This window comes from Entelurus aequoreus, linkage group LG10, assembly GCF_033978785.1.
Source record: "Entelurus aequoreus isolate RoL-2023_Sb linkage group LG10, RoL_Eaeq_v1.1, whole genome shotgun sequence".
NCBI classification, from domain to species: Eukaryota; Metazoa; Chordata; class Actinopteri; order Syngnathiformes; family Syngnathidae; genus Entelurus; species Entelurus aequoreus.
This window is the reverse complement of record NC_084740.1, coordinates 79,601,922-79,674,010: the sequence shown is the minus strand read 5'-3', so window position 1 is coordinate 79,674,010 and position 72,089 is coordinate 79,601,922. Positions and strand designations below refer to the sequence as shown.

General features: G+C 38.2%; 2 protein-coding genes and 1 long non-coding RNA gene across 3 annotated transcripts; 1 reads left to right on the top strand and 2 right to left on the bottom strand.

The window, feature by feature from the left end:
• Positions 1 to 13,258: 13,258 nt before the first annotated feature.
• LOC133659087 (uncharacterized) lies at positions 13,259 to 19,965 on the bottom strand. The gene is made up of 3 exons (XR_009827599.1): positions 19,872 to 19,965; positions 13,704 to 13,779; positions 13,259 to 13,494 (listed from the first exon to the last, which is right to left on the bottom strand). It is a non-coding gene; the product is annotated as an uncharacterized LOC133659087 (long non-coding RNA).
• Positions 19,966 to 25,385: 5,420 nt separating this feature from the next.
• LOC133659083 (zinc finger protein ZIC 2-like) lies at positions 25,386 to 36,440 on the bottom strand. The gene is made up of 4 exons (XM_062061818.1): positions 36,263 to 36,440; positions 31,352 to 32,362; positions 30,111 to 30,274; positions 25,386 to 26,412 (listed from the first exon to the last, which is right to left on the bottom strand). The coding sequence occupies exons 1-4, from the start codon at positions 36,357 to 36,359 to the stop codon at positions 26,218 to 26,220; spliced, it is 1,467 nt and encodes a 488-aa protein (XP_061917802.1). The 5' UTR covers positions 36,360 to 36,440; the 3' UTR covers positions 25,386 to 26,217.
• Positions 36,441 to 39,399: 2,959 nt separating this feature from the next.
• LOC133658127 (zinc finger protein ZIC 5-like) lies at positions 39,400 to 42,145 on the top strand. Its single transcript, XM_062059762.1, has 2 exons — positions 39,400 to 40,627; positions 41,242 to 42,145. The coding sequence occupies exons 1-2, from the start codon at positions 39,577 to 39,579 to the stop codon at positions 41,751 to 41,753; spliced, it is 1,563 nt and encodes a 520-aa protein (XP_061915746.1). The 5' UTR covers positions 39,400 to 39,576; the 3' UTR covers positions 41,754 to 42,145.
• Positions 42,146 to 72,089: the final 29,944 nt, after the last annotated feature.

The window sequence follows — 72,089 nt, the reverse complement described above, 5'->3', positions numbered from 1 at the left end:
AACGCTGGCAGGAAGACAAAACTGGCTTTCACCAGCCCCATATACACAAGATGCTTGAGGGTAACGTTGACAGAGTCCTGCACGGGCGGACTGGAGTTCGCTTCTTTTTCCCCATCTGTGGAAAAGCTGTAGACATGAAGTGGCTGGCAGACATGGGACATTCTGTGGTCGGAGTGGAGATTTCTGAAAAAGCCATTCAGCAGTTTTTTGGACCTTGTCGGAGATAATGGTCAGGTGGCAAGGAATCTCTGGACAGCGACGCTTAAAGACTAGGAGTTCGATGTGGGCAAGTTCTGGGTTTGGGCGACTGCTCACAACTATCAGGAGTACGGTTAGCATTTTGGTTAGTGAGTGAGTGATCTAGGCTAGGCCTTTTACAGACAGTTTTTAACTCCTGGAGTTCACGGACTAGGACAGCTTCCCTACGTTGCTGTCCAATCAAAAAGTCTTGGAACATGTTAACCAGGGTAGGTTCACCTAACACTCTGTCCTTGGTGGCTCAGCAGACCACCTAGCCTTCCCAGACCCCTTCTTATGCTGCTTACGCCTAGCCCCAAAGTTCTCAAAACCTTTGATGTCTTCCATCCAACTTCACGCTCCTCAGCCATAGTCGTCCCGTCCAGCCTCATCGCCGTGGCCCCTCGACCAGCCATCTCATTAGTCTCCTCTGTCATTGCCACCTCCGACACTTGGGATCTCAAACCAGTTCTGGCCCGCCCTCTGCCAGGTTTGTTGTAAACTCTGCAGCTTGCCATCCCACCACTGCCACCATATGTCACACCCCGCCTCGGGTGAAGGTAATGTAACCTTTGCAAACCAGACTTTCAAATCAAGGATGGCAAGGCATGCAGTTGGTATCAATCAATCAATCAATGTTTATTTATATAGCCCTAAATCACAAGTGTCTCAAAGGGCTGCACAAGCTACAACGACATCCTCTGTACAGAGCCCACATATGGGCAAGGAAAAACTCACCCCAGTGGGACTTCGATGTGAATGACTATGAGAAACTTTGGAGAGGACCGCATATGTGGATAACCCCGCCGCCCCCAGGGGAGACCGAAAGCAATGGATGTCGACTGGGTCTGACATAATATTGTGAAAGTCCAGTCCACAGTGGATCCAACACATCAGCGAGAGTCCAGTCCATAGTGGGGCCAGCAGGAAACCGTCCCGAGCGGAGACGGGTCAGCAGCGCAGAGATATCCCCAACCGATGCACAGGCTAGCCGTCCACCCGGGGTCCCGACTCTGGACAGCCAGCACTTCATCCATGGCCACCGGACCTGTGCAACGCCCCCTCCCCAAGGGAGAGGGGAGCAGAGGAGAGAAGAAAAACGGCAGATCAACTGGTCTAAAAAGGGGGTCTATTTAAAGGCTAGAGTATACAAATGAGTTTTAAGATGGGACTTAAATGCTTCTGAGGTAGCATCTCTAACTGTTACCGGGAGGGCATTCCATAGTACTGGAGCCCGAATAGAAAACGCTCTATAGCCCGCAGACTTTTTTTGGGCTCTGGGAATCACTAATAAGCCGGAGTTCTTTGAACGCAGATTTCTTGCCGGGAGATATGGTACAATACAATCGGCAAGATAGGATGGAGCTAGACCGTGTAGTATTTTATACGCAAGTAGTAAAACTTTAAAGTCACAACTTAAGTGCACAGGAAGCCAGTGCAAGTGAGCCAGTATAGGCGTAATATGATCAAACTTTCTTGTTTTTGTCAAAAGTCTAGCAGCCGCATTTTGTACCAACTGTAATCTTTTAATGCTAGACATAGGGAGACCCAAAAATAAGTTACAGTAATCGAGACGAGACGTAACGAACGCATGAATAATGATCTCAGCGTTGCTAGTGGACAAAATGGAACGAATTTTTGCGATATTACGGAGATGAAAGAAGGCCGTTTTAGTAACTCTTAATGTGTGACTCAAACGAGAGAGTTGGGTCGAAAATAATACCCAGATTCTTTACCGAGTCGCCTTGTGTAATTGGTTGTCAAATGTTAAGGTGGTATTATTAAATAGGTGTCGGTGTTGAGCAGGACCGATAATCAGCATTTCCGTTTTCTTAGCGTTGAGTTGCAAAAAGTTAGTCGACATCCATTGTTTTATTTCATTAAGCCACGCCTCCAGCTGACTACAGTCCGGCATGTTGGTCAGCTTTAGGGGCATGTAGAGTTGGGTGTCATCAGCATAACAGTGAAAGCTAACACCATATTTGCATATGATGTCACCTAGCGGCAGCATGTAAATACTTAAGAGTGCAGGGCCAAAAACCGAACCCTGGGGAACTCCGCACGTTACCTTGACATAGTCCGAGGTCACATTGTTATGGGAGACACACTGCATCCTGTCAGTAAGATAAGAGTTAAACCAAGACAAGGCTAAGTCTGACATACCAACACGTGTTTTGATACGCTCTAATAAAATATTACGATCGACTGTATCGAAAGCGGCGCTAAGATCAAGAAGCAGCAACATGGATGACACATCAGAATCCATCGTTAGCAATAGATCATTAGTCATTTTTGCGAGGGCTGTCTCCGTAGAGTGATTTGCCCTGAAACCGGATTGAAAAGGTTCACAGAGATTGTTAGTCACTAAGTGTTCATTTAGCTGCTGTGCAACAATTTTTTCGAGAATTTTGGAAATAAACGGAAGGTGGGAGACTAGTCGGTAGTTTACCATGAGGTCAGGATCGAGGTTAGGTCTTTTGAGCAGAGGATGAATAACCGCTTTTTTTGAATGCTAGGGGAACAGTGCCGGAGGAAAGTGATAAGTTTATAATATTTAACACTGATGGACCTAATACAAAAAGCTCCTTGATAAGTTTCCCAGGAAGTGGGTCAAGTAAACATGTTTGTTTTATCCCACTTACACGCCGTAATAATTCCTCTGTTATTTCATCAAAAATAGAGAGACTATTTTGGAGGGTGGTATCTGTCGTATATACAGTCGTATTTGTGTTAGTAGAACCCAGTTGTAGCTGGGATGCATTGTCTTTAATCTCCTTTCAAATGAGTTCAATTTTCTTATTAAAGAAATTCATAAAGTCATCTGCCGAGTGGGTGGAGCTACTGGGAGGAGTCCCTTGTTGGGTTAGTGATGCTACTGTACTAAACAGAAATTTAGGATAGTTTGTTGAGGCGGATGAGATTTGAGTAATATTTAGCTTCAGCTAAGGTAAGCATGCGTTTAAGTTATTAAACTATCACTCCATGCTTGATGGAAAACCTCAAGTTTAGTCGTGCGCCATTTGCATTCCAGCTTTCTACATGATGATTTATGAGCTCTAATTTCTTCTGTAAACCATGGGGTGCACCTTTTAGGGGCAATTTTTTGCTTTAGCGATGCTATACTATCAGTGGTTTCGCGCAGGGCATCGTCAAAGTTGTTAGTGAGGTTATCAATAGATCGCCATAATTTGGGAATAGTGCCATTACCGAAGGCAGTAGGTCAGCAAGAGTCATCGTTGTGGCAGCATTGATGCGGCCGCAGTTATTATTATTAGCTTGTTGACTGAGTCAAAACTTCAAATTTTATAAGGTAATGATCGGACATTACTTTAGTATATGGAAGTATCATAATTTTGGAGGTGGTGACACTCCTGACAAGCACTAGATCTATCTAGCGATGCGTTGGTTCATGTATTATTTGTGTAAGACCACAGCTATCAATTATGGTCTGGCGCGCCACACAATGAGGATCCGATGGGGTATTCACATGGATATTAAAGTCCCCCATTATAATTATATTGTCGGCGTGCGTCACTAGATCAGCAACGAACTCTGAGAATTCACTGATAAAGTCCGAAAAGGGCCCAGGGGGGTGGTAGATAACAGCCAGGTAGAGAGGTAGCGGTGTGACAAACCTCATAGTAAGCACCTCAAACGATTTATATTTATTATTTAGGTTAGGGGTAAGGTTAAAGTTTTCATTGTATATTAGTACGACACCCCCTCCCCTTTTAAGAGGACGGGCAACATGCGCAGTCTGTATAGTTAGGAGGAGATGCCTCATTTAACGCAAAAAAATCATCTGGTTTGAGCCAGGTTTCGCTAAGACCAATGACGTTAAGATTGTTGTCTCTAATGACCTCATTAACTAATAACGCTTTGGGAAACAATGATCTTATGTTTAAAAAGCCCATATTATAGGTATTGGGCTGTTTTGACGAGTTTTTGTTGAGATTATCCGTAGTAGCAATATTAATGTTGCGTTTATTATGCGTAGTGCACTTTAAATAGTTTCGACCATATCTAGGAATTGATACGACGGGAATTTTCCGATTGTTTGTTTGGTGCTGTGATAAACTGGACACATAATTTGCCACCTCAGTAGAATGCATGTCTACCTCTGACAGTCACAACAGAAAAAACTTTATGTGAATTGTGTATTATTCTAAGAGAATTGCTATGCGTACATGGATTATCCAGCCTGGCGCTGGCTAGTTCTAGCTTAACTGACTCCTCACCCGGACTAACAGACTCTGTAATTGCCTGTGACCGGGCTTGCTCTAGTGTAGTCAGTAAAGTGAGACTTAAACAGTAGTCTGTTCTTAGACAGGATGATGGCGCCTTCCTGGTTAGGGTGAAGGCCGTCTCTCATCAGCAAGCCTGGTTTGCCCCAGAAAGAGGGCCAGTTATCAATAAACGTTAGTCCCTGTTGTCTACAGAAGATAGACAGCCACTTGTTAAGTGAGACCAATCTGCTATCTCTCTCATCATTGCCTCTCGCAGGCAGGGGGCCAGAGACAATTACTCGATGCCTGAACATCTTTCTGGCGAGATCACAAGTCCTGGTTATGTTTCTCTTTGTAATCTCTGACTGTCTCATTCTAGTGTCATTGGAGCCAACGTGTACAACTATATCCGCATAACTAGTGGTGCGATTAGCCTGTCGTACGTGTTTACTAGGCCTGTTGAGAGTTAGCTCCCTAAGATTAGCTTCAATGTCAGGTGCTCTGGCCCCGGGAATACACTTAATTGTGGCTGGTTTGCTAAGCTTTATGTTTCGGGTGATGGAGTCCCCTATGACTAAGGTGTGGTGCCCGGTAGACTGGGGTGTAGGACTAGCTAAAGAGCTAAATCTATTATGCGTCTCAACAGTTACACCGTAGCTTGTAGGCCGCTTAGGACTGCTACAAGCTGGGCTAGTTAGCTCGCTACAGCTAACGCTAGCAGATGTGATAGAAAGTCACGTGACCGACCATGCGCTGTTTCGGTCACGTGACCGATACGCGAACTGTGTCGCACTGACGCCTCTGTGCCCTGTGAGCAGGTCTTTTCTACAGCCGGAGAAATAATAACTAAGAAGAGAAATAGTCTAAAAATTTAAGTTGGAAAAACTTTTTTTTTTAATAAAAGTGTAAAAAAAAAAAAAAAAGTTTTTAAAAATACCAATCCACAAGCATCCTCATTCACAACACGTTCTCTTAGATTGCCATGTTATGATTAGAGATGATGAATGCTTTAAAATGTAATATCGGAAATTATCGGTATCGGGTTTTTTTATTATCGGTATCGTTTTTTTTCTTTAGTTTTTTTATTAAATCATCATAAAAAAAACACAAGATACACTTACAATTAGTGCACCAACCCAAAAAACCTCCCTCCCCCATTTACACTCATTCACACAAAAGGGTTGGTTTTTTTCTGTTATTAATATTCTGGTTCCTACATTATATATCAATATATATCAATACAATCTGCAAGGGATACAGTCCGTAAGCACACATGATAGTGGAGCAGCAGCAGCACGCACAAATAGTACTAACAACAGTTAATTTTACTCATTTTCACTACTAGTTTCTACGTAACTTTTTAAATTGTTTTACTTTCTTTTTAATTCAAGAAAATGTTCTTAATTTATTTTATTTTATTTTATTTTATTAAAAAGGACCTTATCTTCACCACACCTGGTTGTCCAAATTAGGCATAATAATGTGTTAATTCCACAACTGTATATATTGGTATCGGTTGATATCGTAATTAAGAGTTGGACAATATCGGAATATCGGAAATCGGCAAAAAGCCATTAGCAGACATCCCTAGTTAATGTTCACATTTATTGATTGTATCTAAAAAAGATAAAAATATATTATTTAAATGAAGATATGAAATAATCCTAAATGAAATACAATGACTTGGTTTATATTATTGTATATACTAGGTCATAAAATCAGTGTCAGTTGAGTCGATCCATAGGTTGCCTGTAGGGATTTTTAATATCCAGCAGATGTCAGTATTTAGTGACACAGTATCGACAGTATCAATACAGTTTTGCAATGTGTCGAAACACTTCATGACGCCAAATCCACCCATCACTATCAATTAGCAATCAACAAAACTCATTTAAGTGGTTACAACACAACATAATCTCATCATCAAAATAATCACCTCAGTAGATGTTTGATGCAAGGAGATCTGTGCTCCTGCTGAGGACAAAGATCCTCCTCTGGCAGTGACAGACAGCAGACTGGCAGAAAAATGGCATTTTCCAATATAAATAGCCCATAGCCCCTCCCACTAGCTGGGACCAATTTGACAGGGGGAATTAAGAAAACAGTTATTTTGTCAATTACACCATAAATAACCATCACATGTCTAAAAAGTATTCACATAGTACTTTTGCATGTGTAGAGCAGTCAATTTTGTACACAGTATATTCAGGCTTAGACAACACAACTTTCAAATGTCCAGTGTCCTTCTGCAACACCCAGCTTTTGACAATCATGGTTTGAGCCAAATTGGGCCTAATTAGTCAAGGCAGGTGTGTTCACCTATATAAAGCCCTCAGCCCCACTCTCACTCTTTCAGTCAACTGTTCAGAGCCATGGTGAGTGACAGGTAACAATTTGTTTGTTGAGCACATGCTTTTCACTGGCTAACAAGATTGAATGTTTGTAGTTTGTCCATGTTGAGCTTCCCAACAAATGTGCATGCACTGTAAAAACTCTTTCAGTTTATTTTTAAAAGTATATTTATTCCAATACATCAATTTATTTTTATAGTTTTTGAGTTATCTTTAAGTAAAGTGTGAATATTTTCCTAACTTTTTTTATGTCATTAAATTAATTTTATTGGACTTCCAACATAAACTGATTTAGCAAAACTCAGTCCAAAGGTTTACATCAGACCTAAAACGTCCGGACCCGCCCACCTGCATGTAGCTGTGGAAGAACAAGCCCAGACACGTTTTTTCACGGAGCCCAAAGAAAACACTTTACCGAACTCGTGTAAAAATGTATATTGTTAAGTCAGTATTTGCCAGGATTGAAATGTATACATATTCAAAAGCATGGTTCAACGTTATATTTTGTTTGCTACTTTTCCCGCCGACCGCCATTTTGAATGTGCTCGTACCTCCAACAGCTCATTAACTTCCACCAAACATTGTTTATAGCTGTGCAGTTTATAATTAGCGTTTTCTTTGCGTGGTAGTTTATTTTATTCTTCAGTTTATAAGCAGTCACATTAAAGCTGCTTCACTAGCTTGCATTAAAAGTTGCTAGCAGCTAGCTATAAACTTGACAGAGCTATCTGAAGCCCCCTCAGACCTGCTGTCCATGCACACTCCTAAGCAAAACGCTACTCTTGTAAGAATAACACTCATTGTGTAAGTCTCAATCAACATTTTTTCCCCCCCAAAATCTCACCAGTAGTCACCATTTGTCATTTTTCTTCCGTGGGGGCATGCCCCCGGACCCCCCTACTGTTGCTAAGTAACCAACTTAGACCATCGCGGCTACAAAAAAATCTAGAGAAAACACTGCAAATGAGAATATTAGGGTGTAAAAAACAGATATAAAGGCCTCATCAGGCTTATATATCCAAGAGGTTAGACATGAACCATAACTTTTTTTTCTCTCTCTACAATGACGAAAATGGGATACCAATGCAGACTGAAACGGGGACAGAGACCAGCAAAGGAACAGTGCCTCAGATGATATACCAGAATTCCTGAATGCCATTGGCAAGCAGACAGACTCTAATAAAGCGGCAGATATGGCCAACCCTGTGGGAACTGTCGCTGTGTCTTGGTCTGCCCTGCCGGCACAGAACCTATGGTGAAATTTGCAAGAGGTTCAGCTGACGCACAATTTCTGGGCCACAGCTGTGAGTTCCGACTACTGAACCAGTCAGGACCCTTCCATGACCCAAGATTCCGTATGCGGGTGATGCTGAACCCTGGACCCTCTTCCCACCACCCTAGTCAAAACCAACATCTGTACAATAAGCCCCCTGATCACCATCAACCTCTCCTTTCAGACCGGCCACATTCCATCAGCTCTTAAGACCGCCATCCTCACCCCTCTTCTTAAAAAAACCCTCCCTCGACCGACACCCTCCAACTACAGGCCCATCTCAAACCTACCATTCCTTTCTAAAATACTGGAGAAAGTAGTCTCCTCACAGCTTCAAACTCATCTCAAACTAAACAGCGAAAAAATTAAATCTGGTTTCCGTTCTGCCCATAGTACAGAAACCGCCCTGGTCAGGGTCACTAACGACCTCCTGATGGCGGCGGACGCCGGCTCCCCCTCTCTGTTAATCCTACTGGACCTTACAGCCGCATTTGACACTGTCGACCACAACATCCTAATCAGTCTCCTTCAATCCACCATCGGTCTCAACAATACAGCACTACAGTGGTTCAAGTCCTACATCTCCGGTCAGTCAGAATGTCTCCCTGGGAGGTTCACATTCGCGCACCCTGCCTGTCACCTGCGGTGTACCCCAGGGATCTGTCCTCGGCCCCACCCTGTTCACCTTGTATCTGCTACCCCTTGGCCGTATCATCAGCAGGCATGGAATTTCCTTCCATTGCTATGCTGATACACAGCTCTACCTGCAAACAATGTAAACCTCAACCTCATCTCCAATGCCCCTCTCCATTCTCACCACCTGCCTGGAGGAGATAAAGGCATGGATGAGCATCAACTTCCTGCAGCTCAAAAACAGTAGTCATGAAAATAGGCACCCCACATCAGATCAACACATGCCCCATAACCAGCATCACCTTCTCTGGACAGGACCTGCCACTCTCACCAGTTGGTGACAACTGGGGAGAGACAACTGGTCAAAAATATGGGTCTGGTGACTGACTTCCAAACAGGTCAAATCCACCCTTTCGCTCTCCAAATGACAGATGGGATGGCCCTGTAAATTGTGCAGCACTGTTGTACCAACCAAGAGTGCATTACAGAATTGCACCATGGGACCTTTGGACACAGCCATGCCTTGCCTTGCATTCATGTAGGTTGCTGATTTCTCTTTTATATGCTGGAGTTCCCTCCGCTCTCATCTGTCAATATACCACCCAGAAGTCAAATTCCTCAACTCACCTCAAGTCCTTCATTCACCTGCCCCCTGTGTAAAAGGACTGTGCCAGGAGCATCAATGATATGATGGCCAGAACGTATACAGTTGGAGAAGACAGGAAGTGGTTGCCAAGTCTCCTGGGGTGGCAGAATTTAAGGTAAGATGGCCTGTCCTCTTCGAACCATTCCAGGTAAATGACTTATCATTCTATTTTTCCTGACCGTTTCCATTGTGACTTGGACATGACATACTAGACTCCCTTTTTGCCTGAAAATGTATACTAAAACCCTTAATATCAGTAACGGTCAACATTTGCTGTCTTACACATTAATGAAGAGTTCCGAAGGTGCACTGCTGTTCCACTGGACAGGTACACTCAAACTCCTGGAGCTCTTCAGTGCAAAAGGAGTGACTGGTCAGCGCATCAAGAACTTGTTGATGGAACTGATACAGGTGGGTTAAAAGTGGTTTAAAAGTTTAAAACTGAATCTGTAATCATGCTCTTAAAAACTATCACAGATTTGGAGTAAAATTGCCAACAAAACTCATTTATTATTCTATTAACTCTAGGACCCAAGTGCCTCTGCAGTGATGAAGAGAGATGTGACTCTGAGATGCCTCATAGAGTACACGGGAGAGAGTGGACAGGAGCTAATCTCTGACTACTGTGGAAGTATTGTTTAAAAGCAGGTTTGGATCAGTCTGATGTACAAGCTTAAATTGGGTTTACTTTTATGTGAACTGACTGAACCAGCAGTTGTCAGGTGGAGGTCGAACAAGCATTAAAACATTTACTCTATCTATATATATCATTTCTGGTGGTTCTATTCAGGTTTTTTATATGCAAATTAAAAATTCCAATAAAAATGTGGCTGGAAATGCATCTATTATACCAAGTTTAATGTACAAGATCTCAAATTAGAATTCAAAAGTCTTCACAAAAGTAATCATTATCTGAATTAAATCACAACTTATATTGAATATAAAATTAGATGTTTGTTTTTTTTAATTACTGTTTTTGTATCTCAAAGGGAACTGCAGAGACCACTGTTCATGAGGACCTGGAAATGAAGAATATGAGCCAAATGCAGTAGGAATCATCATTGGAGTACCAGTCCTTACTCATCTTGGAAACCTGGCCAAAGCATGCTGCCTACTTCTGGGGTTGACGTATGCACTTAATCTTGAGTATCCATCCAAACATTTGAGGTGTTTCAAAGACTTTTTGTGGGACTCGACACACTGCGCCCAAAACCAACCCCCAAATTCATGACTCTCAAAAACAAGCTTCTAGCTTAGGCAGTGAGCCGTGACTGTCAGCTTGCACTTTTGAACAGCTATGTTCTTGTGTCTGTTCAAAATCATTATACATTGTTCATTGAGTGGAATTCTTCAGAATGTTGTAACGGTTTGTCCTGTTCAGTTTTTATACAAAGCTCCAGGTCATCGTTTCTGGTGTGTAAATTAATTTTTTTTTGTTTTATACACACTAAATTGCCCCACTGTGAAGCTCCAGCTGGTCAGAAAGAGATCTGAGAGTAGTTAAAGTTAAAATGTTTCAAAATATACACACTGAAAGACACTACTGTGAAGGTGTTCTGCTTGTGAATTGTTACAAAAGTACAGATAATCTTAATGTTAAATTGTTTTAGCAAGAAACTGTACTGTGAATGTTCTAAGTAAAACTTGAGATGCTGAGGTCATGCATTCTTTTATGCACTAAATATTGATGTTCTTGACTTAATACTGTCCAGCTTATTGACACTGTTTGGATATGGCTTGTGAAAATGTTTTAATATGTATACGGTTAAAAAAAGAAAACTACTGTGTTGAGGTCATGCATTCTATGCACTAAATACTAAATATGGATGTTGACTGTTCATACTGTCCAGCTCATTGCCACTGTTTTTATATGGTAATGATTTAATAAAGGTTGGCATTTCATGTTTTGATTTGTATTATGCTAATTATTTTAAGCAGTTTCCATTTTCAAAACAAAGGGTAAGTTGGTCAAAATTAATAAAATGGAGTACAAAAATTATTTTTTCATTTAAATGTTACTTATTTTAATTAAGGCTTGTGTGTTTAATATGCTGTTTTTTACATTGATTTTACTCAATTTCTTGGCTTTTTCTGTAAATGCAACTTAATCTTTTTGCATAAATCTAAATGCATATTAAGTTCTACTTACTCAAAATACCAATTAGTTGACTAAACTAACAAAAATTGCTTGGAAAATGTTGCCGTATTTTTATTGAGTTAGATCTAGGCAACAGTTTTTACAGTGTGGTTTGTAAGGAAGTTGAAGGTCAAACAGTGACAGTGTGGGGTCAAACTGTCACAGCAAGGCATACTTGGTCAACAGCCATACAGGTCACACTGAGGGTGTCTGTATAAACACTTACAAATATGCGCCACACTGTAAACCCGCCGAGTAAGTTCAGAAAAGTCAACATTTTTGATGTAACTGATTATGTAAAAACTTAAGTTATCATAAATGTTTTGAGTTACAGTATACTTAAAAAATGTGTTCAATTGACTTAATTTGTATTCTAAGTTCAATATAACATTTTAAATTAACTTAATATTTATGTCTTCATACTTAAATGATCTGATTGAATATACTTATAAAAACTAAATTACATGGACTTGAAAAAAATAATTGAATACAATGTATTAATATCAATAGTATCTACTCAAAATTAGGGCTGCAACTAACGATTAATTTGATAATCGATTAATCTGTTGATTATTACTTCGATTAATCGGATAAGAGACAAACTACATTTCTATCCTATCCAGTATTTTATTGGAAAAAAACAGCATACTGGCACCATACTTTTGATTATTGTTTCTCAGCTGTTTGTACATGTTGCAGTTTATAAAAAAGGTTTATTAAAAAAATAATAAAAACCTCTGCGCATAGCATGGATCCAACGAATCGATGACTAAATTAATCGGCAACTATTTTAATCGATTAGTTGTGGCAGCCCTACTCAAAATAATACACCTTTATGAACTCAAAATATTTACTTCTTGCCGACTTAATGTGCAAGACGCCCTGTTTTTAGAGAGCTGTGTTTTCTGAGAGGTTCTGTCCCTAAAGACATGCCAAAAAAAAACTAAGTGTGCAGATTTAGTTGTGCAGATTGTTGTGTACATGTAACTGTAGAACTATAATCACGTATGTATTTTGATTGTGCAAGAGAAACATCATCCATGCAATAAAAGGTTCTTGACTAAAGTGTTACTGTCAAAATGTCAAAAATGTATTAGGGTATATATAAAACAGCACCTTAAAACCTACCTTTTAAAAAGGCAATAGCTTTTTTTCCCCAGAACAGGCTTAGTAAAACTGTGAAATGTCGAATAACATTAAAGTGCAACACCTGGAGTCAAACTTTTTTCTTTTTTTTTTTTACAAATATTATTTAGCAGCCTATTTTGAATAATTGGGGATGAACAAACTTCCCTTTCTCTGCACTGTATTTTCTCAAGGGAGAAAAAAAACTTATGAAAGCAGCAGCACAGACATCTAAATTTGTGCAAATGAGGAAAATAAAAAAACATACCAAATAAAATACAATAAATAAAAGAAAATATAATCTAAATAAATAACTGAATCATCATTACAACTGAGGGCTGACTCCGATCAGTGAGGTCAAGGAGGCAGTACAACAAAATGAACAAAATATTTACCTCTCATTCTAAACTTATTAAAAGCCCACTGGGCAAACGCAAAAGTGCTTTCAACATTTTAACAGACATGTCAATCAAAATCAGACATGTTAACAGTAGAACAATATGGCTGCAATAATGATGCTGATCTGAAGCACATTTATGCATGGTTAATGAGTGCAGCCATGCATTTCTCAGCTTCTTTACTCCTTTAACTCATTTTTCAGGGAGAGTAGGCATGGCGTCAGTGCTTTGTCATTATCCAGACACAGCAGGACTTTCTGGATGAATGTGAATGTGTGAGTGAGTTTCTTTGGATCATCTAAGTGTAATGCATACATTAAACCAAGCAGCACCACAAATGCATCAGCCAACCTGGGAAGCTCGCTCATAACTTCATCCTCTATCACGATGGACATGTTCTCCGGGCTGGAACCAGTGGAGTCAGGGGCCACAGAGAGAAACGCCAGTGGTCTCCATCTCATCTTCACCCTGCAAAACACAAGAAAATCAATTATAACCAATCCAGAAGGATGTCACACAATTCTTGTTTGTAGAGCCAAAACATACAGTATGCATAGTCCCCCTCTCCTCCTCCTCAACATCATCATCTCCTCAAATCTCCCCTCCAAGCACAGAGAGATCAGTCACTGTGTGTGTGAGAGAGTGAAGCATAACGCTGGCTGCAGAGACATACTTACATTACAGGTTTTGTAGAATTCAGTGTCATCCTCCCAGAGGAACCAGAGTGCGTCGCAAGTTGATGTCATGTTCTTCCTAGATTGAGAAACAAGAAAAAATGCCAGCATGCCCAGTCCGTGTCACTGATATAACAATGTATATGCTTCAGTTATGTTAAAAACAGTTGATTCAGCGGGATGACTGACTACTATCAAGGCATCTGTAATCTGCAATGACAACACATGTGATCAGCATTGTCCCCATGAAAAAGTCAAACATAAACTTACCTCCAAGTCACAGGTGGAGAAAATCCTCAGTGCTGAGCTCTGTAGAACTTGCACCTGGCTCGCTGACAACAAGCTATCCATACACTTGGGTAAAACATAATCCATCCTGTTTGGGTCCCACATCAACCTTAAGAAAGTCAATGACTTCACTATAAAAGTGGGTGACATTGTTATCACCAGGAAAGATGAGGTCACCTACCTAGGTTCCATTCTAGAGGCTAATCTTTCCTGTGATAAAATGGCAACCAAGGTAATCAAAAAGGTCAACCAACGAACAAGATTTCTCTACAGAATCTCCTCTCTGGTCAACAAAAGCACCATGAAGATTCTGGCGGGAACTCTCGTTCAACCCTTTTTCGATTACGCATGCACCTCCTGGTACCCTAGCACCTCCAAAACCCTCAAATCTAAACTCCAAACATCCCAGAACAAGCTAGTCAGATTACTTCTAGACCTCCACCCCAGATCACACCTCACTCCTACCCACTTCTCCAAAGTGGGCTGGCTCAGGGTGGAGGACAGAGTGAAACAACTTGCACTGAGCCTGGTCTATAAAATCCGCTACACCTCCCTGATACCGAAGTACATGTCAAACTACTTCCTTAACGTAAATGACTGCCATAACCACAACACCAGTGGGAGCTCCACTAACCACGTTAAACCCAGATTCCGAACTAACAAAGGTCTTAACTCATTCTCTTTCTATGCCACATCAATGTGGAATGCGCTCCCAACAGGTATAAAAGAAAGGGCATCTCTATCCTCCTTCAAAACACTAACTGATGTTTACCTTTGCTGGCTTCAAATATATTTTCCGGATGACCATTTATGAGGTGGCGACTTGTCGTTGGCAGGCCACATAAAATGATGCAAGGTACCGGTTTTGGCCCGCAGAGCTTTAGTTTGACAACGGACAAAACACGGAGCTAAAATCTTCGAGATTTGGTGAAATCTGGTCATGTTTTTGGCATTTTTACCCAAAATTGTCCAACTTGAGGTCTTGCTAGCAAGTCCACTAAAACACGGCACAGGAAGCCAAATCTCCAACATTGCGAGGGCTCGGCTGCATTCTAACACTTTTAGGGTGTTTGAGAAAAAAGCGGACAACAATAAGACACCTCCTCAGTCTGTGCGAGTCAGCATTTTCATTTTTTTTTTCTTGTCAAGTGTTGTGGTCCACTGAAACCTATCGGATGTTTACGCTGTAAAGTGGGAGTAGCGGCTTCCTTGAAGGAGGAAGCCATTCGGGCCCTGAGGTTCATGCGTATGTGAGGAAAAGGCAGGTTTTGCAAGATCTCGGATGAAAGGCGGCAGATTTGCACAGGAAGGCTGCTGTATGTGGACCTCTGTGCCAACACACACACGGAGGGAGGGAGGGAGGGAGGGAGGGAGGGAGGCGTAGAAAGGAGGAAAAAACTGAGAGAATGACAAATCACACTTAATAATACTTTAGGTCAGGGGAACTATTTTGGGTCAATGGGTTCTTTTTAATGGATCCTGTCAAAAGTAAAATGTTCTCACACTTTGTTTTTGGTCGTTTTTACTGACTGAGGTGGTGTCCAAACGTTTTGCAAATATATCTTTTTTTTCTGTATTAGTTGGGGGTTTAACGGTATATAAAAATTTTGGTTCGGTACGTACCTTTAGGTATGATGTTTGATAAGAAATTATCGAGTTCGAGCCCATTATCGAATCCTCTTATCGAACCGATTCCTTATCGATTCTCTTATCGAGTCCAGATAGGTTTGTTGTATATGGAAAAAAACACACGATATTTGGTTTAACAAAAGCTCACTTTTATTATATAAGAAAAAAATAAAATCTAAAAAATATTGACTGTTACCCCCCTAAAAATAAATAAATAAATAAATAAATATTGACTGTTGTTACCCAAAGTATATTAAGTGGGGTTTTTCAGAAAAACAAATATATACAGTAACAAAAAAACAACATGTCTCTGTGATCACTATAGGTGTATAAATAATAATATAGGGTTAAATAAAATCAGTCCCTTGGGCACAAAACTGAAAATACAGCTCTCCAAAAAGTGCACTTCTGCTGCTATTGGAACATACTAAGTACAGCTATTACTGAGGAAAAGGCTCAACAGGACTCAGCTGGACCTGCAGAACTTGCTGACACGGAGCCTGACCTTGCTGACCAAGGACTGACAGCAGTGTCCGCGTCACCTGCTGTTGAGAGACTGTCTAGACCTAAGAGACATGTTCAGCCACCTAAGAGGCTGCTTGAGAGTTGTTAAGAACTCTTGGTTTAAAAAAATAAATAAATAAATAAATTTTAAAAAAATAAAAAAAGTGTTGACATAACTGTTTGTTATGATGCTTTGACATTTTTGCACTTTATTTCTTTATTGAAAGAAAATTCTATGAAGAGAAAAGTTGTTTGCAAATGTGGTTACAATGCTAAAAAATGAAAAGTTAAAGCTAAAAAAAGAAATACACTTTATTGAGTTAACATTATTTCTTTATAGGGGGAAAGACGTGATGTTATGAGCTAGGGAATATAACAACTACACTACCCAGCATGCAACGGGAGTGACGAGCATGCGCGGTAGCCCCGAAAAGTGGTGTTGCATGTCGTCACGCCGGCAGCTAAGAATGAGGTTATGAGCACGCTGTGAAAGTAAACGTCAAGAACTCAGCCAACACGCCTCGTCTGCATTATTTATAATTAGACAGACAACACATCTACAGTGTGATTTTGTTTTGTTTACAAGGAAAGAAAAACAAAAGTTAAAAAAGGGAGCTGTGTTGTATATATATGTATGTGCTGCGGTTGCTTTAAGAACGTTGCGACAGCTGCCGTAAAGGAGGTGCGTTGCTAGCCTGGTTGCTATGTTTCCGGTTGGTCGTAAAAGTGTTGGTCATGTGTTTGTACCCTGCTCAAATCTCTCAGTAAAGTTATTCATTGGATTATACCTTTTGTTTTGAACTTTATTACACCTCGGAGCGCTTTTTCCGGTCCATTGTTTTTCCTGCTTTCGCTATCTGCGCCTAATGACTGAGCTACGTGACGTCATTTCTTCTGATGTCTCACGGAGCTATTCTGGTCGGGACGGGATTCGTTCCCAGCAAAATTGCACTAAAAAGGTGCACAACGTTTTGCATGGCTTTTGTGTTTGTTCAAATGTCAAAAAGGCAAGATGTGTCTTGGATATTTTCGTACATTTTGGACAAAGTGGAAGTTAAAAATCCGCAGCTCCCCATATATTATATGCAGCTGTTATGGCAATATGATTGTTGATTTTTTATGGGTACAATTATCTTCTGAAGCTTACCGAGTGCGACAGATTCCACAGTGCTTGTATTATGTATAACGTAGTATATGGATTAAATTCTAGACTCTGCCAGCTCATTCCAGTGACCACTACTTCTCATAGACATAAACCTTTAATAAGAGGGAAGAATTGTCATCTAAAGTGTACAAGCTTTAGTAAAGCCTGTAGAGGCCCGATGATCTGGAAGGAGATCCATAGCTCTATAAAAGAATCACATTCTTTAAACATTTTTAAAAAGCGTTTTAAGCTAAATTTATTGCAACGTTATGCTTAGTACATTTAGCAAACCCCTTCTGGTTGAGGAATTCACATTAGTCGCATAATTTTGGTCTTGACCTCTGTATGTATGATGAGATTATCGCAGATCTTCAAGATTCAAACTTTTAATCAAATTTGAATAATAGGATATTGAGACTGATTTGGTGGATTTAAAGATTCCTTTTTTATTTATAAATTAAATTGTAAATGGGTATTTGGTGGGTAGATTTTGAAATGTATTGTATTGTACTGTATTTTGTATATTATATGATGATGTATATTTTAACTGTGGGTCCCTGTCCATAAACTGTGTGCTTCTCGGGATTACCTTTTTGCAGAATGGACTCCGATATTTACAAAAGAAACAATAATGAAATACAAAACTATGTCTGTCTGTAAATAAATAAATAAATTGTAAATTCAGATTTGGCTTCTTTTCCAGTAAACCCCTGACTTAAATGAAACCACATACAAATATATTAAATATCAAACATTGCAAATGGTCAAAAAAGGCCCATTTTAACTTTAACTTTAATCAACTTTAACCACCCTGCACTTTAAAAGTGTGCAAAGTCAGCTTTAATAATGGCAACCCCCCAAAAAACAACATGAAATAAATTACTAACGTTTGGATTATTGAAGCAATATTAGTGCTATTTGTATGTTAAAGATTATGCTCTTTAAAATAATCCCGAAAGCAGCCCAAACAAGAGTTTGCATGAGATTAACGTGAGATAATTGCACTTGAGCGTATTTAAACACATTGCTATCGATTTATCAAGGTTATTATCATTGTATTTAAGTGACTGTGTAAACTTAAACAGTCATTTATTGTGTCAAATAGTTTACGGGGTTGGGAGGGAGTGTTATTTTACTTTTATTTTTTTTCTGTAATTTTTGTATGTTTTTTTGGGGGGAGGGGACAAAAAAAAAGTTACTATAAAAAATAAACAAATACAAAAATTACAGAAAAATTATAAAAGTTAAATAATAAAATAAATAAATAAATAAATAATAATAATAATAACACTCCCTCCCACCCCCGTAAACTATTTCACAAAATTGAGATCTATTTGCTAGTTACACGACAACGTGATAAATTATACCTCAAAAAGCTCCAATGGACCCCTAAGAGTCTTTAATCAAGTGGAGGCAACAAAGTTCAATTTTTTCACTCTTAAATGGACAAAAATCCTTTTTGTAAAGATAAAGTCGATTAATAGACCAAACAATGACTGCAACAGCCTTTTTCCTATTATTAAAGAAAATGCTGTGCTATAACAATAAAATACATGGCAAATATTTAGGCGTCGAGTGAGATGCCCGAATGCAAAAACACCAGAAAAATTAGGCACTAGGAAGAAAAAAAAATTGTATATGACCACGATACTTCTCTGTTTTGTAAATAGCTCAAGCTACTCCCACTTTAAAAAAAAAATATTTCTTTAAGTTTGTCAAAAAGCTACAATGGACCCCTAAGAGTCTTTAATCAAGTGGAGGCAACAAAGTTCAATTTTTTCACTATTAAATGGACAAAAATCATTTTTGTAAAGATAAAGTCGATAAATAGATGAAACAATGACTACAACAGCCTTTTTCCTATTATTAAAGGAAATGCTGTGCTATAAAAATAAAATACATGGCAAATATTTAGGTGTCGAGTGAGATGCCCGAATGTAAAAACACCAGAAAAATTAGGCACAAGGAAGAAAAAAAAATATGTGTATATGACCACGATACTTCTCTATTTTGTAAATAGCTCAAGCACCTCCCACTTTAAAAAAAATGTATTTCTTTAAGTTTGTCAAAAAGCTACAATGGACCCCTAAGAGTCTTTAATCAAGTGGAGGCAACAACGTGTCTGTTTTCTCAGTACCTGTATTATGATTTCCCTATCAAATTAATTTAAAAAAAAAACAAGTATATATATATAATATATATATATATTATATATATATATATATATTAAATAGTTTACGTGGTTAAAACCGTTCAATTTGGGTAAATACGACAATCTGGTGTGGTTGAATGACGTCATTTAGCATAATTGCTGACAGGTGGCGCAGATGCAATGACGAAGAATTATTTCTATATATTATAGCAATAATAATAAAGTCGGCATTCCAATGAGTCGACCTGGCAACTACACAATTAATTCAATTTAATTGAATTTGTGTGTGGTTATAAAGTGTTTTGTTTCACATTTTTCCACCGCCTGACGGCCTATACGAGCTGAAGAGCCGCAGCACACAAACGTACAATACACGTCACCGTAACACGTATTAATCGCTTTAATCATGAATTGTTCAACTTTCTGAAGCATAAACACATTAAAGTTTCGTTACCTTTCGATGTTGTACTGCCAAAGTACGTCAGAAAAGATGTGAAATAATACAATGTAGAAACTGTTGTGGCCTGTGAGGCCTGCGGATGAATACCTGCAAACGAATTTAAAAAGAAAAAAAAATGTCGTGATGCGTCCCCCGCGTATTGATACACACACAATTCAATTCCATAGAGGCGCACTATTTCTGGAACCTTTACGTAAATCTTACGTAAATACATAAATAAAAGTTACGCAATAAAATACAATTTACGTGATCAAATCTAAATGTCCATAATAAATATGTATCCTAAATGGTAAACATTAAAAACCATGAAAATATATTGAAATAGTGTGACGTCATAGAGCTGCATTCAAAACAGCTTTAAATAATTTTACCCGTGCAACCTCATTATACTATTGGCTAAGTTTTATATTCATAAATTTAAGTTTCTCAATACCCGGCCTGTTTTTTGTGCCCTTTAAAAAATAATTAGAACTTTACTTTAAAACGCTTTCTACCTCTAACAACCAAAAAGCTGTGAAAACTATGATGCTGTGCTCCAAATTTGGATTATTTACAGAACTTGTGTGAGCCTATGGCTTGACATTTTGCTACATATATATTTTTTTGCATTCTGTTTTAGTTACTTTATTGCAGGGGTGTCCAAAGTGCGGCCCGGGGGCCATTTGCGGCCCACGGCTAATTGTTTACCGGCCCGCCACACATTCTGGAAATGCTATTGCAAAAATTTAAAAAAAACATTAAAAAAAAGTGGCCCTGTGATGAGGTGTGGACTTGTGTATACCCCGCCTTCCGCCCGAATGCAGCTGGGATAGGCTCCAGCACCCACCGCGACCCAAAAGGGACAAGCGGTAGAAAATGGATGGATGGATTAAAAAAAGTGGAATGAGGTGAAATCTAACTAGAAAAAGTTGCAATGTTGACACAAAGCTGTCATGCAAGCTGTTTTTTTCTTGTGTCTATCTTTATTTTAATTTTTTTGCCATTGCTCAAAAAAATAAAAAAATTTATCTCCAATTACTTAAAATATTTTACTTTAAAATGTTTTATGTGGAAAATATGGCATACATTGTGTGGTTGCCATATAAATACATCAATGTTTTCTTTGACAAAAGAGCATAAAACAAACAAAATAATAGTTCAAATGTAAAATGGACAGATATATCTGACGTTGATCTTGTAACTTAAGTGTTGAAAGTTAAAAAAAAAAACTAATACAAATGTATCACTTTATGAGTGGGGGACCTTTTGGATCCCAAATATATTTAGTGGGATTTAACTTTTCACTGTGATTACTCAAAAATATTAAAGAATTAAAATCAATGGTGTCCTGCATTATTGACTTTTAGGGCTCTAATTACTAAATACCGCATATTTCAGTTTTACTATAAAAAAACAAGGTTGTCTTTGACAGAAAAGGCATAAAACCTTTTTTTATTACTTTATATCAACCTGAAGTTGATATAGAGATTTACTGTAAGCGTTAAATAAATTAAAAAACTAATAATTTCACTTATTTTTAACATTTTAATAACTGAAACCTTTTATGGTCCCCGGGAGCCCTAAAAGGTAAAAAAAAATCTTTATATTTTGTTATGGTTTGAAAATGAAAAATATCAAAATGGCCCCCACATGCTTTAATTTTTCCGTGTGGGGCCCTCAGTGGAAAAAGTTTGGACACCCCTGCTTTATTGAGTTTACAACCCCCTGGCGCTGTTTTTGTACTGTGTCCGTACTTGTTTTGATTATTATTCTATGTAAATGTTGCATATTATAAATAAAAGTTTATAAAAAAATCCCCCAAAATATAATAATAAAAAAAATAATACAAGTTAGTGCATAAAATATGCGCGTTTGTACTGTAAAAAATGACTTCTCAACACGGAACAGTTCCACAAGAGACTAAAAAAGAAGAAGGGGGGAGGAAAAAAAAGAAGCTTGCATCCTTCAGCGGTGGATCGATATGAGCCCAGCAGGAGCAGAACAGGAACCGAGCGCCATGTGGACCCACTGAGCATAAATGACCTTTCCTCGCTTCCTGCGGCTAGCGGCTTCTTCTTCCTCCCTGCGGCTAGTGGCTTCTTCCTCCTCAGAGGTCACTGGGCCGCTCCTTGCTTATGGTTTATTATTATCATTATTATTATTGTTGTCGTTGTAGAGAAACACACCGTGTGACGCTGCTCAGCACCGTGTTGGAAACTAAAACACAACTCAGGGGGAAAAAGTGGTGAGGTGTCCTGGGAACAGACACGTGTTGCACGTAAATAAGTCACCTTGTTGGTGAATTGTCGTGCATGTCGGAAGTCAAACTGCTTCCACAGTGGAGTGTTTTAAGTCTCGTCTTAAGACCCACTTTTATTCTTTGGCTTTTAACACTACGTGAGTTGTGTGGTCTTCTGTCCTCTGTTGTCCTGTGTGGTTTTTTAAATAAATTTTGATGTCTATTTTACTGTTTTAATTGGTTTTACCCTTTAAAAATCGCTGTTAATCATATTTATTTTTTATATTGTCTCTGTATTGGTTTTCTATTCATTTATTCTTTGTTTTTATTCAGTCATTGGTGTAGCATAATATTGTTTTTAATATTGTTTTTAATATTGTTTTTAACATGGCTGTGCAGCACTTTGGAAACATTCTTGTTGTGTAAATGTGCTATATAAATAAAGTGGATTGGATTGGATTGGATTGGATCAGACGTGTGTGTCTCGGACCAGTCCAAAAGTCTCAAATCTGCACATGGACCAGCCAGGACCGCACAGACTGAGGACCACACAATACAGACAACACAATACTCACAATAAAGCCTCCTTCTTGGACTTCCAGAACCCAACAACAAAATAAAACTATATATTTTTTTAAAAAAGTAAAAAATAAAAATAAAATGCTTGTGTACCAGCCAGGACCGGATACTGCATGTGCAACAAAGTGAAAAAGTATCTCCTATATTAACGTGCACCCTATTAAAACCTTCAGAACCAAACGACAAAATTGGAAATAGAAAATGTTCAAAGGGTAAAACATTTTTTTAGATGCCGATAAATGCGTTAAAATGTAATATCGGAAATTATCGGTATCGTTTTGTTTTTTTATCTGTATCTTTTTTTTTTTTTTAAATTAAATCAACATAAAAAACACAAGATACACTTACAATTAATGCACCAACCCAAAAAACCTCCCTCCTCATTCACACAAAAGGGTTGTTTCTTTCTGTTATTAATATTCTGCTTCCTACATTATATATCAATATATATCAATACAGTCTGCAAGGGATACAGTCCGTAAGCACACATGATTGTGCGTGCTGCTGCTCCACTAATAGTACTAACCTTTAACAGTTAATGTTACTCATTTTCATTCATTACTAGTTTCTATGTAACTGTTTTTATATTGTTTTACTTTCTTTTTTATTCAAGAAAATGTTTTTAATTTATTTATATTATTTTATTTTATAATTTTTTTTTAAAAGTACCTTATCTTCACCATACCTGGTTGTCCAAATTAGACGTAATAATGTGTTAATTCCACGACTGTATATATCGGTTGATATCAGTATCGGTAATTAAAGAGTTGGACAATATCGGAATATCGGATATCGGCAAAAAGCCATTATCGGACATCCCTAAATTTTTTTTTAAATATTCAAGTGTACCAGCCAGGACCACATAGCCGTACAACTTACAGTACGTACGACAAGCCTCTCTAACGCCAACTTGGACTTTCAGAACTCATCACAAATCACACGTGCAAAGTCAAACACCTACTGGACCAGCCAGGACCACACAGACTACAATGCAAGCACAACAAGACCCCTCTTAGATACCCATAATCAAACCAAGTTACGTAACACACGACAACTTCACGATACATTCCCCAAAAGTGAAAATCACGGACCAGCCAGGACCACAGACCAAACACTGACTAGGAGGCCCCCACACCTCAGACCTCCAGAATTAACCATGAGACGGGATTGACATCAATTTGCTAATCACACGACAACGTGATCAATTATACCTCATCATGAGTAAATAGCTGCACGTGGACCAGCCAGGACCACACAGCATCCTCTCCTTAGACTTCCATGAAGTAAGTTCGAGACTTTAGTACGACTGTAAGAAAGCCCGACAACCCCTAAGGGCGCTTTTTTATAAGCCAAAGTCAAGACGAGAAAATGTATTTTTTTTACTAAAGAACATTACGTAATTGTATATGCATATATTGCCTTTTAAGATTTTAGTCATACGTAAAAGACCTTCAATTGGACAATATTGGTCGCCAAAATATGCTGACTGAATGTCCGCTAACTAGCACGGCGCTAACAACAAGTTCAAGTCTAACGTCTGCCCTATTGGACCAGCCAGGACCACCGACCGTATAGTGACTACAATGAAGCCACAACTAACATTTGAGGTTGGAGGCTACAAAATGCCCTTTTGGTGGTGTTTTTTTTTTACCTCGATTAGTGGACATGCCAGGACCACAGACCAAACACAGGTGATGTTCGCTATCTTTCGTATAGACCGAACACTGACCACGGTACGTCTCTGTTTTGTAAATAGCGCAAGCTCCTCCCACTTTAAAAAACTATTTACCGTATTTCCTTGAATTGCCGCCGGGAATATAGTATTCGCCTGCCTAGAATTACAGCCGGGTCAAACTCGTTTCGCAAAATAATTAGCGCATGCTTGGCACTTCCGCCGGGTCAAATATGAGTCATTAAATGACTCCCGCCTCCTGGTGGTAGAGGGTGCTAGTGATCCTTCTTGCGACTACCAGTACTGCAGAAGACCGGTCCTGCAGAAGAAGACAGCAAGCAGCAAGCGTGAGCAGCGATCGTTTGCTTGCACTTTTAACATGGAGGATTACATATCTAAAATAAAACAGTTTTCTAAACTGGACTTTCAATCGAAGCAGGAGGTAATAATTAAAGGAAGATCTCCAGAGACTTTTAAAACTGAAGAAAGATAAGGAAGACTGCCTTTGATCAGAAGCAGCTGCACATAGACATAATTTATAAGTAAAGGTAAGACCATAATAACGTTTTTTTTAATTAAATGTGCTTTTCATGATAAGTTCAACACCGGAGTGAGAAGAGGTTTTAAAATAATTAGCGCATGCTTGCCCATCCCGCATGCTTTTGGCAAGCGCAGGAGTGAGAAGAGGTTTTAAATTAATTAGCGCCCCGGCGGCTATTCAAGGAAATACGGTATTTAAGTTTGTCAAAAAGCTCCAATGGACCCCCAAGAGTCTTTAATCAAGTGGAGGCAACAAAGTTCAGTTTTTTCACTATTAAAAAAGGACAAAAATTATTTTTGTAAAGATAAATAGACCAAACAATGACTGCCAACAGCCTTTTCCTATTATTAAAGGAAATGCTGTGCTATATAAATAAAACCTCAGATGGCAAATATTTAGGTGTCGAGTGAGATGCCCGAATGCAAAAACACCAGAAAAATGAGGCACAAGGAAGGAAGAAAAAAAATGTATATATATATCACTTGCAACAATTGATTTTATTATATTTGTATGGAGTCAAATGTTTTATCACAGTCAGGATGAAAACACTTTTTTTTAATTTTTTTTTAAACTTTCCAAAAACAAAACAAACAAAAAAATGCACGACGAAACAACTGCCCGGGTTAAGCTCTTAAAATATACATATTTATAGTTCCAAGAAAAAAAACAAAAAAAAAACACAAAGATTCTTTTATAAATACATTTCATCTGTAGCAAGTAATTACCATAATTTACTTACAAATGGATAAATATGGCAGTTGGCTATTTACAAATACACACACAAACATAAGAAAATGTTAGCCTTTTTTTTTCTCCTTTCCGTGGTTTGCTGGCCACAACTTGCCGAGCACACACACACACACGCACGCACACACACACACGAATGACACAAGTAAGTTAACTTTTCAAAATAAAACATAATGTACATTCACAAAGCATGATCAAAATGTCCGTGTTCAACTTTGGCACCCTTTCCGCTTCTTCTTATTCGTTTTCCTATAATACAATCGAGTTTCCAAGTTTAGGGCGAAATATGGAGTACAGTTGTTGTTGTTGTTGTTGTATTATGTGCACGCGAGAGTCCAGTTCAGAGAGACAGAGAGAGAGAGAGAGAGAGCTACCATCGAAGAAACATTTAGACACCAAAGAGACCAAACGAGCACAAAGTCAGCCATTATTTACATCAGCGTCCTATGATACACTTTTTGTAAGCGGCGCTGGAGACTAAGTCATCGTCACATGTCCTTAATGTCCTGGTCCAGTGCTGGGAAATGTGTGTGTGTGTGTGTGTGTGCGTGTGTGTGTGTGAGTGACGCCTTCAGTTCGGGTCCTACACATACCATTCACTGAAATTGGACGAGAGGCCGCTGTGGCTGGTGCTGCTGTGCACGGCAGAGGCCGGCGACAGGGTGTTGTTGCTTTGGGTCTCGGCTGTGGGCGACACCAGGCCCGGGGGGGTGGACGACTCGTAGCCCGAGCTGGCTGCCGGCGAGGAGTCGGACGTGGGCGGGGACGACTCGTGCACCTAAGAAAGAAGAAGCTCGGTTAGGTTGGACCTCACTTCAATAAATGACACGGCCATTCGGAAGTGCAGTTTAGGGCTTTGTATCAATGGACTTTTTTTGGGTGAGGAAAAAAAAAGAAGATATATTATAAAATGTATAAATAAATGACAATAAATTATTTGTTATTAATTATTGCTCAACACAATCATAAAGCTGCCTATGCACATTACAATCACTACAAAGCAAAAAAGTGCAACATAATACATATTTATTGCACAATATGATTATGTATCTATACTACTATCTGTGCATATTTGCAAAAAAAAAGTGCACTTATTTATGACTTTGCATGAACAAACCATGTTTTGTGATAGGAAGGACTTCATCGTTGCAGTGCAGATTTTACACACAGCAAAAAAAAAAAGTATTTTTCTTGGGTGAGGAAGAAAAAAAATGGTATTGTATTGAATTCATGTTTACTGTGTGTCCAAAAATGTCATGTTTCAAAAACGTATAAATAAATGATGTGTTATTAATTATTGCTCAACACAATCATAAAGCTGCCTATGCACATTACGATCACTACAAAGCAAAAAAAGTGCAACATAATACATATTTATTGCACAATATGATTATCTATCCTACAAAATTTGCAAAAAAGTGCACTTATTTATGACTTTGCACTGAGGGGCCGCACACTGAAAAATCAAAGCAAGCGGGGGCCAATTTGATGTTTTTTGTTTTAAAAACCAATACAATGTATGTATAAAAAATATACATTTAGGCCTCCACTCAGGTTTAATCCTGGGGACACCAAAGGGTTTTGGTCAAAAAAATGTAAAAAATGTGTCATTATTCAGTATTATTATTATTATTCAAGGCTTAAATCCATAGATCAACATTAGGTCTATCTGTCAATATAACATTTTCAAAAATTTTAGTTTTATGCTCGTTTTGTCAAAGAAAACCATTTTTTTTATATATATAAAAAAACAAAATATGCAATATTTTCACCCAATAACATTTTTAAGTGGAATATTTCAGATTATATAATAATTGTAGCTTTAAAAAGGTCAATAAGTCATAACAACATTGATTTTTGAGCAATGACACTTAAAAAACAAATCACACTAAAATGATTGGGGATCCAAAAGGGTCCTTCTCATTAAAGTGTTAAAAAAATTAAAAAATATATTTTTTTTACTGTTTAATTTTAACACAATAATCTCGAGATCAACTTCAGATCCATCCGTCAATTATAAGTTTTATTGTTGTTCATGTTTTTTGTTTGTTCGTTTTAGGCCCTTCTTTTAAAAAAACAAAAAAACTTATGGCAAACACAAAATATGCAACAAAGTGGAATATTTAATGTGACATACTAATAATTGTAGCCTTGAACAGGTCAATAATTCATAATGACATTTAATTTGATTCTTTTTTTTTTGTTAAGAAAGAAACAGCCTGCCTGGCAGCTTTGTGTTATTAGAGTCAACATTGCAACATTTTATTGTTAAATTTCACCTGTTTGCTCTTTTTTTACCACTTTTTATGTTTTGTATTTTTTTAATCGTATTTTTACAATGTGCCGTGGGGCCGTTAAAAAAATTCCCCGCGGGCCGCAAATGGCCCCCGGACCGCACTTTGGACACCCCTGCTATAGAGGCAAAAAAAGTGCAACATAATACATATTTATTGCACAATATGATTATGTATCTATACTACTATCTGTGCATATTTGCAAAAAAAAAGTGCACTTATTTATGACTTTGCATAAACAAACCATTTTTCGTGATAGGAAGGACTTCATAGTTGCAGTGCAGATTTTAAACACAGGAAGAAAAATGTATTTTTCTTGGGTGAGGAAAAAAAAATGGAATTGTATGTTAACGGTGTGTCAAAAAATGTCATGTTTCAAAAATGTATAAACAAATGACAATAAATGATGTGTTATTAATTATTGCTCAACACAATCATAAAGCTGCCTATGCACATTACAATCACTATAGAGCAGGGGTGTCCAAACTTTTTCCACTGAGGGGCCGCACACTGAAAAATCAAAGCAAGCGGGGGCCAATTTGATGTTTTTTATTTTAAAAACCAGTACAATATATGTATAAAAAAAATGTACATTTAGTATATATTTATTTGATCCTGGGGACACCAAACGGTTTTGGTCAAAAAAATGTAAAAAATGTGTCATTATTCAGTATTATTATTATTATTATTCAAGGCTTAAATCTCTAGATCAACATTAGGTCTATCTGTCAATATAACATTTTCAAAAATGTAAGTTTTATGCTCTTTTAGTCAAAGAAAACCATTTTTTATATAGAAAAAAAAAATGCAATATTTTCACCCAATAACATTTTTAAGTGGAATATTTCAGATTATATAATAATTGTAGCTTTAAAAAGGTCAATAAGTCATAAGAACATTGATTTTTGAGCAATGACACTTAAAAAACAAATCACACTAAAATTATTGAGGATCCAAAAGGGTCCTTCTCATTAAAGTGTTAAAAAATTTAAAAAAATATTTTTTTTACTGTTTAATTTTAACACAATAATCTCAAGATCAACTTCAGATCCATCCGTCAATTATAAGTTTTATTGTTGTTCATGTTTTTTGTTTGTTCGTTTTAGGCCCTTCTTTTAAAAAAACAAAAAAACTTATGGCAAACACAAAATATGCAACAAAGTGTAATATTTAATGTGACATAATAATAATTGGAGCCTTGAACAGGTCAATAATTCATAATGACATTTAATTTGATTCTTTTTTTGTTGTTGTTAAGAAAGAAACAGCCTGCATGGCAGCTTTGTGTTATTAGAGTCAACATTGCAACATCTTCTTGTTAAATTTCACCTGTTTGCTCTTTTTTACCACTTTTTATGTTTTGTATTTTTTTAATCGTATTTTTAGAACGTGCCGTGGGGCCGTTAAAAAAATTCCCCGCGGGCCGCAAATGGCCCCCGGGCCGCACTTTGGACACCCCTGCTATAGAGCAAAAAAAAAGTGCAACATAATACATATTTATTGCACAATATGATTATGTATCTACACTACTATCTGTGCATATTTGCAAAAAAAAAAGTGCACTTATTTATGACTTTGCATGAACAAACCATTTTTTTGTGATAGGAAGGACTTCATCGTTGCAGTGCAGATTTTACACACAGCAAAAAAAATGTATTTTTCTTGGGCGAGGAAAAAAAATGGAATTGTGTTGAATTCATGTTAACGGTGTGTCAAAAAATGTCATGTTTCAAAAATGTATAAACAAATGACAATAAATGATGTGTTATTAATTATTGCTCAACACAATCATAAAGCTGCCTATGCACATTAAAAACACTACAAAGTGCAACATAATACATATTTATTGCACAATATGATTATCTATCCTACAAAATTTGCAAAAAAGTGTACTTATTTATGATTATGAACAAACCATTTTTTGTGATAGGATTTTTTTGTTGCAGTGCAGATTTTACACACAGCAAAAAAAAGTTAACATATTTATATATTGCACGAACAAAAAAAAACTATTAATACTGTTAAACTTTTAGCATAATGCTGATGTTTGAGCATCTATTACACATATATAACTTGGTTTTTACACACGTTTAATATTTAATGCTACTACTAGACCTGTTAATTCCCTGCTATTATAACATGATTTTTTTCCCCTCTCTTCCCATTTGTGTGCATTGTTTACCTTCATGTGTTTCCGCAAGGAGCTGGGATGCGTGTAGGACTTGTCGCACATCTTGCACAGGTAGGGCTTGTCCGAGGTGTGGACGTGCATGTGCTTCTTTCGGTCGCTGCTGTTTGCAAACCTCCTGTCGCAGCCTTCAAACTCGCACTGGAAAGGTTTCTCTCCTGGAGGAGAAAAATGCATTTAAAAAAAAAAGAAAAAAAAGCCTCCAGTTGGAATAAAAATGCATGTGGAAAAAAAGAAGACTAAGAAAATATAGCAATGACTTAAATTAATACAACTAAAACCCTCTTGCATATGCAAAGCTGAATGGGGGTTTGGGGACAGTTGGGGGGGGGCAAATAATGCGCATATTGATTTAGTGGGGGGGGGGGGGTAGGGGGGGGGGGAGCAGGGCCATCATCAAGCAGGCCCACAGAAGGCAAGCACCATTTGCTTGAGAGACAATAAAAATCTAATTAGCACCTGGCCATTTTCATGGCACCCATCATGCACCCCCCCACCCCCACACACACACACACACACACACACACACACACACACACACACACACACACACACACACACACACACACACACACACACACACACACCCCGGTCCCCAAAGCAATAGGTGGACATGTGAAAAGGCTGGTAACGGCCTGTCTAGCACCTTCACACACACATCTCCCCTTAAAGCAAAAAAATAAAATACAACAAACTCCACCGCAATGCAAAATTAGCACCATCTTTTACACGTATTTAATTTGCCCCCCCGTGAAATCAAAGCAGCGCGTGGGTAAACGTGACAGGCAAACACGCCGAATATTCCGAAGAGCGTTCGGCTCAAATTCGGCTTATTTTTCAGGGCGTAAAAGTGGAAGGAAAATAACCAAAACAGACATTTAGTTTAGAAGTGAACGAAAAACACCGGAGGTCTTGTTTGTTCGAACGAAAACGGGATCGTTTAGGCCCGTTATTTATTTGAAAAGGTGGCAAACTAAAAAAAATTTTTTGTAAACATGCGCTTTAATATAAAATGCAATTTGTATTACATTTAATTTGCAAGTTATGCAGATTTTATGTGGGGGGAAAAGTTAGTATTTTTTTCCTCTCACATTTTAATGCAGCAGAGAATTATTTCATGTAAAAAGTGCGCACTTTTTTGGAGTTGATAATTAACATTATTGCTTAAGAAGATCAAATATCCCCAAAAGAAAGTACTGTGCAATCTACTGTTTGTGTGCGTAATTACGCATTACCTGTGTGGGTCCTCTTGTGGATCTTGAGGTTCTCGGAGCGCGCAAAGACCTTCCCGCAGCCCGGGAAGGGACAGGGAAAGGGTTTCTCCCCGGTGTGGACCCTGATGTGGTTGACCAGCTTGTACTTGGCCTTGAAGGGCTTGCTCTCCCGCGGGCACTCCTCCCAGAAGCAGATGTGGTTGGTCTGCTCGGGCCCGCCGACGTGCTCCACGGAGACGTGCGTGACCAATTCGTGCATGGTGCTGAAGGTCTTGTTGCAGCACTTCTTGGGGCTGCTCAGCTGCTCCGGCTCGATCCACTTGCAGATGAGCTCCTGCTTGATGCACTGCTGCCGCATGTAGCGGAAGAAGGCGCCCGGGTGGTGGTGGTGGTGGTGGTGGTGGTGCGCCGCCATGTTCATGTTCATGGAGCCGTACTGGTTGTGCAGCTGCGCCGCCGCGTACGGGTCGGTCCGGGGGCTGGACACCTGGTGGTACTGCTCGGTGCGCCCGAACACCTCCCCCGCCAGGCCGAGCCTCATCTGCCCGTTGAGGACGTTGCCGGAGCCGTGCTGCTCGTGGATGCCCGGGAACAGGAGGTGGCCCTGCGGCGTGTCCGTGTGGTGGTGCGGCGGGTGCAGGGAGCCCGCCGCCGCCGCGCCGAAGAGGGCGTGCTGCCCGCCCGCCGGGGACGTGTCGCCGAAGCCGCGGCTGCGGAACAGGAAGTCCCGCGTGGAGTTGAACGGGGAGCCCGCGTAGGAGGTGACGTGGGCGGCGTGCGCGCCCAGCGCCGCCGCCGGGTAGCCCGGAGCTTGGCTGCTGAAGGCGGAGCTCTGCCCCGGGGAGAGGTCGTGGTTGAGCTTGAAGGCGCCCATGTGGGCCGAGTCCACGAAGGAGTTCTGGGCCAGACCCAGGTCGCGGTCCTGCATGTCGGCGGCGGCCGCGGCGGGGTGGTGATGGCGGGCGAAGGAGCCCAGACCCGGGAACTGGTGGCCGGCGTCCAGCAGCATGGCGCCGTGCGCGCGTCGTCTCTCTTAGGCAAGGAAAACAAGAAGAATCTCACAAGTCTCACTCACAAACCGCATAGCAGGCGCCACGCCGCCCCGCCACAGAGCGTCAAAACACTAAAAAGTTGAATTCGGGGGGAAATTCCTCTTCTTCTGCGTCCTTGGAATTTTTTTTTTTTGGGGGGTTTGTTTTTATCCGCCGCGTCGTTGCAGCATGGCGACCAAATGTTTGCGAGTAAACAGAATGGCTGTGCGCGTCTCTCAGAGTCTTTGTGAGAAAGAGTCAGCAGGCAGATTGTGGTCTCTGTGAGGGTCCTAAAAGATCCTCCTGGACTGGCCCGTCCTCCTCTCACGCCCCCTTTAACTGGGACCACTTGGCGGCGTCCTCGCAGCCTCATTGGCCGCACACGCTCATCAATCCCAGGTGGCCCTCCAATGGCAGGTAGGTAGCGCCTCTCTCTCTCTCTCTCTCTCTCTCTCTCTCTCTCTCTCACACCACACACACACACACACACACACACACACACACACACACACACACACACACACACACACACACACACACACACACACACACAAATAATTACCGCCTACTTTATATATATATATATATATATATATTTTTTTTTACAGTGACAGCTTTGCAAATAAGCAAAAAAAATGTACAAATATAAGGATTTGTTTTATTGTGTTTGGCAAAATTTTAAAAAAAAATGGCATTTTCAATATGTTATGAAATAACATTTTTTGACATTTTTTTTCTGCTCCGCCGCTGACAGTCTGTGGAACGCTCTCCCTGACCACCTGAGGGCACCACAGATGGTGGATGATTTAAAAAAAAGGCTTAAAAACTAGAGATGTCCGATAATATCGGCAGACCGATATTATCGGCCGATAAATGCGTTAAAATGTAATATCGGGAATTATCGGTATCGGTTTTTTTATTATCAGTATCGTTTTTTGTTGTTGTTTTTTTTAATTAAATCCACATAAAAAACACAAGATACACTTACAATTAGTGCACCAAGCCAAAAAACCTCCCTCCCCCATTTACACTCATTCACACAAAAGGGTTGTTTCTTTCTGTTATTAATATTCTGCTTCCTACATTATATATCAATATATATCAATACAGTCTGCAAGGGATACAGTCCGTAAGCACACATGATTGTGCGTGCTGCTGCTCCACTAATAGTACTAACCTTTAACACTTAATTTGACAAATTTTCATTCATTACTAGTTTCTATGTAACTGTTTTTATATTGTTTTACTTTCTTTTTCATTCAAGAAAATGTTTTTAATTTATTTATCTTATTTTATTTTATTCATTTTTAAAAAAAAGTACCTTATCTTCACCATACCTGGTTGTCCAAATTAGGCATAATAATGTGTTCATTCCACGACTGTATATATCGGTTGATATCGGTATCGGTAATTAAAGAGTTGGACAATATCGCTATATCGGCAAAAAGCCATTATTGGACATCCCTATTAAAAACCCTTCTTTTTAAAAAAGCCTTTTTTTTTTTAGATATATCCAATCCAATCCACTTTATTTATATAGCACATTTAAACAACAAAAATGTCTCCAAAGTGCTGCACAACAATATTAAAAACCATATTAAAAACTATATTAAAAACAATATTCAAATATTATCCTTAGCTCCACCAATGACTGAATAAAAACAAAAAAATTAATAAATATATAACCAATATAAAAACAATATAAAAATAAATAAGATTAAAAACAATTTCAAAGGGAAAATATATGCATACTAGTTTTAGCTATTTGGCTGTTCTAGTTTTTATTTTTATTTATTTTTTATTTTATTTTATTTATTTTTTAATACACTGTAGCACTTTGAGGTGGTTTACTCAATGTGAAGTGCTTTTTACAAATAAAATCTATTATTATTATTATTATTGTATCAGGAATGGGTATTGACATTAAAAAAAAAAGGTGCAGAGGTTATTCAAGATGCGCATGCGTGCATAAATTATGAGAATAAGTCGCGCGGTTTACAGAAAAAGTGTATAAGACTCAAAATAATCACAAATGCATTGGAAAATCTTGTTAGGATAATCATAATTATGCTAGGGCTGCAGAAATATGCCCCAAAATACATTGTAACAACATGTAAATAAAACACCCATCCAAAATACCCATAATGCATTGTTACTGTAACCCAATATTGTTATTTTTTACATGGGTTTCAACATCTATTAATTAATACATTATTCCAAAGGCATTAAATCACCACAAATGCATTGTAATTATGATTCTATATTGTTCACAACTAGTTGACATGTTTGTTTAAAGTGCTGGATAAATATAACTTTTCAGGCCCAAAATAGCCCAAAATGCTAACCCACTATTGTTAAATAAATCATTACGACAGGGGTTCCGACACATAAATCAAAAATAAGAACATGATTCTAATCTAAGGCATGAAATAGTTACAAATGCAATGTAATTATGATTCTATATTGCTATATTGTCGATTATATATTATCTATGTCAAAAGTGCTGTATGAATGTGACTTTCAAGGCTGTAACCCCATATTGTTATGCATGGTTTAAAAGAACTATAAAAACGTGATATGATCTTAGACGTGGATTAGTCCAAAAATGCAACCTCATTATGATTCCATATTGGAATACTTGCTATATCATGTTCTGCAAAAATATGACTCGTATGAAATAAGTTGACACAAAATGCATTGAAGCAATGAGCATGTATTGTTGAACCAGTCATAAGTCTGAGGGCTGCTATATATTTATATCAAAAGTGCTGCAAAATTAAGATTTTGTAGTTGCCCAAAATGCACCGCAACTATTAGCCACATTGTTTAACTAATCATAGATGTAATGGTTGCTATCTATATTAAATGTGCTGCATAAAAGTGACACAAAATGCAAAAATATATTGTTAAACTGATCATAACTATAAAGGCTGCTATCAAAAGTGCTGCACAAATGTGATTTTAGGACATAAAATGGTCATAAATGCATTGTGACTACGCCCATATTGTCAAAAAGCTTCCTAAATCCAGTCCAAACACACAAAAACATGATTTTAAAGCATAAAACAGCATATTGCATAATAACTTACATGGATTGCAATGACAATTGGCACACAAATATAAAAGTTTTAAAGGCACTGCACTCTAGAAGCCTATAGGTGGATGCTATTTATCTATGTACTGCATGAACAACATGGTTTTAAGGCACAAAAAGATACAAAAAAACCCAATTACGACACTCTACAATATTGTTATATTAAACATAATAATAATATTATTATTTGTCATGAAACAATCCAACTTAGTTCAAATGCATTGTGACTACAAAATAGTACACGCAATCATACTAATAATAACCCATGCATGCAAAGGTAATATTATACTTAAAATAATTCAAAGTAAAAAATTCAAACAATGACTTCCTCCTGCATGGTGCAAAATTCCTCTATTATTTTTTTTTTTACTGTAAATGATGTTAAATAAGCCCCGCCCACTAGCATGTAGTGCCTAATTAGCCTCATAAGCTTTGCATGCATGATCAACAATATGTGCTGACAGTGTTGCTGAGCCACCTATTAAATATTAACATCAAATATGAATACCACCATATTTATTACACAACTGTGAAGCTGTTCCACACACACACACACACACACACACACACACACACACACACACACACACACACACACACACACACACACACACACACACACACACACACACACACACACACACCTCGAATGGAAGTGTTCAAAACGACAAAAACAGAACCAGCGGTGACCCCTGAGAGGTCAGCAGCACAGAGAACATGTTTTTTTCCCCAGCAGACAGTGAAGGCAACACATTACAAACTCCAGTCAGCTTATTTTGGTTTTAGGGGGGAAGGAAGTTGACTTACGTCGTTGTTGTTGTTGTTCCTCCATGAGTTCTCTCTGGGTGCAGGCGGGACCACGTCGCCTCCAGTCTGGACGCTTCGTCTTGGTCTTCTGGTCCATTTCAGGGACGGGCACGGTGGGAAACGGGGGGGAGCTGATCCAAGTTCAAAGTCAGGTCCGCCGACCCTCTTTTGTTTGTAAGACCTTCTTTATTCCAGTCTGGGATAGGAGTGAGCGAGCGAGAGGGGGAGAGAGAGAGAGAGAGCTGAAGGATTAATAGTTGAATAACTCCCCAGTTTATGATTGTAATTATTATCAATGAGGGTGTTGTACTTTATGACAATCTCAATATGTTGACACGCCACAAAGGTGCTTTCGCTGACCTTATGTTTCATGGATCTTTGACCTCTGACCCCCTTAAGACCACATATGCCGCCCTCTTGACTCTTGGCGGTAAAATGAGCCCGTTTGTGACAAAGAAGCTTTGTTTTTGGGAAGGAGGGGTGCAAGACGTGTAGGACCCCCCCCCCCTCACTTTAAATGATGTATGTCAATATAATTTAGTGCATATGAGGATTTTTTTTTTTTTTTTTTTTTACTGCAATGTGATAAAAAAACTGCTTTTCCTGTCTGGTTTTGGATTTCACAAGATCTACATGCCCCGCAATATATTAATTTTGGCACCCATGGGTGGTCCTCCTGGTATGTATCTCTTATCAGCGGTCGCCCGGCACCCGCTTTCTCCCCCCCCCAACAGAAGTAACGTCTCATTTGTGGATAAACAATCAAAGCACAATTTGAAAAATTTATTTACACTCACTAAAATTGTGCATTTGTTAAAAAAAATAAAAAAAAATCACCATATTTAAGCCATATTTGGGTTAAATGTTGTGTTTACACTAAATTTAAGCCAACAATATTTTCATCTTACACTAAATTTAGACCAAAATTGTATTGTTATCAATATGCACATAATATATACGGCAATATATACCCTAGAGTGGAATACACACGTAAATTAACACATTTTGTACACAATTTAACCCAATAATATTAATTTTAGTAGTATATATAAATGTATTTGAGTAAAAATGAAATGTATACCAATTTGATGGCCTAACAATAAGAGCAGAACATCTAAGACTCAAATAAAAATACCAATCTGACTAAATGTTGACCTAAAATATTATTGTAAACCCTAAATGCCTGCAAAAAAAATAATTTAGCAGAAAATATGCTCAAAAGAATATACATTTGAACCAAAAAAATAATAATTTTATCAGAAAAAATCAAATAAAAATAGATTTTTTAACCCTACATTACAAAAAAAAAATATACATGAATAAAATATAATATATTGTACAAAACTTAAGGGTTTTACCATATGTTGCATATTCGTGCAAATTTAAAATGACTAAAATGCTCATTTTCCCATCAAAATTTGGACTTTAATTCTTACCACAATATTAAAGAAATACCAATCTGACTAAATGTTGACCTAAAATATTATTGTAAACACTAAATGCCTGCAAAAAAATAATTTAACAGAAAATATGCTAAAAAGAATATACATTTGAACCAAAAAAATAATAATTTTATGAGAAAATATAAAATAAAAATAGATTTTTTAACCCTACATTACAAAAAAAATAAATATACATGAATAAAATATAATATATTGTACAAAACTTAAGGGTTTTACCATATGTTGCATATCCGTGCAAATTTAAAATGACTAAAATGCTAATTCCCCCCCAAATGTGGACTTTAATTCTTACCACAATATTAAAAAAATACCAATCTGACTAAATGTTGACTAAAATATTATTGTAAACACTAAATGCCTGCAAAAAAATAATTTAACAGAAAATATGCTCAAAAGAATATACATTTGAACCAAAATAATAATAATTTTATTAGAAAAAATAAAATAAAAGTAGATTTTTTAACCCTACATTACAAAAAAATATATATACATGAATAAAATATAATATATTGTACAAAACTTAAGGGTTTTACCATATGTTGCATATTCATGCAAATTTAAAATGACTAAAATGCTCATTTTCCCCCAAATTTGGACTTTAATTCATACCACAATATTTAAAAAAACCTAAAGTGAGACAATATTGCCTGCCTGCACAAAAGTTGTACCTCAATACACGAAACCTTTATATGCAATGTAGCCAAAACGTGTATTTTTTAATGCCAAACAAACAAAATAAACCCTACCAAAACCATTTTTTAAAAATCATTCCTTTACAAGTGTGTCATTTTTGACTTTTGATCACATTAGCGACTACACGGCGCGTAAGAAAGTGCAGAATATTCCTGCACTTTGCAAAAAGCTGCAGCATAAACCAACATGACAATGAAGACATTTGAGTGACAGACACGCTGTCACACGGGGACCAGTCAAAAATGTGCGTGTGCGCGCGTGCGCGCGCGTGCGTGTGATCCGTCTGTGAACTCGAGCTCAGTTGCACGCACGCAGACTGGTGCGTGTGCGTGTGTGTGTGAAACCATCCATCTTTAAGCTGGTGGTAAATAACAGTTGACAGGTGAAACACACACACACACACACACACACACACACACACACACACACACACACACACACACACACACACACACACACACACACACACACACACACACACACACACACACACACATGATGATTAGAGCTGAAATGATGTGGAAGGTGCAGATGCTCAAGTGTTGCAAAGGTTGTTTTTTTTTAAGTTAAAATGTAGAAAAGTGTAGTAATTTCTATGTAATGTGGCATTAAAGCTCACATTTTTAATTTGGAATGTACAGTAAAAGTTGGTTTCTGCACATGTTAAAGAAGACTTTATTAGGAATCATAATAAAATCATTTGTTTTGTTTACCTCAGTAAAGGTAAATGACGTGTTTGCACCTAAAATGTCCACTTTTGGAAGGTTGCGCATTGGAGCATCCGACTTGTCTCCGCCGCGCCAGACGCGGACTCGAGTGCGACCCGCAACTTTGCGAGTCCCAACTTTTTGTAGTTGCGACGGCCTCGACTCCGGGAGGGGGTCGGTGGGGGCGGAACCCTGCTGGGCCCCTCGGCTGAACGGCAGCCAATCGCCTCGTCCGCCGAGCTGCCAGTCACCCAAATCCGTCCAATACCCGCGGTGCCATTTCTAAAGCGCGTCCCCCCACTGCGCGCTCCAACTGTTGTGTGTTCTGCCAGGCGCTGGAGGACGGAGTGAAGGGGGGGAAAGCGGAGTTAGGAGCCGGACAAAAGAACTTATAGAGCCCCTTATATCATATTTCCATGTTTTGGCGCGCCATGGACCGGTGCGAGTAGTCATGGAAGCCCCTTTGAGCAAGAGGAACCCCGCGTTAAGATTAGCGGACTTGGCGGCGACCCAAGCGCACAACATGACGGGCTTCCCGGGGCTGGGGGGGCACCACCCGCTCTCCCACCATGCCCACCTCCACCCGGGGGAGCTGGCCAACGACCCCGGCGTGGCACTCACTCCATTCGGACCGGAGCACATGGCCCAGACCGGTGCTGTCAAGCTCAGCCCCTCGCAGCACATCCAAAGTCACCACCAGGCGCAGAGCGCGGCGGCGGCGGCGGCGGCGGCGGCGGTAGCGGCGTCGTTCGCTCCGGCTCAGAGCACCGTGGGCTTCCCCGGCGTGGGCCACCCCCACTCGGGCAGCTACCCGAGCAGCCGGGACTTGATCCTCAGGAGGGAGCTGTCCGCCTCCGCCATGCACGCCCTCGGCGACCAGTCCGCCTCCTCGCCGCACCACCACCACCACCACCACCACGGCGTCTTCATCGCCCCAACAGGTGCGTACGGCCACGCCGAGAGCGGGGGCCTCTTCCCGGGGCTCCACGAACAGGCGTCCCCCGGCTCGCACCACGCCCTCAACGGCCAGATGCGCCTGGGTCTGCCGGGGGACATCTACGCCCGGGCGGACCACTTCGCCGCCAGGCAGGACCACTACGCGGCCTCCGCCCTGCACGGCTACAACCCCGCCGGCGCGCCCCACGGCCCCGCGGGGGCCTTCCTCCGCTACATGCGGCAGCCAATCAAGCAGGAGCTCATCTGCAAGTGGGTCGAGCCGGAGCAGCAGAGCCACGGAAAGACCTGCTCCAAGACCTACAGCACCATGCACGAGCTGGTCAACCACGTCACGGTGGAGCACGTCGGCGGGCCCGAGCAGAGCACCCACGTCTGCTTCTGGGAGGAGTGCCCGCGGGAGGGGAAGGCGTTCAAGGCCAAGTACAAACTCATCAACCACATCCGAGTGCACACCGGGGAGAAACCCTTCCCCTGTCCCTTCCCGGGCTGCGGGAAGGTCTTTGCGCGCTCCGAGAACCTCAAGATCCACAAGAGGACCCACACAGGTAATGCGTAATTACGCACACAACATTTTGTACGCATGTCACGCTTTCTTCCATTAAAAACTTGACAAACGTGGTTACATTGCGCTTTTACGCACCGACTCGTCTTGAGTAAAGTTTTGCAACTCGCAATAATCACGCCTTGGGCGGTAGAAAATGGATGGATGGATGGTTTCTTGAGTCGAGTGGCCCTGCAGGCGTTTAAAAAAATGTAAAAATAAGTAAATAGCAAAACTGCACGAAAATGCAAACATAAAAACACTTGGACGTGGCAATGCGCATGCGCACCATATATGCATACATCGTTTTTTTTTTACGCGTGGGGTTAGCAGCACACTCCACACCACTTCAGGGTACACACACACACACACACACACACACACACACACACACACACACACACACACACACACACACACACACACACACACACACACATAGGGGGCCTTCAGGCATGTTACATGTGTTCACACTGTAAAAAGGTGTGTGTGTGTGTGTGTGTGTGTGTGTGTGTGTGTGTGTGTGTGTGTGTGTGTGTGTGTGTTTATGCTTTCAAGATGTTAAAAAAAAGTGCTTTGCTTGTGTCCACTTTAAAAAAAAAAAAAAAAAAAAAAAAGGTGAGAAGCCCTTCAAGTGCGAGTTTGAAGGCTGCGACCGGAAGTTCGCCAACAGCAGCGACCGGAAGAAGCACTCCCACGTGCACACGTCCGACAAGCCGTACTACTGCAAGGTGCGCGGCTGCGACAAGTCCTACACGCACCCCAGCTCCCTGCGCAAGCACATGAAGGTGCACTGCAAGTCGCCCCCACCTCCCCCCACCACCACCACCACCACCTTCATCCCCTCCACGCACCCGCTGGGGGAGCCCCTCTCGCCGGACGCGCAGCAGCGGAGCCGCTCGACCGCCGACATCTCCCCGCAGGTCACCAACCTGAACGAGTGGTACGTGTGTCAGGGCAGCGGCGTGGGGGGCGGGGGGGTGCAGCCACACCATCATCATCCCCACCACCAGCAGCAGCATCATCAGCATCATCAGCACCACCTGCACTCCCCCTCCAGCGAGGCGCCCACGTCAGAGTCGGAAGATGAGGACTCGTTCAGGGACTCGGACCCCAGGACTATGCTATGATTGACCAACAACAACAACAACAGAAAAAATTTTAAAAAAAATAACTTAAAAGAGGAGATTCCAAATAAATTAACATTTTTTTTCATATTAAAAAAATGACAGCAATATTAAAAAAAGCAGTCCAACAAGTGTCCTACATTTAGTGTGCTTCTTCTGGGCCACCGAGGTACAATTTTTGATAAAAACAAAAAAAAAAACTCCCAAGGGTTCCTTTTTTGTAATATTTAAGAGCTATTTAAGTCTATATTTTATGCAAAAGGAAAAGTCCCAAGAGACCCCAGATGTTTCAAAAAAAAAAAAAAAAAAGACAGGCTTGGTTGTAAATATGTTTGTGATATCATGTGTTGTTTTTTTAATTGTTATAATTGTAATTTATTCACTGGTTTTTAAATGTTGGGAAATGACAAAAGCACCAAAGATTCATATTAATAATAATAATAATAATAATAATAATAATAATAAAACCAGTTTTTTGGTGATGCCCTATAGTAACCTGCTGATACTTTTTGGTAACTTTTTGCTGATTTTTTGTAATTATTATTATATATATATAAAAAAAAGAAGTTTTTTTCCAAACAAAAAATGACTTGAATAGGCTGTGTAATGTGAATTTTTTTATTTTTTAAATCTCTCGCATGCCTTGTTTTTTTTGTTTTTTTTTGTTAAAAAAGTGACTTGTTGAGGTGCATGGTGCCAGTCGGATATGATGGATATTTAAAAAAAAAAAAAAAGATGGGTTACGAATGTGCAACCCTTTGATGTTCAAAATGCTATTTACAATATTAAAAAAAACAATAATGCAAAAATAAATACCACAGCGTAATGTTTAACTCATGTGTCACATGGTTATTATTATTATGGATGTTTTATTTCTAAGGAATTTAGTAAATCTCACCTTAAAAGCAGTTTTTTTTGTGAGGGGGGGGGGGGGGACCTGCAGGGGGAAAAACTGAATATAAATCAACATACATCAGATATTATTTCTATTTCTTGCATTATTAAGGCCTAGTGTGTGCGCGCAGGGGGGCCTTTACGCACCGCTTCAAAGGGCTGCAGAAGTCCCGCACAGGAAGGCTGCTCGGCCGCTTGGAGGCCCTTCGTGGCCGGGGAAGGTGTTCTAAATCAAATAAATAAAAAAATAAAAAAATTGAAGAAGAATATGCATTTAAATACTAAATTGGTGCACAAATCAAGAGTGGACTCCAATTACGCAAAAAAAACCTCATTATTATGATGTCTTTGCATTATTAGTGCTTTTCCGTTCTTGCATGCACGTTATTGCCGTTATAGGAAATAAATACCATTTAAAAATAATGACAAAATACATAAATATAAGGATTGCAAATACATTACTTGGAACAAAAAAATCTGAGTTTAAAATATAACACTATATTAAAAGTCAAATAACACTTGCAATATGGCCTTTTCTCTCTTTACTGTATGGAAATAATTTAAAATAAAAACAAATCATACTTTTCCAAAAAAAAGCCTACTTGCATTATGTTTTATGGCTTCATTAAAAATGTCTTAAAAATCCGATCCAATCCACTTTATTTACATAGCACATTTAAACAACAACATGTTTCCAAAGTGCTGCACAACAAAATTAAAAACAATATTCAAATATTATCTTTAGCTCCACCAATGACTGAATAAAAACAAAAATTAAATACAAAAAAACAACAACAAAAACAATAATATAAAAATAAATATGATTAAAAATGATTTTAAAAGGTAAAACCAATTAAAACAGTAAATAGAAATTTAAAATTTTAAAAACACAGAGGACAACAGGTCAAAAATGACAACTAATCTAATGTAATTGCATTATAATGACGATTTTATGCTATATTAAAAGTCAAATAACACTTGCAATATGGCCTTTTCTACTGTATCTCCAATGGAAGTCACTCAAAATAAAAACAAATCATACTTTTCAAAAAACCCTACTTGCATTATGTTTTATGGCTTCATTAAAAATGTCTTAAAAATCCAATCCAATCCACTTTATTTACATAGCACATTTAAACAACAACATGTTTCCAAAGTGCTGCACAACAATATTAAAAACAATATTCAAATACTGAATAAAAAGAAAAATGAAATACAAAAAAACAACAATATAAAATAAATATGATTAAAATTGATTTTAAAGGGTAAAACAAATTAAAACAGTAAATAGAAATTTAAAATTTAAAAAACACAGAGGACAACAGGTCAAAAATGACAACTAATCTAATGTAATTGCATTATAATGACGATTTTATGCTATATTAAAAGTCAAATAACACTTGCAATATGGCCTTTTCTACTGTATCTCCAATGGAAGTCACTCAAAATAAAAACAAATCATACTTTTCAAAAAACCCTACTTGCATTATGTTTTATGGCGTCATTAAAAATGTCTTAAAAATCCAATCCAATCCACTTTATTTACATAGCACATTTAAACAACAACATGTTTCCAAAGTGCTACACAACAATATTAAAAACAATATTCAAATACTGAATAAAAACAAAAATGAAATACAAAAAAACAACAATATAAAATAAATATGATTAAAAATGATTTTAAAGGGTAAAACCAATTAAAACAGTAAAAATTCATTTTAAATTTTAAAAACACAGAGAACAACAGGTCAAAAATGACAACTAATCTAATGTAATTGCATTATAATGACGATTTTATGCTATATTAAAAGTCAAATAACACTTGCAATATGGCATTTTCTACTGTATCTCTAATGGAAGTAATTCAAAATAAAAACAAATCATACTTTTAAAAAAAAACCCTACTTGCATTATGTTTTATGGCTTCATTAAAAATGTCATAAAAATGACAAATAATTGAATGTAATTGCATTATAACGACGACGCTAGGCTTTTTCTGACGTGCGCTCATCATTAAAAGACATTACGAGCTCGTTTAAAGCAGCTTTAAAAAAGACTGCAATTGTGGCAGAAGTTTTGCCAAAGAAAAAGCACTTTAATAATCCACTTTAATAACCCACTTGAATAATAACTTATTTCCCCTGCAAGGGAGTGTGAATCCTGCACAAATAAACATCTTGCATGGCGTGAAGAAGACGGGAGAGTTAATAAAAACGAGAAGAAGAGAGGCGGTCACCCTTGAAGGAAAAAAGGGAGAAAAAAAAAGAAAAGTGGTCTTTGAAGTGCAACTTATTATCCCGGGAATACTTTTTGGGTTGTCCTAACGACGCAGCTGAATGGGAGAAGGCGCGCCTTTGTCAGCGATTTGTTCTCCTATGGTGGAAATGTACTTACAGCCACCTTAACTGCAAATCAGTGAGTGGCGGAGTCAGACATGCAGACGCCACCTTTAAAGGCCCCCAGGAGGACAAAAGCACTTGGATGCTGCTCAGTTGCACCCTTCAAAATCATCAGCATCTTAATAACAATAAAGAAGAAAAGGGTGCCTGAATGACCCCCTTTTTTTTGGGGGGTATTAAAAAAAAAAAAAAGTCATGTCAGATTGTAATAATGCAAGAAGGCATGAAGTTATCAGGGTTCAAGCACCTGTGCTGCATGGCACCCCTGGGGTGGGCTCCTTCTTGCCACAAAAATGTGCGGTGCTAGAATTATTATATTACTCAAACTTGGGCATTCTGCGGGGGCCTAACCAATCTGGCGCCCTAGGCAAGATTTTAGGTGGCGCCCCCCCACATCGGCAGTGAAGTGTATATACTCACAAGAAACCGAATAGCTTTGTCTTTGACCTTTTTGTTTACCTAAAGAAAACAAATTAACATATTATATGAGAATGTTATGTTATGATTACCTTTAACTGAATCACAGCAGTGCTCAAATTAAAAAAACAGTATTCCCTCTCATGTGATATTGCTTAATTAACATGAATGATGTGCACTTTAACAACTAGGCTTACAACTATACCTAATATGTAAAGGGGTGGAAAAGTGACTATTACCTGCAGGGCAAACATTAGCTAACCAGAAGGCAATAACAATGTAAACAAAAAACTGGGGTGGGCTCCTTCTTGGGGGGGGGAGGGGGGGGGGCATGCCACAAAAATGTGCGGTGCTAGAATTATTATATTACTCAAACTTGGGCATTCTGCGGGGGCAGGCCTGGCCCTAACCAATGTGGCGCCCTAGACAAGATTTTAGGTGGCGCCCCCCCACATCGGCAGTGACGTGTATATATACTCACAAGAAACCGAATAGCTTTGTCTTTGACCTTTTTTTTTTTTACTTAAAGAAAGCAAATTAACATATTATATGAGAATGTTATGTTATGATTACCTTTAACCGAATCACAGCAGTGCTCAAATTAAAAAACAGCATTCCCTCTCATGTGATATTGCTTAATTAACATGAATGATGTGCACTTTAACAACTAGGCTACCTAATATATAAAGGGGTGGAAAAGTGACTATTACCTGCAGGGCAAACATTAGCTAACCAGAAGGCAATAACAATGTAAACAAAAAACTGGGGTGGGCTCCTTCTTGGTGGGGGAGGGGGGGGGGGGGGGGCATGCCACAAAAATGTGCGGTGCTAGAATTATTATATTACTCAAACTTGGGCATTCTGCGGGGGCAGACCCTGGCCCTAACCAATCTGGCGCCCTAGGCAAGATTTTAGGTGGCGCCCCCCCACATCGGCAGTGAAGTGTATATACTCACAAGAAACCGAATAGCTTTGTCTTTGACCTTTTTTTTTTTACTTAAAGAAAGCAAATTAACATATTATATGAGAATGTTATGTTATGATTACCTTTAACCGAATCACAGCAGTGCTCAAATTAAAAAAAACAGCATTCCCTCTCATGTGATATTGCTTAATTAACATGAATGATGTGCACTTTAACAACTAGGCTACCTAATATATAAAGGGGTGGAAAAGTGACTATTACCTGCAGGGCAAACATTAGCTAACCAGAAGGCAATAACAATGTCAACAAAAAACACCTGCTTAAAAGATCTAATACAAATGTCCCTGAGGAATGTAAGGTGGGAGTACTGTAATTATGGTAAATGGTAAATGGGTTGTACTTATATAGCGCTTTTCTACCCCTTTTTAAGGAGCCCAAAGCGCTTTGACAGTATTTCCACATTCGCCCATTCACACACACATTCACACACTGATGGCGGGAGCTGCCATGCAAGGCAGCTAACCAGGACCCATCAGGAGCAAGGGTGAAGTGTCTTGCCCAAGGACACAACGGACGTGACTAGGATGGTAGAAGGTGGGGATTGAACCAGTAACCCTCAGATTGCTGGCACGGCCACTCTCCCAACTTCGCCACGCCGTCCCCAATTACCTAACGTTACATTATTATTTTCCATAACAATTTAGCCCCCTCCACAATATTAACCCGACGTTAAAACAGGACTAGCTATTTATTGAACGTTACCTACCTGCTACCTCTGTCTTTTTCTCGTTTCTCCTCTTCTTTTCTCTTTTTTCTTCCCTGGGCACCTGACAGTTTTGGCCGTTTTGACATCTTGTGTTGATTTTTTGATGTGGTGACGTCCAAAAAGAGTCATGATACGGGAAGGGAGGGGGGGAGCGTAATGTTGTAACAAATAATATTTCTATTAAATAGGCTTTACTTTGCATTTTAATTAACGTGGGATTATTTTTTGTATTTAGAAATAATAGTACCAACTTTTCTTCTTTTTTTTTTTTTCTTCTCCAACATTTGTGGCACTGGCGTGGCGCCCCCTGATGGACGGCACCCTTAGCATTTGCCTATACGGCCTATGCCACGGGCCGGCCCTGTGCGGGGGAGTGGAGGAAAGGGGGACGCAAATAAAAAGAGGACACACAAACAGGTCCAACAAATTGTTACTTTATGAAGGAGTCAACAATTTTTATTTTAGTGCACTTTGTATGCTGGTGCAGGTTGATTATTGGGGGGCTGGTATAGGGAGGGAGTGAGGAAAAGGGGGCACAAACAACACATTTTTAGTCAAGGGTTAACTAATTAAAAATATGTTTATGTTTTCAATATTTCAGGCTACTTATGTGCAATATAGGCACTTTGTATGCTGGTGCAGGTTGATTATTGGGGGGCTGGTATAGGGAGGGAGTGAGGAAAAGGGGGCACAAACAACACATTTTTAGTCAAGGGTTAACTAACTAAAAATATGTTTATGTTTTCAATATTTTAGGCTACTTATGTGCAATATAGGCACTTTGTATGCTGGTGCAGGTTGATTATTGGGGGGCTGGTACAGGGAGGGAGTGAGGAAAAGGGGGCACAAACAACACATTTTTAGTAAAGGGTTAACTAATTAAAAATATGTTTTGAATATTTTAGGCTACTTATGTGCAATATAGGCACTTTGTATGCTGGTGCAGGTTGATTATTGGGGGGCTGGTATAGGGAGGGAGTGAGGAAAAGGGGGCACAAACAACACATTTTTAGTCAAGGGTTAACTAATTAAAAATATGTTTATGTTTTCAATATTTTAGGCGACCTATGTGCAATATAGACACTTTGTATGCTGGGGCAGGTTAATTTTTTGGGGGTGGGGTGTGGGTGATATAGGGATGGGGAAACAAAATAATTTCATAAAAGGCTCAACTTATTTGCAATTATTTTTTAAATGTTTAATATATTAGGCGACCTATGTGCAATATAGGCACTTTGTATGCTGGTGCAGGTTGATTATTGGGGGGCTGGTAGAAGGAGGGAGTGAGGAAAAGGGGGCACAAACAACACATTTTTAGTCAAGGGTTAACTAATTAAAAATACGTTTTTGTTTTGAATATTTTAGGCTACTTATGTGCAATATAGGCACTTTGTATGCTGGTGCAAATTAATTTTTTTTGGGGGGGTGGGGAGAGTATAGGGATGGGTAAAAGTGGGCGCAAAACCAAATAATTTCAAAAAAGGCTAAACTTATTTGCAATCCTTTTTTTATTTTAAATATTTTAGGCGACCTATGTTGAGGGACAAGCGGTAGCAAATGGATGGATGGATGTTTAATATAGGCACTTTGTATGCTGGTGCAGGTTGATTATTGGGGGGCTGGTATAGGGAGGGAGTGAGGAAAAGGGGGCACAAACAACACATTTTTAGTAAAGGGTTAACTAATTAAAAATACGTTATTGTTTGAAATATTTCAGGCTACTTATGTGCAATATAGGCACTTTGTATGCTGGTGCAGGTTGATTATTTTTGGCGGGTATAGGGATGGGGGTGCAAACAAAATAATACAAAAAAAAGGCTCAACTTATTTGCAATACTTTTTTTATTTTAAATATTTTAGGCGACCTATGTGCAATATAGGCACTTTGTATGCTGGTGCAGGTTGATTATTGGGGGGCTGGTATAGGGAGGGAGTGAGGAAAAGGGGGCACAAACAACACATTTTTGGTAAAGGGTTAACTAATTAAAAATATGTTTTTGTTTTGAATATTTTTGGTCTATTTATGTGCAATATAGGCACTTTGTATGCTGGTGCAGGTTCATTATTGGGGGGCTGGTATAGGGAGGGAGTGAGGAAAAGGGGGCACAAACAACACATTTTTAGTCAAGGGTTAACTAATTAAAAATATGTTTTTGTTTTGAATATTTTAGGCTATTTATGTGCAATATAGGCACTTTGTATGCTGGTGCAGGTTGATTATTGGGGGGCTGGTATAGGGAGGGAGTGAGGAAAAGGGGGTACGAAACAAATAATTTTAGTCAAGGGTTAACTCATTAAAAATAAGTTATTGTTTTGAATATTTCAGGCTACTTATGTGCAATATAGGCACTTTGTATGCTGGTGCAGGTGGGCGGTATGGGGGATGGCGAAAAGGGGGCACAAACAGAATAATTTCAAAAAAGTTCAAACTTATTTGCAATACTTTTTTATTTTAAATATATTAGGCAACCTACGTGCAATACAGGCACTTTGTATGCTGGTGCAGGTTCATTTTTGGGGGGCTGGGGGCTTACACACAGCAGGGTCTGGGGGAAACAAACATTGTTTCTAGTAAAGGTTTCATTTTTAAAAAATGTTTTTTTTCTTTTTAAATGTGTTGTTTATGTGCATTTTATATATATATATATATATATATATATATATATATATATATATATATATATATATATATATATATATATATATATATATATATATAAGCACTTTGAGTGTTGGCGCAGGTTCATTTATTGGGGGGCTGGTGCGTGGTAGAGGGGGTTTGGGGTAAGGAGACGCAAACAAAAAAGATTTTCTCGTAAAGGTTTCAACTCAGGTAAAAAAAATTGTATTTTAAATGTTTTGTGCATTTTAGGCACATTGCATAACCCTAACTAACTTCTTATTAAGACATTCCCCCTTGAACATCTTTCATGTTGGCACTTTTTGGGAAAGTGTCAAAGGTCCTTAGGGGGAGGGACACAAAACAAATGATTTATTAAAACTAGTCACATCAAGTAATGTTACTTAAGCGTATTATTTGTCACTTTGCATGGGTAAGGGGGGTCTTTTTGTGGCGGTGGGGTGGAGTGGGGAACAGGGGGTGCGGAAGATTATTATTTTCCACAAATAATGACATTCTGTTCCCCGATATACATATTTTAAAGTTGTAAATTACTTATTTGCATCAAAGGCCCTTGGTATGGGCTCACATTCTGGGGTAGAAGGTATAGGGCAGTGGTCCCCAACCTTTTTGTAGCTGAGGACCGGTCAACGCTTGAAAATTTGTCCCACGGGGGTGTATTTAAAAAAAAATTTTTTTTGTTTTTTTTTTTTACATAAATAAATACAATCATGTGTGCTTACGGACTGTATCCCTGCAGACTGTATTGATCTATATTGATATATAATGTATATATTGTGTTTTTTATGTTGATTTCATTAAAAAAAAAAAAAAAAAAAAAAAAACATTTTTTTTTTTTTTTTTTTACATTTCTTGTGCGGCCCGGTACCAATCGGTCCACACACTAGTGGTTGGGGACCACTGGTATAGGGGAAGGAGAAAAGGGGACACAATCCTTTTTGCACTTAAGTAAAATCCCACATTTCTTGCTTGAAATGCGCTTTTTATTTTCAAATTAAGATTTTACTGTGCAGAATTTATGAGTGTAGGTTTGTTTTTTGGGGGGACTGGAGGGTGGTATGGGGGCAGAGGGAATGGGGGGGGGGGGAGTTTTACTTTAGTATATAAAGCAGGGGTGTCAAACTCATTTTAGACGGGGGGGCCACATGGAGAAAATGAAATGTTTGGAGAAATTTCAAAAAGTGGTCAGTCTTTTTGACAATTTTCATTAGGGATGTCCGATAATGGCTTTTTGCCGATATCCGATATTGTCCAACTCTTTAATTACCGATACCGATATCAACCGATACCGATATCAACCGATATATACAGTGGTGGAATTAACACATTATTATGCCTAATTTGGACAACCAGGTATGGTGAAGATAAGGTGCTTTTTAAAAAAATGAATCAAATAAAATAAGATAAACAAATTAAAAACATTTTCTTGAATAAAAAAGAAAGTAAAACAATATAAAAACAGTTACATAGAAACTAGTAATTAATGAAAATTTGTAAAATTAACTGTTAAAGGTTAGTACTATTAGTGGAGCAGCAGCACGCACAATCATGTGTGCTTACGGACTGTATCCCTTGCAGACTGTATTGATATATATTGATATATAATGTAGGAAGCAGAATATTAATAACAGAAAGAAACAACCCTTTTGTGTGAATGAGTGTAAATGGGGGAGGGAGGTTTTTTGGGTTGGTGCACTAATTGTAAGTGTATCTTGTGTTTTTTATGTGGATTCAATAAAAAAAAACAACAACAACAACAACAACAAAAAAACGATACTGATAATAAAAAAACCGATACCGATAATTTCCGATATTACATTTTAAAGCATTTATCGGCCGATAATATCGGCAGACCGATATTATCGGACGTCTCTAATTTTCATAATATTCATGAAAAATAAAATAAAGCTTATATAAGGAACCTTACAGCAACATATAGTAATTGACAAAAGTGGCACACTCCACAAATACAAGCGGGGAAATGGAACTATATTTGTCGAAATTGCAAAGTGTATCGGGTTCCTTCATAACCAAAAAAATGAAGTATTTTGCTTCAGTTAACGGCAATAATGAAACTCTCTAAATTTGTCCAGCCCTAAAAAAGGACAGGCCACAAATACGGCCTAAAGCTTTAAACCAGGGGTGTCAAACTCATTTTAGATGGGGGGGGGGGGACACGTGGAGAAAAATCTACTCCCAAGTGGGCCGGACTGGTAAAATCACGGCACGATAACTTAAAAATAAAGACAACCTCAGATTGTTTTCTTTGTTTAAAAATAGAACAAGCACATTCTGAAAATGTACAAATCATAATGTTGTTATTGTTTTTTTTACACTTACATGTTGCGGTTAATAGTATTCCATCTTTATTTGTCGTTATTTGTACTTTCTGAATAAATGATGTGATAATGTTCGTCAGTCAACTCATTGGGGTTGATTTTCAATCTATCAAGTTAAAAAAATGATATCAAAATCAAATTAGAGGATGTTATTTATGTAGTTTGATCATTTTCCTCGACTGATGCGCTAACATCATGTGGTTTATTTATTTTTGTACATATGTAGCATTATCTAAAGCAGTGGTCCCCAACCACCGGGCCGCGGCCCGGTACCGGTCCGTGGATCGATTGGTACGGGGCCGCACAAGAAATGGTAAAAAAAAAAAAAAAAAAAAGTTTTTTTAATTTTTATTTTTATTAAATCAACATAAAAAACACAAGATACACTTACAATTAGTGCACCAAGCCAAAAAACCTCCCTCCCCCATTTACACTCATTCACACAAAAGGGTTGTTTCTTTCTGTTATTAATATTCTGCTTCCTACATTATATATCAATATATAACAATACAGTCTGCAAGGGATACAGTCCGTAAGCACACATGATTGTGCGTGCTGCTGCTCCACTAATAGTACTAACCTTTAACACTTCATTTTACTCATTTTCATTAATTACCAGTTTCTATGTAACTGTTTTTATATTGTTTTACTTTCTTTTTTATTCAAGAAAATGTTTTTAATTTAGTTATCTTATTTATTTTTATTTTTTTTTAAAGTACTTTATCTTCACCATACCTGGTTGTCCAAATTAGGCATAATAATGTGTTAATTCCACGACTGTATATATCGGTTGATATCGGTATCGGTTGATATCGGTATCGGTAATTAAAGAGTTGGACAATATCGGAATATCGGATATCGGCAAAAAGCCATTATCGGACATCCCTAATCAATATATATCAATACAGTCTGCAAGGGATACAGTCCGTAAGCACACATGATTGTATTTTTTTATGACAAAAAAAAATGAAAATTAAAATAAAATACCATACTACTACTCCCCCCAAATCAATTTAAGTGGACCCCGACTTAAACAAGTTGAAAAACTTATTCGGGTGTTACCATTTAGTGGTCAATTGTACGGAATATGTACTTCACTGTGCAACCTACTAATAAAAGTCTCAATCAATCAATCAATCAATCAATCAATCAATCAAAACCCAGTCCATGGGACACATTTTCAAGTGTTGACCGGAGTCCGCAGTTACAAAAAGGTTGGGGACCACTGATCTAAAGAATTGTTATTGCGACATCTAGTGGACACATTTAGAACAGCAGTTTCTTTCATTCAAAAATTTTTGGCTCATTTTTATACTTAGCAAACTCATCCCGCGGGCCGGATAACACCTGTTCGCGGGCCTGATCCGGCCCGCGGGCCTCACGTTTGACACCCCTGATACGAAGCCACAAAGCACATAAATAACGATCAGCATTGATTATTGGCACACTTTATAGGGTGGCTTTAAGATTACTTTTTTTCCGGCAGGGGCCGGTGGGCGGTATGGTGGAGTATTGTTGTGGTAGTTGGGGGTCCGAGTGGAAAGCGTAAGCTGGATCCACTGGTCTCGGAGCAGCTGTGGGAGACGGAGGAGCGAGGGAGTTAAAACATCTGACAGTGTAGACCGCCAGGGGGGTCACTACCATGACCTTGGGGGGGTTCATTGGAACGTCATTACATCAATTACTCAGTGAACACATCAGGACTTTTTTTTTTTTTTTTGGAAGTAGGAGGTTTCATATTAAGACGTTTTGACTTCACATATTTGGTTCATTGAGGATCAACAGTTTTCATGCTTGTTTGGACCATAAAAGATGGGCTCCAAATTCCAACAGGAAGTCAGTTTTCTTTTCTATAAGCAACAATATTTCATCATCTATTACAAAAAAAGTTTGTTTCGGACAGGAAGTGCATCTATGACACATGATGCAACTTCTATATGTCAACGTTTTGTTTTTTTAGATCAATACATCAATCAAAGTTTACTTATATAGCCCTTAATGACAAGTGTCTCAAAGGGCTGCACAAGCCACAAGCTAAATAAACTAAAAAGGATGACAGAGTGAAATAAATAGTCATGCCTTCAGGGGTTGCATGTTGCTCGTCCTCCATCAGGGGCAAAACCAAAACAATGTGAGTAATACACTTTTATTTTGTAATTTCCTGTCACCACAGGGTGGCAATGTGACCAATTCAGGAAGTCAAGTGTCCTATTTCACCAACTATGATCAAGTTAAAGGCCTACTGAAAGCCACTACTACAGACCACGCAGTCTGATAGTTTATACATCTATGATGAAATCTTAACATTGCAACACATGCCAATACGGCCGGGTTAACTTATAAAGTGACATTTTAAATTTCCCGGGAAATATCCGGCTGAAACGTCGCGGTATGATGACGTATGCGCGTGACGAAGTCAGTATAACGGAAGTTATGGTACCCCGTAGAATCCTATACAAAAAGCTCTGTTTTCATTTCATAATTCCACAGTATTCTGGACATCTTTTGCAACCCCCCCCCCCTAGAGGGGGGGGGGGTTACCCACATATGCGGTCCTCTCCAAGGTTTCTCATAGTCATTCACCGACGTCCCACTGGGGTGAGTTTTTCCTTGCCCGTATGTGGGCTCTGTACCGAGGATGTCGTTGTGGCTTGTACAGCCCTTTGAGACACTTGTGATTTAGGGCTATATAAATAAACATTGATTGATTGATTGATTGAATTTGTTTAATGAACAATGAAGGCTGCAAAGAAGACAGTTGTAGGTGGGATCGGTGTATTAGCGGCCGGCTGCAGCAACACAACCAGGAGGACTTTGTTGGAGAGCAGACGCGCTAGCCGCCGACCTCACCTTGACTTCCTACGTCTCCGGGCCGCCAAACGCATCGGGTGAAGTCCTTCGTCCTTCTGCCGATCGCTGGAATGCAGGTGAGCACGGGTGTTGATGAGCAGATGAGGGCTGGCTGGCGTAGGTGGAGAGCTAATGTTTTTAGCATAGCTCTGTGCGGTCCGGTTGATAAGTTAGCTTCAATGGCGTCGTTAGCACAGCATTGTTAAGCTTCGCCAAGCTGGAAATTATCAACCGTGTAGTTACATGTCCAGGGTTTAATAGTATTGTTAATCTTCTGTCTATCCTTCCAGTCAGGGGTTTATTTATTTTGTTTCTATCTGCATTGGAGCCAGATGCTATCACGTTAGCTCAGTAGGTAAAGAGCTTCGCCGATGTATTTTCTTGGAGATAAAAGTCACTGTGAATGTCCATTTCGCGTTCTCGACTCTCATTTTCAAGAGGATATAGTATCCCAGGTGGTTTAAAATACAAATTTGTGATCCACAATAGAAAAAGGAGAAAGTGTGGAATCCAATGAGCCAGCTTATACCTAAGTTACGGTCAGAGCGAAAAAAGATATGTCTTTCACTGCATTCTAGTCCGTCACTCTAACATTCCTCATCCACGAATCTTTCATCCTCGCTCAAATTAATGGGGTAATCGTCACTTTCTCGGTCCGAATCTCTCTCGCTCCATTGTAAACAACGGGGAATTGTGAGGAATACTAGCTCCTGTGACGTCACGCTACTTCCGGTACAGGCAAGGCTTTTTTTATCAGCGAGCAAAAGTTGCGAACTTTATCGTCGACTTTCTCTACTAAATCCTTTCAGCAAAAATATGGCAATATCGCGAAATGATCAAGTATGACACATAGAATGGATCTGCTATCCCCGTTTGAATAAAAAAAAAATCATTTCAGTAGGCCTTTAATGGAACAGTTATTTTTGTCAGGCACTACTGTTGTCCCGATACTTTTCTAAATAAAGTAGACGACAAAAATGGCATTATTGGCTTTATTTTAAAAAACAATCTTAGAGTACATTAAACATATGTTTCTTATTGCAAGTTTGTCCTTAAATAAAATAGTGAACATACAAGACAATTTGTCTTTTATTAGTAAGTAAACCAACAAAGACTCCTAATTAGTCTGCTGACATATGCAGTAACATATTGTGTCATTTATACACCTATTATTTTGTACACATTATTAAGGACAAGTGGTAGAAAATGAATTATTAATCTACTTGTTCATTTACTGTTAATATCTGCTTACTTTCTCTTTTAACATGTTCTATCTCAGGGGTCACCAACGCGGTGCCCGCGGGCACCAGGTAGCCCGTAAGGACCAGATGAGTAGCCCGCTGGCCTGTTCTAAAAATAGCTCAAATAGCAGCACTTACCAGTGAGCTGCCTCTATTTTTTAAATTGTATTTATTTACTAGCAAGCTGGTCTAGCTTTGCTTGACATTTTTAATTCTAAGAGAGACAAAACTCAAATAGAATTTGAAAATCCAAGAAAATATTTTAAAGACTTGGTCTTCACTTGTTTAAATAAATTCATTAATTTTTTTACTTTGCTTCTTGTAACTTTCAGAAAGACAATTTTAGAGAAAAAATACAACCTTAAAAATGATTTTAGGATTTTTAAACACAAATACCTTTTTACCTTTTAAATTCCTTCCTCTTCTTTCCTGACAAATAAAATCAATGTTCAAGTAAATTTATTTTTTTTATTGTAAAGAATAATAAATACATTTTAATTTAATTCTTCATTTTAGCTTATGTTTTTTCGACGAAGAATATTTGTGAAATATTTCTTCAAACCTATTATGATATAAATTCCAAAAAATTATTCTTGCAAATCTAGAAAATCTGTAGAATCAAATTTAAATCTTATTTCAGTCTTTTGAATTTCTTTTAAAATTTTTGTTCTGGAAAATCTAGAAGAAATAATGATTTGTCTTTGTTAGAAATATAGCTTGGTCCAATTTGTTATATATTCTAACAAAGTGCAGATTGGATTTTAACCTATTTAAAACATGTCATCAAAATTCTAAAATTAATCTTAATCAGGAAAAATTACTAATGATGTTCCATAAATTATTTTTAAAATTTTTTCCAAAAGATTCGAATTAGCTAGTTTTTCTCTTCTTTTTTTCGGTTGAATTTTGAATTTTAAAGAGTCGAAATTGAAGATAAACTATGTTTCAAAATTTTATTTTAATTTTTTTCGTGTTTTCTCCTCTTTTAAACCGTTCAATTAAGTGTAAATATCATTAATTATTAATAATAACATAGAGTTAAAGGTAAATTGAGCAAATTGGCTATTTCTGGCAATTTATTTAAGTTTGTATCAAACTGGTAGTCCTTCGCATTAATCAGTACCCAAGAAGTAGCTCTTGGTTTCAAAAAGGTTGGTGACCCCTGCTCTATCTACACTTCTGTTAAAATGTAATAATCACTTATTCTTCTCTTCTTTGATACTTTACATTAGTTTTGGATGATACCACAAATTTGGGTATCAATGCGATACCAAGTAGTTACAGGATCATACATTGGTCATATTCAAAGTCCTCATGTGTCCAGGGACATATTTACGGACTTTATAAACATAATATAAACTTCAAAAAAATGTTGTGATGCCAAAAAGTATCGACGTAATCATAGTAGTATTGACTAGATACGCTACTGTACTTGGTATCATTACAGTGGATGTTAAGTGTAGATCCACCCATGGCGTTTGTTGACATTTTGACGCCGGTGAGCTACGGTGTGTAGTGAAGCATGATTAGCATAGGTATAGTACCAAATATGATTCATTAGTATCGCTGTACTATACTAATACCGTACAACCCTATCAGGCACACATCCTACGGCCTGAATCGGGGATATTCAACAGCCCGTGGGGCCAAATCCGGCCAGGCATGAAACCACAGCGGCCCTTGAATTCAGATTAAAACTCGGGAGACAATTTTGGAAGCGAATCCCTAAAATCACAAGAGTGTTCTTGTTGCACTGAGGAGCTTGGAGTTGCAGTAGACCTTATTGCACTGCAGGAACTTTGCCATTTACCCTGGATAAATAAAGTACCCCCTGCATTTCCACCAAAAACTACCTAGATTTAGTTCCACAGGACATAGTTTTAGGCCCCTTCTACACTAAGGTTATCCAGAAAATGCACACGTCATAGTCACCTCCAGTGTTGCTTTGTGTGCAAGTTCTTAAATGTAACTTATCTGAACAATATCCAGTGTTGTGGTATTTCAATGACCTGGAATCCAGTGTGCTGTGGGGCCCTATGGTAGTCAATCACACCTGAGACATCATACATTAATCACATCTTTAATAAAGAACATTTGACATCAATCAAACTAGGGATCTAGATATCTGGTCAGGACACTCCTCACTCTTTTGCCTTCACCTTCATTGTCCATTCCTTTTTGGTGACTTTATATACTCTGGACCTAGACGTTGAGTCCGCGACATACATGGCGGACAATAACTGATACAGTCTGCTTTGCCAGTCCAAATGCATTCGATCTTTTCCGTAGTCTTCCCTCGACGGCCAGGTAATACAAAGCACACACTACCTTTTTTATCACATCCACAGGAGCCCGCATTCTCGTTGACTCTCCTTCGACAAATGGACAAAGTTTTTCGGTAAGTAGAATCACAGCTGACCCGGACATTGGAAAGTTCTCTTGCCGTCTGAGAAGTGTTGTATCCCAAATAGCTGCAATCACTTTCTCTCAAGGTATTCATGTGTGATTTCCACAAGTGTCTGTACATGTAGATCAGTGGTTCTTAACCTGGGTTCAATCGAACCCTAGGGGTTCGGTGAGTCGGGCTCCGGGGTTCGGCGGAGGTCAAGACACACCCGACTCATCGTGTAAATAAAAACTTCTCCCAATCGGCGTATTACGGATACGGCAACAGCTGACTGGTTTGCAGGTGTGTCATTTGTTGTGAGTTTATGCACTGTGTTGGTTTTGTTGTTTGAACAAGGTGATGTTCATGCACGCTTCATCAAGTGCACCAGTAATAAAACATGGTAACACTTTAGTATGGGGAACATATTCACCATTAATTAGTTGCTTATTAACATGAAAATTAGTAACATATTGGCTCTTAACTAGTCATTATTAAGTACTTATTAATGCCTTATTCGGCATGGCCTTATTATAACCCTAACCCTCTAACCCTGACCCTAACCCTCTAACTCGAACCCTAACCCTAACCAAATAACTCTAAATGAAGTCTTTGTTACTTGGAATATGTTCCCCTAGTGTCCAAATAACTCTAAATGAAGTCTTTGTTACATAGAATATGTTCCTCATACTAAAGTGTTACCAAAAACATATAATTTGAAAAAAAACTAACATTTTATTATTCACTAAAGAAGGGTTGGGTGAATGCGCATATGAAAGTGGTGGGGTTCGGTACCTCCAACAAGGTTAAGAACCACTGACGTAGAAGAAGGAGGGATGACTCGCCTCCATATTTCTAGTTGTTCCGGTTGTTATGAAGCTGGCCGTGGTGCGTTCTTTCTGACGTCACTTCCTGTGCGGGGCGCGGTCTTTCTGGCGTCACTTCCTCTCCGAACTCAGTTTGTAAACGATCAATGAGTCCATACAAAGCTAAGAGCCGGAGATTCAAGAAATACACGGCGCACTTACCCGTGTAAAAATTTTTTCAAAAAAGGGGGACCTTAAACGATGATTCAGTGTGGCTGAAACGAGGCTTAGGCTAAATAATTATTCGTTTAAGAAATGAATGGCTTAATGTAGACAGTTAAGGTGGGACTTTTGAAAAGTTTGAGGAACTTTCGAGGGGCAGCCTGTGCTGTCGAACGCTGATCTTTGTTTTTCGAACACAAAGACAGCGATTACAGAACGCTAGAAGACTCGATTATTTCTTATTGTTGTGTATTTCTATTACAACAAACTTGACGGAGGACAGAAAGAGAAACAAAAGAAGCTTACAACTCGCAGAAAAACTTTTTGTGGGGCGTCAGTGTGCTGAGGAACGCTGATCAAAAAAAAAATCCTGGCGACGGCGTGAACACGGGCTTTGTAAACTACTGAACGAGCTCCAGGTGAGTTTTTCTTTAAGGTAATGTCTAGCGTAGTAGTCCTACTGCTACGACGGTTAATAGTCTCAAAGCAGTTGATGTATTATGTTGACAGATTGTTTACATTAGCGTCCGTGGTTCTCACTCAGTCAGCTCGCCTCTTGATTGGCTACTTTCTGTACCACCTCACAACTCTCACTGCGAGAGTTAACCAGAGACAGGAAGAGTTTTGCTCGTTAACATTGAACACGTTTACTATTTACGATTGTCGGCCCCGACCGATTATCAGAACAAATGAACCTGTAACACACCTCAGACTACAGGACAATCTGATCAGACAATCCTGTAAGACATAAGATAATCGGGCATTTGCAGTCTTTGGGGGAACATCGGGACCAAAACAGCCCAAATGTTTTCAGTGTCCTCCCCTTAAGGCAGGGGTCACCAACCTTTTTGAAAGCAAGAGCTACTTCTTGGGTAGTGATTAATGCGAAGGGCTACCAGTTTGATACACACTTAAATAAATTGCCAGAAATAGCCAATTTGCTCAATTTACCTTTAACTCTATGTTATTATTAATAATTAATGATATTTACACTTAATTGAACGGTTTAAAAGAGGAGAAAACACAAAAAAAAATGACAGTTAAATTTTGAAACATAGTTTATCTTCAATTTCGACTCTTTAAAATTCAAAATTCAACCGAAAAAAAGAAGAGAAAAACTAGCTAATTCGAATCTTTTTGAAAAAATAAAAAAAATAATTTATGGAACATCATTGGTAATTTTTCCTGATTAAGATTAATTTTAGAATTTGGATTACATGTTTTAAATAGGTTAAAATCCGATATGCACTTTGTTAGAATATATAACAAATTGGACCAAGCTATAACAAAGACAAATCGTTATATCTTCTAGATTTTCCAGATTTTTTTAAAAAAAGAAATTCAAAAGACTTTGAAATAAGATTTAAATTTGATTCTACAGATTTTCTAGATTTGCCAGAATAATTTTTTTGAATTTTAATCATGATAAGTTTGAAGAAATATTTCACAAATATTCTTCGTCGAAAAAACAGAAGCTAAAATGAAGAATTAAATTAAAATGTATTCATTATTCTTTACAATAAAACAAATTAATTTACTTGAACATTGATTTAAATTGTCAGGAAATAAGAGGAAGGAATTTAAAAGGTAAAAAGGTATATGTGTTTAAGAATCCTAAAATCATTTTTAAGGTTGTATTTTTTCTCTAAAATTGTCTTTCTGAAAGTTATAAGAAGCAAAGTAAAAAAAATAATGAATTTATTGAAACAAGTGAAGACCAAGTCTTTAAAATATTTTCTTGGATTTTCAAATTCTATTTGAGTTTTGTCTCTCTTAGAATTAAAAATGTCGGGCAAAGCGAGACCAGCTTGCTAGTAAATAAATTAAATTTAGAAAAATAGAGGCAGCTCACTGGTAAGTGCTGCTATTTGAGCTATTTTTAGAACAGGCCAGCGGGCTACTCATCTGGTCCTTACGGGCTACCTGGTGCCCGCGGGCACCGCGTTGGTGACCCCTGACTTAAGGTTTACTTCAGATGGCAGTAGTCATTTTGTCAACTTCCTTAGTAGTGGTGTTCAAGTTCCATCTTAGGTCCTCCCTTTTTCATCATTTGGGCTTTTCAACTCCGAGTTCAGTTCCAAACACTTTCGTGAGAGACTCACATGTTTGTAGCAGACTGTTCAAAACACGGTCGTAAAGATGATCTTTGACTAGCTTTTTTTTTTGCAGAAGGTCCTTAAAAAACCGCAGTGCACTCCTGGATCGAAATAAATAGACCAAAATCAAATGTCTACCACAGTGGCAATAGTTCTCTAGATTACACAAAATATTAATAATAAAGAAGGGTGAAAACCAGCTTCCCAGTCCTTAACTTTCTGGAAATGTGGCCCCCGAAACGATCGAGTTGAATATCCCTGGCCTAAACTAGACTTCTTAGGAGTTTGTCATCGACCATCTGTTTAGTATCCGTGATTTTAATTCTGGCTCATTTGGTCAAAGTCCCTAAAAAGAGTTAGTCCACATGTCCGCCCTTGATTTTAGCCCAAAGTGGCCAGTCCAAACCAAAATGTCCGACTATGTTGGTTCGCAGAGATGTGTTCTTGGGACTTTTTTGTGCATCTTGTCATGGCAGACTTGGGTGACAATCGGTGAAACTGGTGGTCGGAGATCATGTTTAAATCAGGGGTGTCAAACGTAAGGTGAACAGGTTTTATCCGGCCTGTGGATGAGTTTGCTAGGTACAAAAATGAGCCAACATTTTGGAATATAAGAAAATGCTGTTCTAAATGTGTCCAGTAGATGTCGCAATAGCAATTATTTGTATCTTTGTAGATGATGCTACATATGTACAAAATAAACCACATGATGTTAGTACATCAGTCGAGGAAAATGATCAAACTACATAAATAACATCCTGTAATTAGATTTTTATATTATTTTTTTAAAATCTTGATTGAAAATTAACACCAATGAGTTGACTGATGAACATTATCACATCATTTATTCAGAAAGTATAAATAACGACGAACAGGTTTTATCCGGCCCACGGGATGAGTTTGCCTAGTATAAAAATGAGCCGAAATTTTTGAATGAAAGAAACAGCTGTTCTAAATGTGTCCACTAGATGTCGCAATAGCAATTACTTGTATCTTTGTAGATGATGCTACATATGCAAAAAACAAACAAACACATGATGTTAGTACACCAGTCGAGGAAAATGATCAAACTACATAAATAACATCCTGTAATTTGATTTTTATATTGTTTTTTTTTTAATCTTGATTGAAAATTAACACCAATGAGTTGACTGATGAACATTATCACATCATTTTTTCAGAAAGTATAAATAACGACGAAAAGGTTTTAACCGGCCCGCGGGATGAGTTTGCTAAGTATAAAAATGAGCCGAAATTTTTGAATGAAAGAAACAGCTGTTCTAAATGTGTCCACTAGATGTCGCAATAGCAATTCTTTGTATCTTTGTAGACGATGCTACATATGTACAAAATAAACCACATGTTAGTGCATCAGTCGAGGAAAATGATCAAACTACATAAATAACATCCTGTAATTAGATTTTTATATTATTTTTTTAAAATCTTGATTGAAAATTAACACCAATGAGTTGACTGATGAACATTATCACATCATTTATTCAGAAAATATAAATAACGACGAAAAGGTTTTATCTGGCCCGCGGGATGAGTTTGCTATAGGGATGTCCGATAATGGCTTTTTGCCGATATCCGATATTCCGATATTGTCCAACTCTTTAATTACCGATACCGATATCAACCGATACCGATATCAACCGATATATGCAGTCGTGGAATTAACACATTATTATGCCTAATTTGGACAACCAGGTATGGTGAAGATAAGGTACTTTTTAAAAAAATTGGTAAAATAAGATAAATAAATTAAAAACATTTTCTTGAATAAAAAAGAAAGTACAACAATATAAAAACAGTTACATAGAAACTGGTAATGCATGAAAATTAGTAAAATTAAGTGTTAAAGGTTAGTACTATTAGTGGAGCAGCACAATCATGTGTGCTTACGGACTGTATCCCTTGCAGACTGTATTGATATATATTGATATATAATGTAGGAAGCAGAATATTAATAACAGAAAGAAACAACCCTTTTGTGTGAATGAGTGTGAATGGGGGAGGGAGGTTTTTTGGGTTGATGCACTAATTGTAAGTGTATCTTGTGTTTTTTATGTGGATTTAATTTAAAAAAAACAAAAACAAAAAAAACAACAACAAAAAAAACGATACCGATAATAAAAAAAACGATACCGATAATTTCCGATATTACATTTTAACGCATATATCGGCCGATAATATCGGCAGGCCGATATTATCGGACATCTCTAGTTTGCTAAGTATAAAAATGAGCCGAAATTTTTGAATGAAAGAAACAGTTGTTCTAAATGTGTCCACTAGATGTCGCAATAGCAATTCTTTGTAGATGATGCTACATATGCAAAAAATAAAAAATAAACCACATGTTAGTACACCAGTCGAGGAAAATAATCCAACTACATAAATAACATCCTTAATTTGGTTTTTATATATATATATATTTTTTATCTTGATAGAAAATTAACACCAATGAGTTGACTGATGAACATTATCACATCATTTATTCAGAAAATATAAATAACGACGAAAAGGTTTTATCCGGCCCGCGGGATAAGTTTGCTATAGGGCTGTCCGATAATGGCTTTTTGCCGATATCCGATATTCTGATATTGTCCAACTCTTTAATTACCGATACCGATATCAACCGATACCGATATCAACCGATATATGCAGTCGTGGAATTAACACATTATTATGCCTAATTTGGACAACCAGGTATGGTGAAGATAAGGTACTTTTTAAAAAAATTAGTAAAATAAGATAAATAAATTAAAAACATTTTCTTGAATAAAAAAGAAAGTACAACAATATAAAAACAGTTACATAGAAACTAGTAATGAATGAAAATTTGTAAAATTAACTGTTAAAGGTTAGTACTATTAGTGGAGCAGCAGCACGCACAATCATGTGTGCTTACGGACTGTATCCCTTGCAGACTGTATTGATATATATTGATATATAATGTAGGAAGCAGAATATTAATAACAGAAAGAAACAACCCTTTTGTGTGAATGAGTGTAAATGGGGGAGGGAGGTTTTTTGGCTTGGTGCACTAATTGTAAGTGTATCTTGTGTTTTTTATGATGATTTAATTAAAAAAAAAAAAAAAAAAAAAAAAAAAAAACCGATACCGATAATAAAAAAAACGATACCGATAATTATTATTATTAATACATTTTAACGCATTTATCGGACATCTCTAGTTTGCTAAGTATAAAAATGAGCCGAAATTTTTGAATGAAAGAAACAGTTGTTCTAAATGTGTCCACTAGATGTCGCAATAGCAATTCTTTGTAGATGATGCTACATATGCAAAAAAAAACAAAAAAAACACATGATGTCAGTACACCAGTCGAGGAAAATAATCCAACTACATAAATAACATCCTGTAATTTGTTTTTTTTGGAAAATTAACACCAATCAGTTGACTGATGAACATTATCACATCATTTATTCAGAAAGTATAAATAACGACACATAAAGATAGACTACTATAAACCGCCAACATTATGATTCATACATTTTCAGAATGTGCTTGTTCTGTTTTTAAACAAACCAAACAATCTGAAGTTGTCTTTATTTTTAAGTCATCGTGCTGTGATTTTACCAGTCCGGCCCACTTGGGAGTAGATTTTTCTCCATGTGGCCCCCCATCTAAAAGGAGTTTGACACCCCTGCTTTAAATAATCTATAGAGGGCGCTGCTGAGTGAGTGACGAGAGTTCCTGTTCCGGATTCCTAAAAGGTGAGTAAACGTGCAGAATGATATTAAATGCACGTGTGCACCGAGTAGCAAAAAGCCTCCATGAACAATGCATCATATCTAGTGGCTCAGTAACATCTGTGGGGGTAGAGACTTGGTGCCGGTCCAAAATGCCCCCCATCCGCGGACTGGGAGCCACTCCAAGCCAGTAGGTGAGGAGAGGAGCAAGGTCGTCCACGGACAAGCTACTTCCTGCTTGCTGCTTGTCCTTCTGCAGCCCGCCGGCCAGACCAGTAAAAAGTGCAGATAGGCGTGAGCGAGCTCAGCCCGGCGGCCTCTTGCTGAATCACCAGACTTGTCTAAAAGCCTCTAAATGCAGGATGTAGGCTTCAGCATCCTTGGAAAGAAGCAGGTGGAGAGAAGCAGATGGACTTCTTTATGGGATGGGACACTTTTGGAAGGAAACGGTCCAATCGCTGGAGGGTGAACAATGTCCTGCAGAGGTTCCAGCACATTCTACTTCTGCATGGAACATTCATTTGCAAGGAATATGACTTGGAAATGTAAATAATGTTAAGCTCACATAAAATTAATTCTTTAAGGCGATTTTTGGGGGGAATTTGCGTCAATCTCAGGAAATGTTGGCACCTAATGTAATTTACACCACAAAAATATATTTGTGAAAACAAAGGTAAATAAATATTCAATTCAATTCAATTCAATTCAATTCAATTCAATTCAATTCAATTCAATTCAATTCAATTATTTATTTATTTCGTACTTGGATGTGTACATTTCAACAACATTTCAACAATCTCACATACCTTACTGCATTCAATACACAGCCATGTCGAAAAGGAACAGGATGAAGAAAATCTTATATTTCCTGCCCCTTCGCACAAAAGAAACATTTTCTTGCTATCTCTTTGCCGGTAGTGCATTAGAACATCCAATGCAACAAATCAATACAAAACAATATATCACATATGCACACACAGGCACCCACACCCACACGCACCCACCCACCAGGGGCGTAGACTCTAGAGTAGTAAAAAAGGCTACAGGACATGTATGACCCAGTTGACAAGAAAAGTTATTGTTGCCTAAAAACTACAAGTTTGTACCCCTACCCAGTGCACACACTCATAGAAATTAATAGAACAAACAATCAATGAAAAGAATAAACAAGCAAGATAAGTTGAACAAAAAATAAACAAACAAAACAAAAACTGAAAAAATAAGGCAATCACTCAAACCAAACAAACTGAAAAAGAACAAGGCAATCATCCAAACCAAACAAACTGAAAAAGAATAAGGTAATCATTCAAACCAAACAAAACTGAATAGAACAAGGCTATCATAACAAGGTATCATTCAAACCAAACAAAGCTAAGAACAATGTGATCATTCAACCAAGGATCCATAGTGCATGTCGATAAAGAAAAAAAAAAAAAAAAAAAATGAAAGGAAAGCTAGACTATACAATACCTACAGTCATGTAGGATAATGTAAGCGTTGTTTTTTTTTTTGTGTGTTTATTATTATTTTTATTTTTTATTTTTATTTTTTTCCCCTTATTTTTCCCTTTGCGTCCCTTTTGTCAGTGCTCATATAACATCATAGTTCTGTTTTTAAAGACTTTTTTTAATTGAAATGTGTTTTTACATTGCTTTATTTCATTATGGAGAGAGTTCCAGAGTTTTACTCCCACCACTGATGTACACATTTGTTTTGATGTTGTTCGTGCAAGCTGATGCTTAAAGTGCCCTTTCCTTCTTCCTTCTTTTTCTATTAAAGTGAAATTTTTTTGTAGATTTGTTGGTAGCTCTTGACTACTAGCCCTGAACATAACCAATAATGTCTGCTGCTCAACTAGTTCATAAAATTTGTAAAGTCCTGAGCTAATAAATAATCCATTTGTGTGCTCTCTATAACCTGTTTTGTGTATGATTCTGATCGCTCTCTTCTGAAGGAGGTACAGTGGCTTTGTGTTACTCTTATATGTACTACCCCATATTTCCACACAATAATTGATATAAGGCAGTACAAGTGCACAATACAGTGTACGCATTGCTTTATAATCTAATACATCTTTTACCTTATTTAATATAAATATACTTTTAGCCATCTTTTTTCTAACATGTGAGATATGCGATTTCCAACTAATATTATCATCTAAAATCACTCCCAAAAATCTAATCTCAGAGACTTTTTCAATGCTTGTTCCAGCTATTGACAGTACAATATTTTCAGGCTTTTTTCTCTTACTAAAAATCATGAACTTAGTTTTTTTCAAATTCAATGATAATTTGTTAACGTCAAACCATTTTTTGAGTTTGACCATTTCCTGTTCCATACTCTTTAGTAATTCATTTAAGTCATGTCCAGAGCTGTAAAAGTTGGTATCGTCAGCAAATAATACAAAATTGAGTAATTTTGACACATCACAGATATCATTTATGTATAAAATAAATAGTTTCGGTCCCAGAACAGACCCTTGTGGAATTCCACACTTAATACTCATATTTTCAGATGTATTAGCAGCATATTGTACATATTGTTGTCTGTTATTCAAGTAGCTATTTAACCAATCTAAAACTATTCCTCTCACACCGTATGAATGTAATTTGGATAAAAGGATAGAGTGATCGATTGTGTCAAACGCTTTCTTAAGGTCTATAAACACCCCTACTGTGTATTTCTTACTATCGGTGGCTGTTGTTATGTCCTCAATTATGTTCATCACAGCAGAGGCAGTAGATCTGTTTGAACGAAATCCATACTGGCTCTCGCTCAACAACTTGTTTTTTTCAATAAAATGGTCTAATTTTTGTACAAATATTTTTTCAAGCACCTTAGAGAATTGGGACAGAAGTGATACCGGTCTGTAATTAGTAAACATGTGCTTATCCCCATCTTTAAAGAGTGGAATAACCTTTGCTACCTTCATTCTATCTGGGAAGGTCCCTGTATTGAAAGAGAGATTGAAGATATAGCAGAGAGGCTCAATGATGCAGTCAATTGTCTTTTTTACAATTATCATATCTAACCCATCATCGTCTGTTGATGTTTTGTTCTTTAATTTATTTACAATTGTTATAATTTCATTTTCACTGACTTCTCCCAAAAACATTGACTTAAGTACTCTGCCTCCACCTCCCAACCCATTCTGAAATGACCCATCATCATGTTTTTCTATATTTTCTGCTAGTTTTGGACCTACGTTTACAAAAAATGAGTTAAACTCATTTGCCACTTCGTCCATATTTTTTATTATCTTTTCTTCTTTTACAAAGTGGTTTGGCGGGCTGATAGGTCCCGGTGTGCTTCCCATCACCTTTTTCAATATGTTCCATGTTCCTTTGATATTGGCTTTATTTTTTTCTAACAAGTTACTATAATAGTCTTTTTTGGCTTGTCTCATTATTGTTGTCAACCTGTTTTTATAAACCTTATATTTAATTTCTGCTGCATTTGTCCTAGATTTTAAAAATACCTTGTAAAGTCTATTTTTCTTTTTACATGCATTCTGTAGTCCCCTTGTGATCCAAGGAGTTTCACTGTAATTGTCCTTTTGTTTATATAGCATATTTGGGCAATGTTTTTCATACAGTGATAAATATATATTTAAAAAAGCTTCATATGCATCATTTACCTCTCCTACATATACCTCCATCCAATCCCTTACAAGAAGGTCGCTTCTAAACATGTCAATTGTCGCTTCGGTTCTTAATCTTTTCCTTACATATTTGTGGGCTGTTTCTTCTCTCTTCCTGTTGACTTGACAGTCCCCCTCATTGATTTGGCACTCATAAGTAAAAAATACAGGTAGATGGTCGCTGATATCATTAACTACCAATCCACTCTTGATTTTGTTTTTTTCTACAACATTTATAAAGATATGATCAATCAGTGTGGCGCACGTTGTTGTTATTCGACTTGGTTTGGTGATCAACGGATATAATCCTTTACTATACAGTATCTCTAGATATTCGCTTGTTGATGTATTTCTAGGAGCGCTCAGCAAATCAATATTTAGATCCCCACACATGACATATGTTTTCTTTTCATTTAGATGGCACAGTATTTCTTCAAGTTTATCATTAAATTAATCTACTCTGGACCTCGGTGCCCTATATACACACGTAACGATGACATTTCTCTTCCTTTCCATCTCAATCTCCACAGTTATACATTCAAGCAAATCATCAATAACCATCGTCATACGTTCTACTGCTTTGCATTTCAAGTCACGGTGGACAAGCAGGGCCACGCCCCCTCCCCTTTTATTTATTCTATTACTGTGATGCAGCTCATAATTATCGATGGAGAAGTCGATACCTCTCTCCTCATCTATCCATGTTTCTGTCAGAGCTATTATTTTGAATTTACTTTTCAAGTTACTCAGATACTCTTTGATTTTATTAAAATTTGCATATGCGCTTCTACAGTTGAAGTGTATTAGAGAAAAGTTATTGTCTAGACTAACACTATCATTAAGCTGTTCCTCTGTATAGTAATCACACAAGGAATTAATTGAGTTGAACAGATGTTTATCTGGGTCAACTTGACATTCAAAGTCATGCAATTTGTAATCTATATATTCAGATCCTGACGGATGATTTTCAGTTGTCTCAGCCATTATGGGTTGATGTTATATTGCCAGTGCACAGTAATAGAATAATTGATATGCTCATAATATAATAAATATACTCATGACATAATAAATATGCTGATGTTATATTCCCAATGCTAAACTCATGACATAATAAATATGCTGATGTTATATTCCCAAAGCTAAACATGATCATAGTTGTCATATAGAAATAGCATGACGTCATAGTATAGTATATAAATATAATGATTGATATAGTATAGGCATAGTATTTGTGGTTGTAGGATGGCATCATGGTGGTTAACATGGATGTACTGTAGTTGTGCCACTCATACCTTCCCAGGCTGCAGTCCCCCCTTAGCCTGATTACTTGGATCCAGTGTCCATGTCCATGCCCATAAGTCCCCAATCCCGCACCGTCCACGGTATACCCTATCGGATTCTTCCACACCCTCACGACCACCGAATGACATCTCCTGTGTAGATTGACGTTAGTGTTCATATTTCCATACGAGGAGCATAACTCCACGGTGCACATTACACACGCATACTCACACAGCACAGCCACATTCATACCGGTATATACACACTCACTCCAGACACACAAACGCAAAAATAGCAGCATAAATGAGTAAAAATAACAAGTCCAAAACAGTTCCAGCGTCCAGTACAAAATATGTTCCAGTCCAGAAAAGAGCATCGGACCTGCATGACTCAGTATGTTAAACGGCCGACAGATCACGCACCAGTGAGGTGTGGAGAGAAATGTGTCCCAAAAACAGTTCACAAAAATCTGTGACTCAGCTTGGCAAAAAACGCATAGGCCTACTAAAAAAACGTTCAAAAAAGTTATTGACACAGAGGAACCAGTGTGAAAGCATTCGTGCAGCTCGTGTCCATGGGGCTTTGTAAAAAATAAAGTTAGCCTACCGTCTTGTTCAGAGAGGATCCATGCTAGAAACACCAAAATATTGGGAGATGGTAAAAAGGGAGAGATTGAAAGTAGCAGTGCTAATCCCCTCTTCTGCTCACAGTCACACCACTGAGCCCAGGCAAACCAGACAGACGGAGACATAGTCATTTATAAGGGTCGAGGTCTTTTAACTCGCGTATCATGATCACCTTCTCTGCTTCACCATTCAACTTAATGAGCACCTTACAATCTCTGGTCCACGTAGCTTTGATCTTGTCGTCCTTTCGCAGTATGCGTGCCTCTTTGGCTATTTCGGCGTTCTTTGATGTGAGATGTTCATTGATGTACACGTTGGTTCCTTTGAGCAACTTTCCCTGCCTTAGCAGGTTCGTTTTATGTTTGCGATTCACGAACCTCATGATGATGGCGGGTTTGAGCGTTCGGTCCTTTCTCGGAAGAAGGTGACTAGCTGAGATGTTGTTCTTGTCGAAATTAATGTTCATGCTGTTCAGGAAGTTAGCAACCTGGGATTCCAGCGATAGCTGTTCTTCCTCGCTGGGTTCCCCATTGTTCCCCGCCGCGGCAGCTGCAGCATAAGACCTCGGTTTCACATCAATTCCGCTGATTATCACATCTTCCTTCCTTGTAAAAAGCTCCAGGTCCTGGACTCTTTTCTCCTGTTCATGGACTATCTTTTCGAGCTTCTCCAGACTGTCCACCTTTGTTTGTAGTGTTTTTATCGTTAGGGAGCTCTCTTCAATCTTTTTCCTGAGCCCCTGCACCTCGGTTAAGAGGTCCACGAGTTGGTTTTGTTTGGTCGATATTTCGCGGACTTCTCTCGCCAAACTCTCCAGCGTTTTGTTTATTTCTCTAATGTTCTTCTCCATCCCGTTTTTTCAGTTTAAAGAGTGGTTAAAAGGGTAGTTTTACTAACAAATAGAGCAGCCGAGAGGCTGCTAATCTCAGGGCGCCGCCATCTTGAACCTGTGACGTCACAGCTATGGTTTGAACTAATAAATACAAGTTCAGGACATACTTTCATAAAATTAATTCTTTAAGGGTTTTTTTTTTTTTTTTGGAAATCTGTCAATCTCAGGAAATGTTCTTCCGCCACAAAAATATATTTGTGAAAA

What these genes read in the sequence shown, in the direction of transcription:
- LOC133659083 (XM_062061818.1), bottom strand. Translation starts at nt 36,359, where the DNA reads ATGGACCAGAAGACCAAGACGAAGCGTCCAGACTGGAGGCGACGTGGT. An exon ending in CCACAAGAGGACCCACACAG is followed by an intron (nt 30,275 to 31,351) that starts GTAATGCGTAAT and finishes TTTCTCCTCCAG; the next exon opens with GAGAGAAACCTTTCCAGTGC. An exon ending in CCTTGCGGAAACACATGAAG is followed by an intron (nt 26,413 to 30,110) that starts GTAAACAATGCA and finishes CTTCTTTCTTAG; the next exon opens with GTGCACGAGTCGTCCCCGCC.
- LOC133658127 (XM_062059762.1), top strand. Translation starts at nt 39,577, where the DNA reads ATGGAAGCCCCTTTGAGCAAGAGGAACCCCGCGTTAAGATTAGCGGAC. An exon ending in CCACAAGAGGACCCACACAG is followed by an intron (nt 40,628 to 41,241) that starts GTAATGCGTAAT and finishes AAAAAAAAAAAG; the next exon opens with GTGAGAAGCCCTTCAAGTGC.